Source organism: Cibotium barometz, chromosome 29, assembly GCF_041138505.1.
Source record: "Cibotium barometz isolate CiBa-2024 chromosome 29, ASM4113850v1, whole genome shotgun sequence".
Lineage (NCBI taxonomy): Eukaryota > Viridiplantae > Streptophyta > Polypodiopsida > Cyatheales > Cibotiaceae > Cibotium > Cibotium barometz.
This window is the reverse complement of record NC_141074.1, coordinates 6,322,163-6,394,251: the sequence shown is the minus strand read 5'-3', so window position 1 is coordinate 6,394,251 and position 72,089 is coordinate 6,322,163. Positions and strand designations below refer to the sequence as shown.

The following is a 72,089-nucleotide window of genomic DNA, read 5'->3' as shown; positions in this document are numbered from 1 at the left end:
ACAGGGGCACCATAGTCAAAGTAAACACCCAGCCAACACATACACTTCCACTGTGTGCATGACGAGGTAATCGAAGGCTGGCACAAAGTGCACTGTGAGAGTGTAAACCTGTGACTACACCACCAAACATGTCAATCACGCCTTCTCTTTCAAATCAACACACACAGGATACCAACACACAAGCCATAGCCTGATACATCACCAGTATCATTCATCCTTGAATTCCCAGTCAACACTTCCATACAAGCTTCCATCAACACATAGAAGCTTTTGCTTCACACCATCTTACATACACGACACCTTCACATCAACACACAAGATGTATACTTACAAGGCTGTCCCTGCTCGCTACTACAAGCTACACCCCAACATTATGACTGATCCCTTTCTCACCTCCTCTCAAAACATCATCACCTCGGCCCTCCAGTTGCCCTCAGTCTCACCAGCCACGCAAGCAACCAACAAGACACACACATCCCTCGTCTCAGACACCAAGGGGCAGCAACCCAACTAAACAACCCATCTCTCTCTCTATCGCCACAGCAGCTGCGCCAAAACACAACAAACCTGCTCGCGCCGGCAGCTATACTCCCTCTTCCTTGCTACCAGCCACCGTCGGCGACAAAGAAAACCACTCTTCTGTCATCACCAGCATCTCCTTTGCTGGACTTCTCTGCATCTGACCACAAAACAGATAGCCGAGGTCTTTGTTGCACTTGGCGGAACTGCAGTCAACGTTTTCTCTCCTTTTCTCTTGATGTCTTCCTCTCCTTCACTCTACCTACTATAGTCGGCATTTTTTTCCTCCACGGCTTCACTGCTGCGAACAGCTACACCTCCAAACTCTCCGCTACCAGCTCTGCACAGCTAACAAAAGAAACCTCCACGCCGGCAGCTGTTCTGTCTCTCTCCATCGCCACCAGCCCCCACTGCCAGCGTCAAAGCAAACCCAAGCAACACCTACCCAAAACTCTCTGCATACCAGAGGCAGAAACCCCAAAAAAAGAAAACTCTTTGGTGGAATCGGGCAAGTCCCAGATCAGCGCTCTACATTTGGCAATCACGTGCCCACCATGCTTCTGCTGCATTTTCTTTGGTTGATGTTTCCACTTTCGCCACCTTTTTAAATAAAATTAGATGGTATTTATTAAGGCCCTTATGTTCCATGCACACCAACTTGATATTGGTGATGAAGATCTCTAATTGCATACGTGCTATCAACAAGGATTTGATTTGCTCTTGTTCTTCGAGATCGCAGATTTAAGGAAGCCCAACCCTTGATCATAACTCTGGTGGTGTTCCACAATGTGTTCCCCACGTTGTTGCCAAACATCATGCCATTGATGTAACCTTACAATGGTTAGTCTTGCACCGTCTCCAACAAACATATCTACATCAAACACATCATCACATTTGGGGTTCCCATATATTTTCATGTGGAAGCATTACCAAGAGCTCGTAAAAAAACATAAAACCACCCACTCTGTACACCTGCCAGTGCATCCAGTGCATTCAGGGCAAAGCTTTTTTGCATGCCATGCGTCCCATATGTACACAAGTCCAAAACACCTTTACAAAATTTTGCCTAACATACTTTGCCCAACCCCTAGCCTGCTGAATCATTTATGATCAGTAGCAAAAAGCATACGACCACGTTTCCCTCTGTCAATCCTTTGAGCGTCATACAAGGTAACTAAAACATCTCTATTCCATGTGTTCAAAGAAACACTGTCATCTTCCCAAGGCATAGTTTGCCATCCCACATCCCACAACATAACATAAGAACTTTTGGAAACAAAGCTCTTGACATACATAGCATCCTGCCTCATCTCAATTCCATAATCACTGATGTGGTCAACGGTATTATTGGAAAATCAATGAAGCAATTCTTGCTGAGGGTAATAACTGATGAAAGATTCATCAAGAAAGGCCTGCTGTGCTATAGCACTTTCTTGTTCATCAACATAAAAAACATCACCATCAAAGCTATCCACTACAGGCAAAACAAACTCCCCTTTAAAAGGCACCATTGCCAAAGCATCCACTTCAATTTTTGTATGCTTATCTTTATCAAGGCCAATAAGAAATTCATCTATCACAGCATCCATAATCTTATCCATAGCATCAACATTATTCATAGACTTCTGATGTTGTTCCTCCTTCATTGCATCAATTCTGCTTGTGGCTTTCTTAACATTAATGCACATCTGATCATCTAACTCCAACTCAGGCTCATCATCCTGCAGACTTTCTATATCCCACTCATCCCACAATGGTACCTCATCTAAAAACTCAAAAGCATATTCTTTCACATCACATGCATACATCTGCTTATGATTCACTTGTACCTCAACCATAGCATCCAAAGGAAGTTCATCAGGATCTTGAGGGAAATCTGCCTCAAAAACATATACTCTTTAAGGGCATCCTCTGTCATAAAATCAGTCCCCTCTACTTCCTCGCATTCTTCCTGTATGGCCTCTTCTTGTTGGGCAACCTCATCAGTAAGCACTTCCTCATCAATAACCAGGGCAGACATCTCTGCATCCTCCCCTCTGGATGAAGTGTCCTCTGTTTCCTCACTGGTAGTGGTGCTACTAGTCGTATCATCAACACTCGAATCAGCATCATTTTCCCCTTTATCATCACTCAACAGGCTTCTGATTATCCATATTAAACTGCTTTTTATCCCCTCGCCTATCATATAGAGTAATAACCCCTTTCCTCCAATCTTGAATAGCCTTCACCGCTCTCAGCCGTGGTCTTCCCAAAATGATGAGGAATGCACCCATTCCTACCGGCATAACATGACAGTCCACAAGCACCTTTACATCAAAAGCCTGATTGGCCAACCGAATATACGGAAACCAGGCGCTTCAGTAATATTAAGACCAAGCCTCTCCACAGTTGTGTGATTACGCAAATTTGTGCACCACCATCTATATATGCTTCTCCCAGATTCTTCCCTTTGTGCCATACATCCACCATAGGATATCAGGCAACTCCTCAATAGATAAAACAATCACTATCCCTCTAGTAGGCTCCTTCTCTCTTGGGTTCACAAGTTTTTTCCACTGACGTTTCAATTTGGGAGCTAACTCTATCAATTGCCCAAAAGTAATATTAGCTTTCCTTCCAGCCATGTCCTCCTGCAAATTGTAGCTATCCTGCCCAACCCCCAGTGGTCAGTCACTTGAAACTTCCTACAAGGCTTCCGCTTCCGCTTGACCTTTACATCCCCTCCTTCCTTCGCTTTACCTTTCTTCTTGCTAGGCTCTGTAGCATCCCTGCCTTCCCTTTCCTGTGGCGTCCGTTTCCCAAAGACATTACATCCCCTCCTTCCTTCGCTTTACCTTTCTTCTTGCTAGGCTCTGTAGCATCCCTGCCTTCCCTTTCCTGTGGCGTCCGTTTCCCAAAGACATTACATCAGCTTCCGTCTCCTTCGTCTTCTCAAGGGTGACCACATTCACCACCTTAGTTTTACCCTTTTCCTCATTTGTCAACCCACTAGTCCCTGCTTCACCTTTAATTTCAATTCCATAATCATTTACCCTATTGGAAATCTGAGAGGGTAAGGGATACATATCACCCCCCATTCGCGGCGGCTTATCACAGTCGGGACTTATATGCCCTAATTCACCATAATTCCAACATGTAGGAATAAACCGTCTACCCCTGCCCAAAACCACGACCACTTCCATAGCCTGTCTGACCTTCAACCCCTTCCTGATTATAACCTTTGCCTCGGCCACGTCCACCACCACCTGTGTTCCCTATCATTTTCAAACTCAAATTCTTCATACAATCCACTATTTGTCTCATGTCCTGTTGAAGCCCTTCATCATAAGCCATAATAGCTGTGGGTGCTACCTTTATCCCCTGTGGTGTGGCATTATTCATTTGAGCTTCTGTCGGTTGCACTCTTTCCAGCATGGTTCTCATCGGTACCGCTTCTACTCGTCTAATTTCAGGCCTCACTACCACTGGAACCATCCCCAGCTGGTTCATCCGTTGCAACTTCCAATCCTTTGATTTGGCTATCTCCACAGCATCCTCATAAGATTTGGGCTTCTTTAATTCAACCTTTCAACGAATGCCTCCCTTCAATCCTGCAACAAAACGATCCTTCTTCATCATGTCCGGAGGTACTTGATCCTCCCCCAAAGCCCTGCACAAGGTCTCCCACAGCAAAGAGAATTTCTTCACATAATCATCAATTGGCTCCAATTTGCCCTGTGTCAACCCCTGCACTTCATGCCAAACTCTGTCTGGATCCTCAACCTTCTTGAACCTGTTCAAAAGTGCAGTCTTCAATCCATCCTCAGTCATTGGAATGCATGGCTCAGCATCCCTTAACGACTCTTCAAAAGTTCTAAACCATGCCCTCACATCTCCCTTCTTTAAACATATACTCAGCAACCGCAATACCTGTACCGGCTCGTTAATGTGGTTGCTTATGCATGCAACCTCCACTCTTTCAAGAAAATCTGCTACATCTTCATTAGGACCACCAAAAAACTCTGGATACGACATCATTTTGATCCCCAAGCTTCACCTCAAATGCCAAGAAAAAAACAAGAAAAACACCTTCCCTGAAGCCTTCAATTCCTTGGGCATACACCCTTGTAGACAAAGAAAAATACCTGAGCTCTCCTCAGTGGGGGCACCAAAAAGCTACGGAGTGGAAAAAAGAACAAGGGAATGGGCCTCTATAGCTTCCCACTCCCCCAACCTTGGAATCACTAGCACAAAACAGGGGCACCATAGTCAAAGTAAACACCCAGCAACACATACACTTCCACTGTGTGCATGACAAGGTAATCGAAGGCTGGCACAAAGTGCACTCTTAGAGTGTAAACCCATGGGCTACACCACCAAACACGTCAACCACGCCTTCTCCTTCAAATCAACACACACAGGATACCAACACACAAGCCATAGCCCGATACATCACCAGTATCATTCATCCTTGAATTCCCAGTCAACACTTCCATACAAGCTTCAATCAACACATAGAAGCTTTTGCTTCACACCATCTTACATACACAACACCTTCACATCAACACACAAGATGTATACTCACAAGGCTGTCCCTGCTCGCTCGCTACTACAAGCTACACCCCAACATTATGATGACTGATCCCTTTCTCACCTCCTCTCAAAACATCATCACCTCGGCCCTCCAGTTGCCCTCAGTCACCAGCCGCAAGCAACCAACAAGACACACACATCCCTCATCTCAGACACCAAGGGGCAGCAACCCAACTAAACAACCCATCTCTCTCTCTGTCGCCACAGCAGAGCTGCGCCAAAACACAACAAACCTGCTCACCGGCAGCTATACTCCCTCTTCCTTGCTACCAGCCACGTCGGTGACAAAGCAAACCACTCTTCTGTCATTACCAGCGTCTCCTTTGCTGGACTTCTCTCCATCTGACCACAAAACAGACAGCCGAGGTCTTTGTTGCACTTGGCAGAACTGTAGTCAACATTTTCTCTCCTTTTTTCTCGATGTCTTCCTCTCCTTCACTCTGCCTACTACAGTTGACATATTTTTCCTCCACGGCTTCACTGCTGCGAACAGCTACACCTCCAAACTCTCTGCTACTAGCTTTGCGCAGCAACAAAAGAAACCTCCACACCGGCAACTGTTCTATCTCTCTCTTTCACCACCAGCCAACGTCAGTGTGAAAGCAAACCCAAGCAACACCTACCCAAAACTATCTGCATACCAAAGGCGGCAACCCAACTAAACAACCCATCTCTCTCTATCGCCAGAAGCTGCACCAAAACACAACAAACCTACTCGCCCTAGCAGCTGTACTCCCTCTTCCTTGCTACCAGCCACCGTCGGCGACAAAGCAAACCACTCTTCTGTCTCATCACCAGCGTCTCCTTTGCTAGACTTCTCTGCATCTGACCACAAAATAGGCCGAGGTCTTCGTTGCACTTGGCGGAACTACAGTCAATGTTTTCTCTCCTTTTCTCTCGACGTCTTCCTCTCCTTTACTCTGCCTACTACAGTCGGCATCTTTTTCCTCCACAGCTTCACTGCTGCAAATAGCTACACCTCCAAACTCTCTGCTACCAGCTCTGCGCAGCTAACAAAAGAAACCTCCATGCCGGCAGCAGCAGCTGTTCTGTCTCTCTCCGTCGTCGCCACCACCAGCCCCCACTGCCACTGCGTCAAAGCAAACCCAAGCAACACCTACCCAAAACTCTCTGCATACCAGAGGCGACAACCCAAAAAAAAGAAAACTCTTTGGTGGAATCAGGCAAGTCCCAGATCGGCGCTCTGCATTTGGCAATCACGTGCCCACCATGCTTCTGCTGCATTTTCTTTGGTTGATGTTTCCACTTTTGCCACCTTTTTAAATAAAATTACATGGTATTTATTAAGGCCCTTATGTTCCATGCACACCTCCAACTTGATATTGGTGGTGATGAAGATCTCCAATTGCATACGTGCTATCTACAAGGATTTGATTTGCTCTTGTTCTTTGAGATCCCAGATTTAAGGAAGCCCAACCCTTGATCATAACTCTAGTGGTGTTCCACAATGTGTTCCCCATGTTGTTGCCAAACATCATGCCATTGATGTAACCTTACAATGGTTAGTCTTGCACCGTCTCAAACAAACATATCTGCATCAAACACATCATCACATTTGGGGTTCCCATATAATTTCACGTGGAAGCATTACCCAAGAGCTCGTAAAAAAACATAAAACCACCCACTCTGTACACCTGCCCAGCGCATTCAGGGCAAAGCTTTTTTGCATGCCATGTGTCCCATATGTACACAAGTCCAAAACACCTTTACAAAATTTTGCCTAACAACATACATCTAACAATTTAGATGTAGCAACTTTACTTGGCCTAGTGGGTAGCACACACAAACCAACTCTCCATCTGATGTTCCTCTCCTGGTAGTAGAGGGCAATCTTCACAGCCTCTACAAAAGTGTGGCTCCTTTAGTTCCACCTTCTCTTCGATCCTCTCATGCAGCCCTTCAAGAAACCTTTCCTTCTTCAGAAAGTTAGGAGGAATCTGATTCCCTCCTAAGGCCTCCATCATCTAGCTTCAAATCTATCTACAAAATCTAACACTTCTTCATCCTCACCTGGGTTCAACTTGGTCAGCTCTCTCCACAAGTTCTCTAGAGTTTGTACCTTTCTATATTTCTTCCTTAGGGCTTCTCTTAGCCCATCCCATCTTCCTCTTTCAACATCTGTGGCCTCATACTCAAACCACTCCATGGCTGCATCCTCTAGAAACAAATTCACCAGTTTCAACTTGTAAGCATCATCCTCTCTGTTGCTCCTCAAAGCTGCTAACTCAACTCCCCTCACGAATAGATAGACATCCTCTCCCTTCTCACCTTTGAACACATCAAATCCAAATCCATCTATAGGCCTTGAGTTGATCAGCAACAAGTGGATTCCAAATTGCTGATCAAAGCCCTAGATAAGAACCTTTTGATCCTTAATGGGGGCACCAAAGCATGTTTGGTGGCTGGGTGATGGCCTCCACAACAGCATGCACATAAGAAGAAAACATATAATGATATCAGAATTGGAAGACACCAAGATCTCGGTTCTAAGGGCACTAATAAATCTGGCTGCTATCCTCAACCCTCCAGTTGACACAAACAAACACCTCAACACCCTCCCATCCGATCCGGTTAACTCCTCCAACTGTCCTCCTCAGGCGAGTTTTGACCTCTAATGCCTCTGATGTTATGCCTAAATAGCCCAGCTGACCTCCTCTAACATCCAGCTACCCAAAATCCTCCTTAGTTGACTGTAAGTTGACTTAGAACCGAATTAGAATGTTAATGCTAAATCCAATCCAAAATGAATCCTCGAGTCTCCTCTATGATCCTCGAGCATTATCTAACCTCAAAGACACAACCCCATGACCTTCTTGGACCCTGTGCTAACCCTTAGTTGACCTTCACTTGACACCTTCCTAACTCAACTGACTGACTTGATTTAACTAACTTAACTGAATCAGAATATTCCTCCCACGTGTCCTCTAACAATCTCCAACCCTTAACTCAAAGAGATATCACTCTAAAGTCTCTCTATTGTGAGACATCCAACTGACTCATAGCTAACTCCAAACTGACAGTGCTGACTATGCTGATTCTAACGACCCTCAAAACACTCTATCCTTGCACAAGGATCCAGCACTATAAGCACTCAACTGACCTCAACTGACACACAGCTGACACGCAGTTAAACACAAACCAAACTCTATCTTCATGAGATATACAAAACTCAACTATGTCAACTGACACATAGCTGACATGCAATTGGACACATAGGTGTGCAATTGGACACAAACCAAACTCTATCTTCATCAGATATACAAAACTCAACAATGTCTCAACAACCCTAAGACATGGGCACATATATAAGAAGAAAACACCATAAAACTCAAGGATCCCCCTCAAGTAGACCCCGACAACACAGCTTCAAACTCTGAATCCTCTATCACAAACGATAGATCACTCTCACATAAAAACAATACTCAACTTCATTCATCCATGCGCTTTCTTTGTCATTTACACACCTACTCTTATCCACTTAGTTGCCACACCATTTTTGCCACCTTGGGTCCATTTCATATCACATTATGTACATTGCATCCATCTATACATCATGCTTGGAGTGGGTTTGGGATTCCCCTCACAACGTATCTTTCATTAACCAAACTAGAAAGGTGTGGGTATACTTCATAAAGGAGAAAGCACTTTCAGAGCTTCAAGGTTATGGTTGAGAAAGACAAAGGCATGAACATAAATTCCTAAGATGAAATGGTGGGGGAGAATACTTTTCCAATGAATTTAAAGTCATGAAGGCTATGGTTAACATGCATGAACATAAAATGCCTAAGATCCAATGGTGGGGGAGAATACTCTCCAATCAATTTCATGATTATCTAAGAGAGCATGGGGTAAATAGACAATTTACATGTAAGTACAACCCACAACTAAATGCGATTATAGAAAGGAAGAACATACATAAAGAAGTGCAATGACGAATGAGAAAGAAACACCTCACTATTTTTGTGTAAAGTAGAAGCAACTGCTATTTATATTATAAATAGAACCCCCACTATAATAATCCATGGAATGATTTCTAAACATAAGTTTAATGGTAGAAAGCTAAATTTGGCACAGTTAAAGTGTTTGGGTACATTGCTTATGTATATGAACCAGGTGAGATGAGAAAAAAATTAGATCCCAAGGTAGAAAAATGTATCTTTATTTGATATTCCCTTGAGCAGAAAGGTTATTGATGCTATATATAATACCACTAATATAGTGCAAGATATGAGTGACTAGGGATGTTGTGTTTAAAGAGAAGAGTAGCTAGTATAACATCATGAAGGATTCCATAGAGGTTGCTGGAAAATAGCAAGGTGTGCATGATGACCCGACTCTACATTATCCTACTACAAATGAGGCTTAGATGATAAACCTATTTTAGAGTGTATTTATGTTGGTCCATGGTAGCCTTAATGGTTTCATTTACACGACTTGTTGATGTTGTCGGAGTCGCACACAATGTAGCCACATAGTAGGCGACCGATGATGATGTTGCCTCTCCTCTTCTTGAGTCCTTTGCAAAAAGCGTGACTTCTAGTATCCGCCGTGGTAGAGGATGCATGGGTTCTGATCATTGTGTGAAGTCTTTTTTTATATAGATATAATTAAAAGTAGCCATGTTTTCTTTATTTCACTGGCGAAATAGCAATTAGGTGGTGCTCTTGAAGAATGAGGAAATCTAGCTCCCCCCCCACACCCTGTGCAAACAATCCTTTTAAGCTAAATACAAAAGGTGTCTCCCCACGGACGTTCCAAGAGACGATCCGCATGGCTATGAAAATCTCTCCTTGCCACTCAAGGCTTTTGCGAAGGGGGAGGGAGGGGGAGCAATGAATGGAGGGTGGGTTGGATTGGTGCATGGGGTGGGGTGGGGGGGGTTTGAAGCTTTAGTTTCCTTTATAGATGCCTACTCAGTTATCAGATGCAATGGCCAAAAACATTATGACTCCAAAGGAAAACAATTAATCAAAAAATTTGTGAGAAAGGTAAGTGAACTGCCTATGGGAGGATACCTATACATATGGGATGAGGGCTATACATATGGGAGAAACTTCTATTTTTCGCTGGGCGAAATACAATTTTGAGCAGATATGGGAGGCTCTACTGTGTAAAGAGAGAGGGGAAAGAGTTGATAGGAGAATGGAACCATCTCCTAAATGTCAGAGATAAGAATCCGAGCTGGACACATGTGTGTATTGTACGTTGGGGTGTGGCTATGGTGTGTGTGTGTGTGTTTGGGATTTAGATAGATTTTGGGATGGTGTGATGTCTAGGGCCAAAAATTTGGGGTTTAGATAGATTTTGGGATGCTGCGATGTATAAGGCCAAAAATTATATGTGTGATTCAAGTTAACGTCATATGAAACCCAAATCTTTAAGAAGAGAGTAAACAAGCTATGGGGGGTATTGTGTGCATGCACGCATAGAATAACAGAAGGATTTGGTGGATATGGTATGTGTGTGTGTTCAATAATTAAGGTGTACTAAGGTCATAAGAAGATTTGGATATGGCAAGATCATTCAAAAAAAGAGCTGGAGTAAGGTGCACTTAGGAAGCTCCGATCACGATCTTTGTGCTGTTCAAGTAGTTAGGGGCCCAACCTAGTTCTTGGGGTCTACTTCCATACACATGACATGGTACGGGTCTGTGTGTGCATTTGATCTTCCTTTTGGGATACTTCTAAAATTCCAAATAGAAAGCTTAATACATAAGCTTAAAGGCTTTAATATAAGCCTTATATGTAAGGCTTTTAAACCTTGTAGGTTATTTAGTGGCCTTTTTCAGACAACATGTGGAGATTCAACCAAAAACTTCCCCTCTTGGGTTGGCTATCCCCTTCCCTACTACTATAGTGTTTATGTATTTTGCTTGTGAAATATACATGGAGTGAGAGAGATCAATGAGAATAGTGACATGTCTTTTGTGGATTCAGCAACCTTGTTAATGTATTTCACTGGCAAAATATATATGGAGTGAGAGAGAGTCTGCAATAGTGATGGGTTTGCCTTTTGTGGATTTAGTATTTTGCCTTTTGACTCTATTTCTTTCTTTTTATTTATGTGCTCTTATGTAATATAGTTTATTTTTATGTATTGGAAATGTAAGAAGTTGTGACCATAAACATGTATCTTCACTACTTGGTTTCACAAAAGCTACTACTACAGAGAGTGCCTACTATATGTAGGGCATGGAGGGTGCTTCATCCACCTACAATTTGTATGTACACCTCTTATGTTTCTTTTAGTTTTTCTTTTTGGTATTCTTGACTAGATGTGCATTATGAAAGTGTCGGGTTGTCATTGTTAATGCATTGCATTAAAACATATTTTTAACTTTCATGTAGATGATGTGGCCAATAAGGACAAGGCCTTACTTACCAAGAAAGTTACAAATGTTGACATGGTTTACATACCTTTATCCCCCTTTACTTCATCATATAAAGAGATGCATGGCCTATTTTTTCAGGTTTGGAAGTTGCTACCTTAATATATATATTTCTTTAAGAAATATGGTTTATTGAAATGCTAAAAATTTTATGCTCGAAAAAAATTTCTTGGATGTTTCTGCTCATAAAACAACGCACTATATACCAAATCCACACCACTTTCTAGAACCTTCTTCCTCAAAAATGATAATGCACCTCGATGTGCTTTGTCCTCGCATGATATACTACTGGCCAACTGTATGTTTCTTATGTTGTCATAGTAAATAACAATAGCACTATCCATGGGCTCATGCCCATATCTATAAGTAACTTTTGTAACCAAGGTACTTCACATGCTTCAATAGCAACACCCATGTACTCATTCTCTATATTCGATAAAGAAATTGTTTGCTACTTCTTGATGCTCTAGTTTAGAGCAACACTCCCAAAAGAAAACATAGAACCACTAGTAGTAGATCCCTTGTCTGAGACTGTATCAGCTTAATTTGTATCTCTATACCCATGTACCTATATCTTTACTCTAGCGTCATAGAAAAGTCCATAGTGTAATAAGGACTTTATGTACCTGTACCTTTACTCTAGTCTCATATAAAAGTCCATAGTGTATTATGGACTTTATGTACCTGAGTATCCCCCATCATATTCAAGTGTGGATTCCTCGAGGCCAATGATAAAATTAATCCTAAATTGGGGATTCCAATTAATACAACATTGACACATGGAGACAATCACAAGTAGTCAATAATAGTAGTAGAAATGATGCACAAAGAAGAAGAAGAAGACTTAAAAGAATCTCAATACTTCGAGTCTAATTTATACATACATCCGATTTTGTTCTGTTTATTATTGCAACATATACTGTATAATCAAACACCATACTTTACAATTGATCTGTGTTGGGAGGAAGTGGGCTTGATGAGGAGGTGGGCTTCATCTTCTTCAGTGCTATTCCTTCTTCTTCATCTTCTTCTTGAATGTCATCTGATGTACAAGGTGCATTCTTGGCAGTCGCACCTAGAGGCAACAGTTCTGGAGAAACACATCGGCTCTTTCTTGTCCTCATTAGATATCTTTTTCCATAAGGAAGCAATGAGTCTAGTTCATTTATTCCTGCCGCCAAGAGCCTGGGTTGTGTATGACAAGTAGTAAGGGCATCTTAGCGCTTGAAACCCATGCCCCTTACCAAACACCTACAATGCAAATTGTTTCTCCACCAGCACCACTTTCTTAGAATTCAATGGCACATCATATCCAGGTCACAAAACCTAGAGAGTAATTTCAATGTGAATAAAGGAAATTTTGCATTGTCTTTTGAGAACACTTTATGAAATATAATGATCTACGCATCAAAATTGTAAACATCATGATTCAAGTCAACTTACTATCAATTAAGCAAGTGTCATAAAATGTATGCACCTTTTGATGATTAAAATGTCTTATATATTCAGCGAGACGACCAGCATCCTTGTGATGACCTGTTGATTTTGAACTGTTAGCACCGGATGATCTTGAGCCTCCTACTCTCTTTAGGAAATCATCATCATATACAAAAACCTGCAAGAAATGTAATACGTTTAATCAACAAAATACATGTAAAATGAATACTAATAGCGTTCCAATACTGTTACCTGTTGATTTTCATCACCTTCAAGAATTTTACTAGTCCACAAGGGGATCGTAGATTTACTATCTTCATGTACGGTAGCTGCTATATATTTGCCCATATCTGCCAAACCAAGACGGTCTGTAATTACTACAGCCTCCTCCTCGGAAGGCCATCGGCTTTCATATGCCCTAGTTTCATTGAACATGTCCCTTAATATATCCTTTCCGAGAAAATACTCAGAGTCCTAGACTGTAGAATCAACTAGGAGGTGTTTGTCAACTCCTTGCCCTACCCACCCCCATGTTTGCTTCACTATAATTTGCTAAAGCAGCCAAGCAATAGTCTTCATGAATATTAAAATGATGCATAATGTATGTCAATAATACATAATCAAACTGGTCTTCCATAGTAAAGTTAGGCAAATAAGTGACAAGTTGCCCTGTTTGTTCTCATTAGGTGGACTGGCTTCCAGTGGGATTATACTCATGGGTGCTACTACATTGACACCGACAAGGGATGTACTAGTGGGAAACGTTTCATTTTCGACCTTTGCCCTCTCCTCTGCTGGATCGATATCCACCTCTTCTTCAACTACATCATCTGCGCAACTACTAGGGATCTTTTCAAGACAGTGTTAAGCCTTCTTTTCATGACTTTGTCTGTTGCAAAATCAGATGGATGAACATATCATTCACCATCGGATGTCACTATGTTACCAGAAACTATCTGTTCATAATCCTGCACCCAGTCATCGAGAACAATCCTAGAAATCTTGATAATGTTCTCAAAAAAAGGAAATTCTACATTGAACATTACAGACAATTCAGGAGCACGGTGGTGGGCATGTGCATTGTATAGGAACATATACAACTTTTCTGGGCAAGACTCTTCCACCTCGTCAGACTCACCAGATTCCAAGAGAATGTCCAACTCAGGAGTCGACATGCCTAAAGAAATATTTCATTTGATTAGGAAAAGCATGCTTATTATACAAGGGGTCAGTACTACCAAGTGATAAGGGGCTTAGGCGATGCATATGAGCACCTTGTCTCTTGGTATTGACCATAAAACAAAACGATACAAAAGGGGTCACTATCAAGCGATTAGGGGCTACTGCGAGCTCCCTAGCACTTGGTACTGACCCCTTTTGTATAAAAGGATAGACATGGGGGTAAACATGAGGCCATATGGATTATAGGGTTAGTACCAAGTGATAGGGGGATTACATGATGTCCGCGAGCCCCTTACTGCTTTGTACTAACCCAGATAACAAAATAGAAGATCCCATAAGAAAAAAAAAGAGGGTCAGTATCAAGTGATTAGGAGCTTACGCAATGCTACGAGTTCCCTACTACTTGGTACTGATTCCTTTTGTATAAAAGAATAGACATGGGGGTGAACACGAGGCCATATGGATCATGGGGTCGGTACCAAGTAGTAGGGGGATTATGCAATGTCCATGAGCCCCTTACCGCTTCGTACTAACCCAGATAACAAAATGGAAGATCCCAAAAGAAAACAAAAACAAAAGAGGGTCAGTATCAAGCGATTAGGGGCTTACGCAATGCCTGCGAGTTCCCTACCGCTTGGAACTGACCCCTTCTATATAAAAGAATAGACATGGGGGTAAACACGAGGCCATATGGATCATGGGGTCAGTACCAACAAGCAATAGGGGGATTGTGCGATGTCCGCGAGCCCCCTATCACTTTGTACAGACCTAGATAACAAAATGGAAGATCCCAAAACAAAATAAAAAAACAAAACAAAAGAGGGTGAGTATCAAGTGATTAGGGGCTTACACGATGCCTGCGAGTTCCCTACCACTTGCTACTGACACCTTCTGTACAAAAGGATAGACATGAGGCAAACACGAGGCCATATGGATCATGGGATTAGTACCAAGCGGTAGGGGGATTACGCGATGTCTGCAAGCCCCCGCTTTGTGATGACCCCGATAACAAAATTAAAGTAAAGGGGGTCAGTAAGAATAAGCTATAAGGCACTACAAGGATACCTGCTTTGGCGATGGCGACAATGATGGTGGTGGCATGTGAGCTCGACACCACGACAATGGCAAGGCATAGGTTAGACGATGGTGATGGCAATGCAGAGGGATGACACGAAGGGCAAAGAGCTCGATGCCAAGGGTTTAGGAAGAGTTTAGGATGGGCAGAAAGCTCAATGTCCCCAAGGCGATTCGAGTCGTTTTTCAGACCTACGTGGTGGTCTTAGTGCCACGCGTGTGGTGTGTCCTATTCATAAGTGACATTATAAGGTCTCACATATTTATAAGCCATTTTACCCTTCATATATAAGGCCACCAAAAATTTGAAGGGTGAATTTTCATTATCCCCTTGTAATGCCTAGAGAAAAACCATCATAATAGAATTAACCCTTCAAATTAAAGTTTCATCCCATGCCTTCAAAAATGAGCATGCATCATAGTTTAGTAGGCTAGGGTTCATTAAAACATCATAACATTTTTTGTTTCTATAAGGTTGTTGGAAATAGAGCAAAGTTTTTTTCTTTTTGTATGTTTGTGTGTGTGTGTGTGCAGAATGAATATTGTAAACATTTAATTAGAGAGAGAGATAGAGAGAAAAGCATGCCTGTAGATTTGATTAAAAGCCTCAGTTTTCTTGTGGAGATAGAAGAAGAAGAAGGAGCAATGGCAATGTAGAGGGGCAACACTAAGGGCGATTGCAGGGAACTCAACGACGCGAATGAATGAAGCTCCCGAGGGAGATACAGGCCGTTAGACCAACGTGGTCCCATACCACGTGGTCTTAGCACCAATCCCATGGTGTGTACTGATGATCATACGTGGCATTTATAAGGTCTAACGCATGAATGACATGTCAATATGCTAGGTACTCTCACTCCTCTCCTCTCTTGCATGAATGACATGTCAATATGCTAGGTACTCTCACTCCTCTCCTCTCTTGCATGTGTTTGATTTATTTTTGGAAACGTTATCACAGTGCCCCATTGCCTTTGCCTTGCTACTGCATCAGCCTCCTCATTGACCCCCCCCCCCAAAATCAAACAATTCCATTACCTCTACATCCATCGCGTCTACAGGTATTTTGAGATTTTTTTACTGCTTCAATAAGGTTTCATTTTTAGGTCAGTACTATGCGATAAGGGGCTCGTAGGAACTCCGCGAGCTCTTTATCACCTAGTAACGACCTTTTCTTAATGATTAGTAGCTTTTAGGGTAATGTTGTGTTAAGGTTCTACACCAAGCGATATGAGGCTCATTGGCATCCTACTAGCCCATATCGCTTGGTACTGAACCCCCTTAGGGTCATGTTGCTCACGGGGTCAATACCAAGAGGCACGAGTGTTGTTTGGCATCCTTAATATTGATCCCTTTTAAGATTATTTTCCTCAAGGGGAGTTAGTACCAAGTGATAGGAGGCTAGTGGGCATCGTGCTGGCCCCATATTGCTTGGTATCGACTCCCCTTGAGATTGTCTCGTGAGGTCACTATACCAAGCGACACGAGTCTTGTTGGCATCCTGCATGCTCCATATCGCTTGGTATTGACCCCCTTTTGCGATCATTTTTCTCATGAGGGTCAGTACCAAGTGACTAGAGTCTCGTTTGCACGCACCATTTCACTTGGTACTACCCCCTAGCGGTCACAGATTATGGGGTCAATACCAAAGCAGTATGTGGCTCGTAGGCATCGCGCTAGCCCCATATTGCTTGGTACTAGCTTCCCTTATGACACGTTGCTCTCAAGGGGTCAGTACCAAGAGACAAGAGTCTCATTAGCATCCTTCAGGCCCCATTTTGCTTGGTACTGACCCCTTGCGATTGTTTTTCTCACGGGGTCCTGCAAGTCATCTCATGCCTGTCTTTCAAATGTTGGGCTACCCTTTGCTACACGTCTACCTATATTGTCATCATCATCGGAGCCTAGCCCTATCATCATGATCCTCACAAACCATTCGTCTCTCCTGTGCGCTGCAGAGTTCTCCCTCTAGTGCTTTATCTCATGCATCGTTGCACACCATCAAGGAACTCTTCATGCACATGCCACCATCAACTACAATGTGGGTGGGCTTTGCTGTCTAAAGCCCTTAGCCTAACCTCACTATACGCTTGATGGGTTGTGTGCAGGCCTCCTCCTCTCTAGCGTGCTTCTTGCCTGCACTTAGTTCTCTGCTCACCGCTCTCTAACTCCCTTGTTATGCCTCTCTAGAACTTCATATGTTGTTATGCTAACATCAACACAAGCATGTCTACTATTGTGAAATTGTGAGCATGAACATTACATCTGTTGTGCTCATACAACATCAATGGATCTTTATAGAGGTAGCACTTCATTTGAAAAATTCTCTAGCTCAAACTTCCCAACATCAGCTTGGCAGACTAAGATCATGTTACTTGTCATGAGAGATGGGATTTGGTGCACTGTGAAAGGTACCAAGGAAAAGCCAGAAGGAGAAGCAATGTCTCCAGAATTGAAAGCATGGAACAACCGAAATGATAGATCTTTGGCACATATTGGTCTCAGTCTCGCTCATATTAAGATCAATGGATCTTAATAGAGGTGGCACTCGATTTGAAAAATTCTCCAGCTCAAACTTCCGAGCTTGGTAGACTAAGATCAAGTTACTTATCATGAGAGATGGGATTTGGAGCATTGTGAAAGGTACCAAGAAAATACTAGAAGGAGAAGCCACATCTCTAAAAATAAAAGCATGGAATGATCGAAATGTTAGAGCTTTGGCACATATTGGTCTCATTCTTGCACATATTGATCAATGGATCTTTATAGAGTTAGCACTTCATTCTAAAAATTCTCCAACTTAAACTTCCCAGCTTGATCAGGTTACTTGTCATGAGAGATGAGATTTGGAGCATTGAGAAAGGTACCAAGGAAAAACCAAAAGGAGAAGCCAAAACCAAAAGGAGAAGCCATATCTCCAGAAGTGAAAGGTACCAAGGAAAAACCAAAAGGAGAAGCCATATCTCCAGAAGTGAAAGCGTGGAACGATAAAAAATGATAGAGATTTGGCACATATTGGCCTCCATCTTGCTTATAATTTCATACACACCACCTCGACTTTGACAAATTTGCAAAAGATTTACGGGATAAACTTTTTATAGAAACAAGATAAATAACTCTAAGGTCCTCAAGCAGAAGTTAACTCTATTTTTTTTTAAATATTTCTAAGGTCTTTCTCAAGCAAAAGTACTATACTCTAAAAATGAAAGAGCATCTCAGCATAATAGGCTCATTTCTGTAACAACTCACAGCATTAAATGCAAAATTTGATGACGATGATAAAAAGGAAATTCTCTTCTCTAGTCTAGAAGAGATAGACAGGTTTAAGGAAGTGTTGTCTACACTTCGAGTGTCTTGTGAGATGGCCTATGACTTCATGATAGATGGCTTCAAGACCCACAAAGCCACTAGTCTTGACTTGGAGAAAAGTTTCCTCACCAAATAGAAGGACAAAAACAAAGGGAGAACTTTAAAATGCACCTTTTGCAAGAAGCTAGGTCATACTAAGGATAGATGCTTCAAGCATCTGGCTAAAGAGCAAGAAAAGGACCACGCCAGTTTAGTTGCCAAAGTTGAAGAGATGAGATGAAGAAATTGAAGACACCCCAAGAAAAAGTCAAAAATCTCTACTATAACATTAGAAAAAGCTTTCACCTACTTTTTCTAATCTTTATCTCTTAGAAGAAGATTACAACTAGGCTTTTTAAGCCCAGATTTGGCTAAAAGATAAGGCTTTGTGCCTATAAAAGCATTGTACTTGTTTTGGTGTATCCAATATCACATCAATCAATCTATCAATCATGCAATATATATTCTCTCTCTCTCTCTCTCTCTCTCTCTCTCTCTCTCTCTCTCTCTCTCTCTCTCTTAACTTTACTCTCTCATTCTCTCTCTCTATGTGTATCTAGTATCATGGACTATCACCCATCATAGCTTCCCTCCTACGTGTGCTTTATCCTACACATTGATGGTGGTCTATATATACCTCTTGGTATAGGGTTATGATAATTGGGCATTGGGTTATGCACCTATTAAGAAACGTTTGGTAGAGGGGCTAATGGTTGCTTTGGCATCAAGAGTATAGGTTGTGGGGTGTTAGGCTTCCCTGGTACTAATAATAAGAGTTCTATCATGCAATATATTCTCTCTCTCTCTCTCTCTCTACACTTTACTCTCTCATTCTCTCTCTCTCTCTATGTGTATCTAGTATCATGGACTATCACCCATTATAGCTTCCCTCCTACGTGTGCTTTATCCTACACATTGATGGTGGTCTATATATACCTCTCGGTATAGGGTTATAATAATTGGGCATTGAGTTATGCACCGATTAAGAAACGTTTGGTAGAGGGGCTAATGATTGCTTTGGCATATCAAGAGTATAGGTTGTGGGGTGTTGGGTTTCCTTGGTACTAATAAGAGTTCTATCATGGTTCCCATGGCACTGGCAATGAGTACAATACTATTGTTATATAGGCCTTAACGTTAGACACTATGTACTTTTATGATTTTGATGGTAAATTACGCACCATACCATATCTTTTCATGGGAATAGATGTGGGTGTCCTCTACTTGAGGTGTTGGTTTTGGGGTTGGCCTTGCCACCACTGCTGCTGACCTAAATGGTTTACCAGATTCTCTACCAACTCATCCATGCTTATGTCCTTAACTAGGACTCTAGCTGGGTGTAGGTTGGGCACCCTCGGCTCACAATGAGGCTTTGGATTCTCTACCAACTCATCCATGCTTATGTCCTTAACTAGGACTCTAGCTGGGTGTAGGTTGGGCACCCTCGGCTAACAATGAGGCTTTGGATGATGAGTCCCCTATCTCTTGGTTTGAGTGGATGAATTATGTGTCCTTGTCTTGGAGATTGTCTACCACATCTCTTGCCTCGAAGCAGCACTCACCAAAGATGTAGTGCCTAGACTTGTAGAAACCTCTTTCTCCTGAGACCAATCATAAATCGATCGATGAGCGATAATTCATCCAAACTTTTGTATGTGCTACATCTCGAGTGGAGATACTTGGTTCTAGCAATATAATCCCACATCATTTCTCCCTCCTCTTGCTTGAGATTATAAATCTATGCAATGAGGCTCCATTTGGCTCCACTGGGCGAGAGTTCCACTATGAAAGTGAGCCTCAAGATCTCATGACATTGCAAGTGGGTTTAGTGACCTAAACCACAAGCCTACTTTACTTTCTAGGCAAAGTTCGAATGAGCAAATCTTGGTGGGATCATCAATCCATCCCATATCCTTGCAAATCTGATCGAATTTCTCTAGGTACTAAATATGATCTTTAGTTCCATGAAATTTAGTCATCATCCTTGAGATGTGGATTAGCTTGGTTTTTCCCAACATTGAGCCTCTAGGTTCTATGTTGGTTTTTCCATCCCCCTTCCCATTTCTAACACCATCCTCAGTATGTCTTCTACATATTTACATGGTGGTGGAATGTAAGGAGGTGGTTGCATGAGACCCTCTATTTCAGGGTACGAGATCTCTTGCCCTATTGGGTTGGGTTGCACGATTTCCAATGACACTTGTCCTCCACCAACTTGGCCTTGAGACTTGGCGTATTTATATGGCAGTGGAACGTAAGGTGGTTGCATGAGACCCTATGTTTCAAGGGACAAGATCTCTTACCCTATGGGGTTGGGCTTCACGGTTTTTAATGGCACGTGTCCTTCGCCAAAGCCTGGCCTTGACGAGGCTACATGCTCCCTATAATTGAGGACACGTTTTGTGAATGCCCTCGTGGATCACTTTGTGAGGAGGTACTCCCTAACATTGGCTCTTTACCCTTCCACGTGTTCCATGTTCCTCATCCAAATGGAGAAGAATTAGAATTTATTCTCATGGTAAAGGCTCTTCTATAGTGGGGTCATGTGGATAGTAAGACTCTTGCTTGCACCATGTACACTTGCTCTTGTGTGTATTGTGGAACATTTATCAGTGGTAGTACAATAACGAGACATGTCCCATTTTCTGTAAGTGTGGTTGTTGGGCTACTTGTTGGTCATTGTCTACTAGGGATAACCCTTTAAAACATTGTGGCATCGGACATGGCTTGACCGCCTCCTATGGAAATGAACCTGGAGTTTCCTGGCCCTGGTCTTGCTTCTTTGCTAGAGCTGCACCCAAAAATAGGGTGGCTAAATGCCTTCTTCATAAAATTTAAGGTGATGTTTGAAAAGATGTAGGGGGGAAGAGAGCTTGAGCTCTTGATAGCACACACACACTCACACAAACTCTAGAAGAGAACACACAAGGTGAGAGGCTGAAAATTCTTCTTCTTCTTCACACAACAATAGAGGTCTACAAAGAAGATAAAGTGACTAACACACATAATAGAGTATATACAAGCGGTCCATATTGTAAACACACTAAGAGGAGTGGGTAGATATGGACTAGTGAGTGTAGTCCAGCTGTAGAATCTCTGGCGAAGATATGTCGGTGCCAGCTACCAAACCCGCCAAGTGATGTAAATGTCGAACGGTCATACAGGCGCCTCATGAGTGTCAGCTCATGTTGAGCTTGACATCTCAACACTTCCCCTCAAGCTCAACTGCAACTCATGAACTCCAAGCATATCTCAAAATCTACAGAGCTTCTCAGCTCCCAAGGCCTTCGTGAGGATGTCAACGACCTGATCTTGTGTGCTGATGTAGGCCAAGTCGATGTCGCTTGCCAAGACTCTCTCCCTAATGAAGTGGTAGTGTACCTCAATGTGTTTCATTCGCGCATGAAAAATTGGGTTCTTGGCCAACTAGATACTGCTAAGATTGTCACAATATATGGCAACCTTTCTCTCCAGATGCAACCCCAAATCAGCAAAAGTAGCTTGCGTAACTAAGCTAGCTCACATGCTGCCACCACCGCAGCTTCTCTATACTCTGCCTCTGTACTCGACAAGGCAACTGTGGGCTGCTTCTTATTGCTCTATGTCACAATAGCACTCCCCAATGAAAACATAAATCCACGGTAGATCTCCTGTCTGAGATGCTACCTGCCTAATCTGCATTTGTGTACCCATATAGCTCCAATGGTACACCTGCCTACATAAAACAATGCATAAGCAATAGTGACCCTCAAATACCGAAGCATGCGTCACACAGTGTCAAGATGTCGTTTGTGTGAAACTTGCATAAACTAGCTCTCTAAGCCAACAGTGTAACTCAAATCTAGTCTGCTGATCTCGTAACATAGATCAAACTCCCCACAATCTTCGTGTACATAGTGGGATCCTCCAACACATAACTTGCATCTGCACTAAGCTTGCCATTTTGATCTAATGGCACCAAGATTGGCTTACAATCAGCCATCCCATACTTGGACAACATGTCCAATACATACTGCCTCTGTGGACAGCCAAATACCCTCAGGTGTGCGAATGACCTCAATTCCCAAAAAGTAGTGCAGATCTCCCAAATCCTTCATCTCAAACTTCCTTTTGAGAACACTTTTTTCACATGCTCAATCTCATCCAAGTTGTCACCCCCCCCCAACAATAAGATCATCTACATATATGGTGATGATCACAATATCCTTATCGCTCTTGCGCACATACAAAAGAGTGATCTGCATCTGCCATATAAAAACCAATAGTGACAAGATACTCAGCAATCTTGTCATGCCATGCTCATGGAGCTTGCTTCAGCCCATAGAAAGCCTTACGAAGCTTACATACATACTTTGGGTGACCTGTATCCTCAAAACTTGGTGGCTGATCCATATACACCTCTTCTTACAAGAACACATTTTTTACAGCCATCTCATGTAAAAACCAGCCTTTAGCTACAGCCACCGCAATCACAACTCTCATAGTTGCCACCTTTGCAACTGGGATAAATGTCTCCTCAAAATCAATCCCATGTGTCTGCGCATATCATTTGGCTTCCAATCTAGCCTTGTACCTCCTTATGCTACCATCACTATTATGTTTCACCTTATACACCCACTTACAGCCAATAGATTTCTTGGCTTCAGGCAATGGCACCAAATCCCAATTCTCATTTCCATACAATGCATCCATCTCCTCATTCATAGCTTTCTCCCAACACACATTTCCAATAGCCTCATCAAAACATGTGGGTTCTACAACCTGCACAACTTTTGCCATATAAGCATAGTGATATGTCACATAACCATCACTGTTATGTTTCACCTTATACACCCACTTACAACCAATAGATTTCTTGCCTTCAGGAAATGGCACCAAATCCCAATTCATTTTTTTACAATGCATCCATCTCCTCATTCATAGCTCTCCCAACACACATTTCCAATAGCCTCATCATCAAAACATGTGGGCAAAAAAGGACATTTAAGGTGCTGTCCAAAATCTGCAGCAACCAGATTTTGGTGTTTTCATCACAAAAAGTGGGAGAAAAGTTGCATTCTAAGTGTAGACCAAGATGTATGTTGCTTCCCATGTAGTTGAGAGGGACCAGCTTGGAAGGATGTAGGCTTCATTTCCCTCATAAGAAGTCTTATGGCTAGCGCCATGAACCCACTTGAGGCATTATTTGTAGGATTCTCATAGATAGCCATTGTAAAATCCTCTTGCATAGTTTGCATGCCTTCCTTGTGACCACCATGACAAGCCTCTTGCATAGGCTGCTTGCTCACATGCATACCACCAATAGCATCTTCATGGTGTTGCTCCAATTGGTGTTGCTCTAATTGGTCTTCAATAGCCCCAATCTTGGTAGTCATGAATTCAAACCTCATATTCAAGGTATGTTTGATGACATCCAACCTCTCCATAAGTGGCTTGAAATCAAGTCTTTCCACAAGTAATTGTAAGAGGGCATCATTTGAAAAAACGGCTTGTGCACCTTGAGATGTATGCTTATGAGTGCCTCCCATATTTGCCTCCTCTTCAATTTGCTTTGAAGCTTGCCCTGTTGATGGAGAAGTTCTTTTATGAGTGCTTGTCACAATCAAATACTCTTCCAACTCCTCCATTGCATCAATGTTGCCATGCTCCACTAACTCCTCCCCTTCCATGTCTTTCGTGACCAATGATAGCTTCCAAGGATGACCTTTTGGCTTGTTGCCTACCATAATGGACTATTTTGAGAAAATTGCCAAAAAGTGGAGCTAGGGTAATCCGATTTGAACAAACTAAGGCTCTATGTAAAGATAATGAGATGAAGAATAAGCCTATATGATAAGTTTAAATTCAATCTGGGCCATAATACTCTCTGTTTTGGGTTTTTATGAAACGGGATTTTACCAAAAATGGGTGACTCCGATTTGGGCAATCTTTAGCTTGTTAGAATCCTTTTGAGGAGTACTACACATCCATCAAGTTCAGTCCATAAGATCACTTTTGGTTTACAAACTTTTAAAAAAGGGTTACCCCATGAAAACCGATGTAACCGCTCACAAAATAGCTCCAAATGGTATGCCATTTAGCTTGTTTGGAAGGTGTTAGGATGAGGAATAAAGTGTAGGTGTCCGATTGGGTCAGCCGAAAACCTCTCGGACTGAGTTGTACTTTTGCAAAATCTGCAGATTATGCCCAAATATCAACCGCAAGCATCCCCTTTGCATACCCTTGCACCAATGCATTCCGGCATACCCATAGCATCATGTGGAATCCAATTAGCATCCTTTCAATGCATCTTAACTCACTTTTGAAAAAAATTTACCATAAATTTGTTACATTTGGAAGTGTATCTCAATCAAACCTAATCCAATACATTTGTTACATTTGGAAGTGTATCTCAATCAATACAAACCTAATCCAATGCAACCAAAAAGATCAACTATGCATCCTTGCATAACCATATTGTGAACCATTGATTGCCAAGTGCATTGCCAAGTTTCCTTGAAACCATTGCCACTTGATTGGATTGAGGGAAGTTGGTCTAGAGCTTTTGAGGTAAGTCAATGTAGAGCTTTTCCTTGTCGATCTCCCAGCCAAGCCTTCTCACCCTTAATCTTGTGCTTAGATTTGGTCCAAAAGATGGATCTAGTGCCCAATTCTTGCCCAAAAAAACCCTTAGGAAAATTTCTAGATAAAGCAAAATTCATGCAATCTCACCATTCTCCATCTTATTGATCAAGAAAATCAAGAAATTTCCATGAAAATCCAAGAAAGTGTATCAAAATCAAAGCTATCATACCAATTGAAATGGATCTAGACCAAATATCAAAGAAATCAACACATAAAGTCCAAATCTAGCATCCATTTTTGATAAAAGAACTTTATGAAATTTTAGGCCAAAAAAGTTAAAAAATTACTCTCAAGAAGGACTACTCTGACCCTATTACACTTTTATGCCTATAGAACTCCCACTTTTACACTTGTAGAAGTATCACATCTACAACCATAGAAGTCACTTCTATGAGCACCATGCAACACAAAATTGTTAAATCCATTTTTGACCAATTCATTGAGTGCCATGTGATAGATCATTTTTGACTTCTATAACTAAAGAAGTCCACTTCTTTTTCTACGACTATAAAACTCCACACTTTTGCAAATGTAGAAGTCCACTTTAATGACCAAAGAAGTCCACTTCTTTTTCTACAAGTGTAGAACTCCACACTTCTAAGACCATGGAAGCATGATGGTTTTGCTCAAAAATCCAGCACGTTGATGAGACCAGGAAGCCTGCCTCTATAGCCCCTACACAGGTCCTCACACCACTGTTACCCACTCTTCTAAGGGCACTACAACTAAGCACAACCCCTATCCAGACTCACTTTTCCTAGACTCCAAGATCTAACTCCAAACAGTCCACTTCTAGTAGCCCTCTTCTATACACAAAATCCCAAAAAAAACTCCACCAAAAACATGTTTAAAATCCATGTTTTGAGCCCTGCTCTGTTGACACTCCTTCCAAAGCCTAAGTGGCCCAATCTCCCAGTGGAATCAAGTGCTCAATGGGGACTTCAAATTTGTACCACCCTCACCCCAAGACTCATTCTTAAGTGTGAGCAGCAAATGCCAAAATATGGCCCCAACTCCTTGGTGCGCACTGCTCAAAACTATTAAAACAACCTGCAGACCTATTTTCAAAAGATAAAAACTTGTGAAGAATGCAAGCACCAGATAAAGATGGTGTTTGTTCTGCAAACTCTAGTACAAGAAGGGAGAATCATGCAAAAGTCCAAGTGACGTGATTTACGAAATTCAACCTAGCTGGTAGCCTCATGCTTTTTACACTAAATATGGCAAGTTTTGGTTATACTAGATGGGGCCACTCTGGACCATTTATTTTGTGTGGCTATTATCCTAGCTTATGGGCTTATTCTGATTGTTGGGTGTTGGGCAGGCACTTGTCCTGGGCACCAGGGCATGAACACTAAAACAACCCATCATTAGTTGCCCAACTCCCCTTTGGTTAGAACATTCATGCTCAACCACATCCTACTTGCTCACCAAGATGGTCCTCAAGGAAGAATAGATCCAAATCCTAGGAAGTGTCTTTAGGATCAACTGGAACACTTGCATCCGCCTCTTGGCTGGCATCATTATTGAATCCTTTCGGATAGTCATAATCCTACACCGCTATGTCTTGAGTCTGCAGCCATTCACTCTCTTGGAATGCCATTGATCATCTAGATTAACCAGCTGATATGTTCCATTCTCATATGTATGCACCACCCTTAATGGGCCCTCCCATCTGATCTGAAACTTGGTATGAAAGGTATTATCCAGCCTATTGTTGTACCTAAGAACAAGACCTCCCTCCCTAATGCCTTTGGCTCTTATAGTTTGATTACTCTTTTAGGTTCTCCAAGGGTTGGTTCCAAATGTGTAGACCAAGATGTATGTTGCTTCCCATGTAGTTGAGAGGGACCGGCTTGGAAGGATGTAGGCTTCATTTCCCTCATAAGAAGTCTTATGGCTAGCGCCATGAATCCACTTGAGGCATTCTTTGTAGGATTCTCATAGATAGCCATTGTAAAATCCTCTTGCATAGTTTGTGTGCCTTCCTTGTGAGACCACCATGATAAGCCTCTTGCATAGGGTGCTTGCTCACATGTATACCACCAATAGCATCTTCATGATGTTGCTCCAATTGGTCTTCAATAGCCCCAATCTTGGTATTTAGGAATTCAAACCTCATATTCAAGGTATGTTTAATGACATCCAACCTCTCCAATAAGTGGCTTGAAATCGAGTCTTTCCACAAATAATTATAAGAGGGCATCATTTGAAATGTCTTGTGCACCTTGAGATGTATGCTTATGAGTGCCTCTCATATTTGCCTCTTCTTCAATTTGCTTTGAAGCTTGCCCCATTGATGGAGAAGTTCTTTTATGAGTGCTTGTCACAATCAGTTACTCTTTCAACTCCTCCATTTCATTAATGTTGCCATACTCCACTAACTCCTCCCCTTCCATGTCTTCCATGACCAATGATAGCTTCTGAGGATAACCTTTTGGCTTGTTGCCAACCATAATGGACTGTTTTGAGAAAATTGCCAAAAGTAGAGCTAGGGTTATCCGATTTGAACAAACTAAGGCTCTATGTATAGGTAATGAGATGAAGAATAAACCTATGTGATTAGTTTAAGTTTAGTCCGGGCCCTAATACTCTCTGTTTTTGGTTTTTATGAAACAGGCTTTTACCAAAAATGGGTCATAACTCCCTACTCAAGAATCCAATTTAGGCAATCTTTAGCTTGTTAGGATCCTTTTGTGAAGAGTACTACACACCCATCAAGTTCAATCCATAAGATCACTTTTTGTTTACAAACTACCAAAACAGGGTTGCCCCATGATAACGGGAGTAACCGCTCACCACCAATAGCTCCAAATGGTATGCCATTTGGCTTGTTTGGAAGGTGTTAGGATGGGGAATGAAGGGTAGGTATCCAATTGAGTCAGCCGAAAACCTCTTGGACTGAATTGCACTTTTGTAAAATCTGCAAATTATGCCCAAATATCAACCGCAAGCATCCCCTTGCACCAATGCATTCCAGCATACCCATAGCATCATGTGGAATCCAATTAGCATCCTTTCAATGCATCTTGACTCATGTTTGGAAAACATTTACCATAAATTTGTTACATTTAGAAGCGAATCTCAATCAATACAAACATAATCAAATGCAATCAAAAAGATCAACTGTGCATCTTTGCATAACCATATTGTGAACCATTGATTGCCAAGTGCATTGCCAAGGGTCCTTGAAACCATTGCCACTTGATTAGATTGAGGGAAGTTGGTCTAGAGCTTTTGAGGTAAGTTGATGTAGGGCTTTTGCTTGCCGATTTCCCGGCCAAGCCTTCTCACCCTCTTACCAAAATTTAAAATCCAATGGCAAGAGTTCAGGCCATGTATTCACTCCATGTACCTAATCCTCCGATGTACCACTTTTACAAGGCACTCATGGCACACCAGATTCAAGACATTCTCCATTTTCCATCTTATTGATCAAGAAAATCTAGAAATTTTCAGGAAAATCCAAGAAAATGTATCAAAATTAAAACTCTAATACCAATTGAAATGAATCTAGACCAAATATCAAAGAAATCAACACATAAAGTCTAAATCTAGCATCCATTTGATGAGCATCAAACACATATGATAAATCCATGTGATTAATGAAAAGAGAAGAAATCCACATACACATGTAGTAAAGAAGATATGTGCATAAGGCCTAAGTGATTTAACCTCTCACCATGAGAATGGCTATCAAGCTTGCCATGAGCCCTAGACTATGAAAGGCCATCTCCATGAAAGGATCCAAGAGTACATGTAAGTGTCCAAGATATGAATGATCAAAAGATCTCTACAATGAACCCAAGGTCCTATTTATAGTAGCCTTGCCCATGGCGCGGCCCATTATTTACATATTTTGGACCTTGGTTTTGCTACATTACAATTTTCTTTATTTTTTCATTTAGATTAAATTATCTAATTAATATTAATTTTTTGGTATTTTTTTGCATTAGATAGCACATTAGATAGTGAATTAGGTTTGAGATAGGCATTAGGTTAGAAGTCATCAAAAGAACTTTATGAAATTTTGGGCCAAAAAAGTTAAAAAATTACTCTCAAGAAGGACTACTCTGACCCTATTACACTTTTATGCCTATAGAACTCCCACTTTTACACCTGTAGAAGTATCACATCTACAACCATAGAAGTCACTTCTATGAGCACCATGCTACACAAAATTGTTAAATCCATTTTTGACCAATTCATTGAGTGCCATGTGTTAGATCATTTTTTGACTTCTATAACTAAAGAAGTCCCCTTCTATGACCAAAGAAGTCCACTTCTTTTTCTACGACTATAAAACTCCACACTTTTACAGTCATAGAAGCCCACTTCAATGACCAGATAAGTTCACTTCTTTTTTTATGACTATAGAATTCCACACTTCTAAGACCATGGAAGCATGATGGTTTTGCTCAAAAATCCAGGCACGTTGATGAGACCAGGAAGCCTGCCTCTATAGCCCCTACATAGGTCCTCACCACTGTTACCCACTCTTCTAAGGGCACTACAACTAAGTAAAACCCCTATATCCAAAGTCACTTTTCCCAGACTCCAAGATCTAACTCCAAACAGTCTAATTCTAGCCCTCTTCTATACCCCAAATCCCAAAAAACTCCACCAAAAGCAAGTTTAAAATCCATGTTTTGAGCCCTGCTCTTGACACTCCTTCCAAAGCCCAAGTGGCCCAATCTCCTAGTGGAAGCAAGTGCTCAATGGGGATTTCAAATTTGTACCACCCTCACCCCAAGACTCCTTCTCAGCTCCTGTGAGCAGCAGATGCCAGAAGATGGCCCCAGATCCTTGGTGCACTCAGCTCAAAACTATTAAAACAAGATGCAGGTCTGTTTTCAAAAGATAAAAACGTGTGAAGAATGCAAGCACCAGATAAAGATGGTGTTTCCTCTGTAAACTGAAAACTCTAGAGATTTTCTGACTCACCCTCAAACACAAGATACAACACAAGACACACAATTATGGTGGATTTGCATCAGAGATAGAGCTAAAGATAATATGCAAAACAAGAGACACAAAGACATTGTTCTCTTCACCAAACTTTGTTATAGCATAGATCTTCAGAATTCTCTCCCAAGCACCTACCTCAGGCTCTCTTGGTCAAGTAAAAGAAGGGTGAATCATGCAGAAGGCCAGGTGACATGATTTATGAAATTCAACCTAGCTGGTAGCCTCATGCTTTTTACACTAAATTTGGCAAGTTTTGGTTATACTAGATGGGCCAATCAGGACCATTTATTTTGTGTGGTTATAATCTTAGCTTATGGGCTTATTATGATTGTTGGGTGGCAGGCACTTATCCTGGGCCCCAGGTCCTGAACACTAAAACAACCCATCATAGTTGCCCAACTCCCCTTTGGTTAGAACATTCATGCTCAACCACATCCTACTTGCTCACCAAGATGGTCCTCAAGGAACAATAGATCCAAATCCTAGGAAGTGTCTTTAGGATCAACTGGAGCACTTGCATCCACCTCTTGGCTGGCATCCATCATTATTGAATCCTTTTGTGGATAGTCATGATCATACACTAGTATGGCTTGAGTCTATAGCCATTCACTCTCTTGGAATGACATTGATCATCCAGATCAACCAGCTCATATGTTCCATTCTCATATGTATGCACCACCCTTAATGGGCCCTCCCATCTGATCTGAAACTTGGTATGAAAGGTATTATCCAGCCTATTGTTGTACTTGAGAACAAGACCTCCCTCCCTAATGCCTTTGGCTCTGATAGATTGATTAAAATGTTTAGCCCTTTGGTTGCTTAGATGAATGTAATGATCTAGGGCTTCCTCTCTGGCCAACTACAATTCTTGGTGATCCAACAACCTTTCTGCATACTCATCGTACCACTTTCTTGATGCTTCAAAAGAAACTGCAAACTAGGTATCTCTACCTCAATAGGCATCATGTCTTCTTTCCCAAATACAAGATGACAAGGTGAGAAATTAGTGGGCTGATTTGATTGCTATCCTATAAGCCCACAAAGCTGAAGATACATGCATATCCCACTTCTTGGGATGCTCCTCCAAACATTTGGTCAACATAGTGCACAGTTCTCCATTAAACCTCTCCACTAGCCCATTGCACTTAGCCCATTGCATTGAGGGTAGTATAGAGTGGAATACATTTGGGTAATATGTGATCTTTGCATCAGCTCTTGTACTACCTCTCCCCTGAATCCTGGCCCCTGATCAATCAGCTCCAAAGGCATGCCAAACCTGGCACATATGTCCTCAAACACAAACTTGGCTACCTCTTTAGTAGTTATGTTCCTTACACACTTGGCTTTATCCCATCTTGTGAGATAATCCACACGAGTCAGTATATAAGTCTTACCCCTGGCAGTAGTGGACCAATGGCATCCAGTCCCCACTTCTTAAAAGCTCTATAGGACACAATGCTCTTCCTCAGCTCATATTGCAAAACTCTTTTGCCTTGCTTTTGGCAGGGCTCACAACTCCTGCACGAATTATATACATCCCTCCTTAGGCTAGGCCAAACATATCTAGCTGCTGTCAAGATTTTTCCTGACTGTTAACTTCAAGGCAAAATGTCTCCCACACACTCCATGGCAAGAGGCCAAAATGACAAAGATCTCCTCCCTTCTTTCTAGGAACTGTCCTCAAAATCAAGTCTTTTCCCTTCATGTACAGCTGATCATTCATGATGATATACTGCATGGCTTTCCTAATGAATCCATACTTCTGCCTCTTGGATATACCTAAAGGTGCATGGCATGTACGTAAGAATTCTTCTATCTCCTGGTGCAAATTTTCTCTTCCAGCATAACTGGGATGGGCAACAATAATGGCATGTACATCCAAGTCCTTTCCTGACTGCCCTTTTGCCGGTGCATTTGTAGCCTGATTCAACCCCCTCTTTACGTGCTAAATTTGCAGTGCTTGAAATCTTTGTAGCATCCTTTTTATCTGGAAACTCCACTCCTTTAGCCTGGGGTTTTTTGCCTTCCAAACAGCTTGAAGCTGCTTAATAACCAGAAGGCTGTCCCATTTGATGATGACCCTACTGATCCCCCTCTTTATGCATTGTTGAAGCCCATATTCCAAGGTTGCATACTCAGCTTTATTGTTGGTCTATACCTGCTGAATCCCCTCTTTAAACCCCTCTTTCTTCTCTGCTACTACTATCTCCTCCTTCAATACCATAGGGTTCTGCCTATATGTCAAGATGTCAGCAAAATATAGCTCTGGTGCTGTTCTCCGCCAAGCAGGTAAACTGGAACTCCTAAAACTCTATCAACCATTAGGATAGCCTCGTGGAAGGGATATCAGATTTCATAAGATGAGGGAGAAGAGAATAATGGGTTAGGATGGTGAATGGATTAGGTAGGACCTAAACCTTCTAAGAGCAAAAATAACAGTCACCAGACCTACTCTACCTCTGAATATGCCCTCTCCCCTTGTGTTTTCATCCTGCTGGCAAACTACACAGGCCTCATGTATGAATGCTCCTTTCCCTATTGAGCAACACTGCACACACAACATCTTCTCCCACACTTGGGTTCACAAAGAACTCTCTGTCCCAGCCATGAGGCATAATCACTGGTAGGTTACTCAGAATCTCTTTCACCTGTATGAAAGCTTCTTCCTCCTTGTTCTGCCAACTAAATGGATCACTCTTGGATGCTTGCTGTAAAGGATACAAAGCTTGGGACAAAAGGAAAATAGTAAGATACCTCACCTTATGGGTGAAGGTTAGCAGCTGCTTCACATCTTGAGGAGCCTCTAGTAGTAGCAAAGCTTTAACCTTTTTTGGATCAGCCTGAATCCCATTCTCAAATACTACATGGCCAAGAAGAGAAACATTAGCTTGGGCCAGGTGACACTTATCTGGATTCAGTTGACCTCCCAAATCATCAACTCTCCTCAGAGCCAGTTCTAGCTTCTCACAATGTACCAACTTGCCTCTATCAATAAAAACCCTGATGAAAGATCCCAGATAAGGCTCAAACACTAGGTTCATGAATCTCTGAAAGGTTGCTGGAGCATTTCTTAGCCCAAAGGGCATGACCCTGTAAGAAATGCATCCCCATGGGGTGATGAAAACAGTTTTTCTTTGGTCCTCTAGAGCAATAGAAATCTAAAAATACCCTGAATACCCTGAATACCCATCACACACATTGTATGTCTCATGCACAGCCACACTGTCCATAATCTCATCCTGGAAAGGTAATGGATAGTGATCTCTTTTAGTCACAACATTCAGGGGTTTGTACACACCCTCCAATTGCCATTCTTTTTGGGATTAATGACAACTAGGGAGGCCCACTCAAAGTTGTCCACATGGAAAATCAACTCTGCCTTTAACTGCTTACCTACCTCTGCTTTCAACACTTTCTGTTGTATGATTCCCAACCTCCCTAGCCTCTGGACCACTAGCTTGGATCCTGGCTTCAACTGAATGTGATGTTGTGCTATAGATACTCCTCTAACCTCTGTGTAAGAAGAGATAAACAAATCTGGAAATTCTACAACATGCCCATATACTCCCTTCTCTGCCTCAATGAGGTCCTTAGCCAACATCTTCTGCAAAACCTCTTCCCTACTTGGTTGCACTTTGCTTTCAAATTTTAGCCTCTTTCCCTCCTCTACACATGGCTGCATAAACAAGAACAAAAGGTCTAAATCTGGCTCCAGCATTTGGACCTCGTTCCCATCATATTTTGAGCTAACTTTGTCAGTTTTTGAGTCTTTTGCAAAGCTTGTCTCCTCGTCCTCTTCCTCTAATGTACTACTATCCTAAATCAACTCCCTTACCTTCATCATACCATATCTTATTTGCCTCCTTACAGGCTAGTCCAGCCCCAAGACCATATCTTATTTGCCTCCTTACAGCTAGTCCAGCCCCAAGACCATATCTTATTTGCCTCCTTACAGGCTAGTCCAGCCCCAAAGACCATATCTTATTTGCCTCCTTACAGGCTAGTCCAGCCCCAAGACCAAGTGCCCTTTCCACCAGTCCTGTGCTGCCTTCATAACAATCAGCTAGGGCCTCCCAAGGATGAGTGGGTAAGCCTATGACTTGTTGGTTGGCATTACATGTACATCGAATTCATCCTCTTGTCCCAATACATTCACCTATAGATCCTTCACAATCCCTAGGCATCTGACCTTTGCACTGTTGGTCATTCTGAAATTGAATTCAGAGGGTGCACCTACCTTCAACCTCAAGGCTTCCATTATCTGTTGTGTCATCACACATACCTATGGACCACCATCTATATACACTTTTGGAACTCTTTGGTGATTCACCCAGGCATCCATGATTGGAAAATAATCTTTATCCCCTTTCACTTTCACCACATTAACTTGGCTTCCTTGCTTCCTCTCTTTTCCAAGACTCCTAGTACTTACCAACTTTCTCCACATCCTCCTAAGCTTGGGGCACAAATGTAAGAGCTGGGGACAAGATCCTTCATCAGATCATAAGTCTCCTGTAGGCTTGTTTTCAAAACACAAAAACTTGTGAAGAATACATAAATTTGTCGGAGAGGAGGCTTACAACTTTCTAGATGGCTTCTCTGGCTATAACCAAGTCATGAGATTGATCCAAACCAAGCAATATAAGAAAGAATTATTTACAAAATGGGGAATGTATAACTATCACACTATATGCTATTTGGCTTTAAAAATGCCCTCGCCACTTTCTGGCATTAATATTGTACATCCTTCAAGGATATTCTCTGATCTAAAATATTTATTAAAAACCTTGGCATACACTCAAATTGGAAAGAGTATCTCTTTTGTCTTTAAAAAGTGAGGGAAAGATGCATAATCTATTGCATCTTGCTCAACCTATTCAAATGCCAATTTTAGATTCATTTTTGGATAGATTATCTCCAAGAGGGTCATGTAAGCTATATATATGTTGGCCCTTTGTACATGTTGCTAATTTTATGCATGCCAAACTTAAGGACTTAGCAATCACATCCATATTAAGAGCACTAATATGGGATAGGACTATTAATCCCCGTATGACAATGTAAAATAGACACAAATGCATATACTAGTAATATACTAGCTCATTATTTAACACGAAGATCACTTGCAATACTAATAACACTAGCATAGCCCCAAATACATATACCAATAACACTAAGTTGTCAGTATTAAGTGGTCTCACCCATGATACCACAAGCAATCAACAAAGTATAATGGGTCACCGAGGCACCCCCCCAAATAACCATAGAGAGATGCAATCTAACATTCCCCCTTGCTTGAGTTAGGAATTGACCTCAGTTGCATGTTTACTTATATGAGTGAATGAGATTTGGACAAGAATCAAAACCCACTCTAGAATGTTCTCTAGGATGGTGGTTCTTAAAGGTCAAAAAGATATTATTTTGTGTAAGCATTACCTATTGATGTGGTGGTGTATTGATGAACAATAATAGTGTCAAGCTCAAATAGTTCTTCTTGAGCATTAAATCTTCATAGACTAGATGTGTAGGAAGTGGTCCTCGAGAAGGTTTCAAACAAGCTAATGTGTAGAAGTGGTCCTTAAAAAGGTTTCAAACAAGCTAATGTGTAAAGGATTTGTGTGTGCTCCAATGTGATGGTAGATCTAAACAATAAGAAAGGTTATTAAATTTTTAATAATATTGAATAGTCCTCCATAATACCTTGCTGTCGATTTCATAACTAGATGCTTCTTTACACTCTTAAGTCTCCTTTTCTCAATTTTCAAGAGAACACACGTTTAAACTAGTGCTAAGACTTGATAACATTAGCAAAAAAATTTCCAACAAAAGGAGACATAAAAAGGAGAGCAAATTCTTAGTAGTTCCTACAAAGTAATATACAAGGTTAAGATTGGAAATGCTCCTTAATACAAGTCTTACACCAAAGGATAACTTGGATATAGAAAGCCATTGCACACTTGTCCAATTGGAGAAGTAATTTTCTATAGTGATGATCAAATATAGAAAAAGACTCAATGACATGTGGCAATTAAGCTACAATAGCTAGTATAGCCACACTCAACTTTGTACCTCTCTTGAATTTGGAGTTTTAACTATCTTTTAACCCCAAACTTAACTTTGAAGAAGAAGGCATGGCTGAGAACCACAGCCCACACCTCTTGTAATATGTCATTTACATCCAAAAGTACGTTATAGGGCTTTGAGACCAAAATTTTGGTGATTGCAATAGGAATATGCATAAATGCTGAGAGGAATGAATGCCAACAAAAGGTGTTTTCCATGTATCTAGTAAGTGTTGCCATAGATTGGTGTGTGGATTCTTCACAAAAGTCTATTGTGGAATCAACTCATAGAGGCTTCTTTCATTAGGAGGTTTCTACTCTTAGATCACATAGCCTTTCAATTCAAGGAGGACATGGAGTAGAAAAGGAACAAAGTCCAACATTACATAGCATGGGTGCAAAGTATTCTTAATAAGTGTCCACAAGACAAAAAATCAAAAGATAAGCACTCAACATATTTCATAGCATGTATAAGGAAGAAGAAGTATAAAGCCTGGAGTGTGTGTATGAGACATAAACATTAGAAGAGTGGTTTGAGAGGGCAATCAATGTAGAAGATAGATTATGTAGAAGAATCCGCCTTCATTTCTTCATGGTCAACAAGCTATAGAAAGCAGGTGCAATAGCAAGACGCAAACAAATGAGCAAGATTGCAAACAAATGAGCCTCCTTGGTACAATAGGAACTTAGGATCATTTCAAGCAAAGACCAAAGGCTAAAGTCACACAAGCTGTGGCCATAAATAAATTAGTCTCCAAGATACATCAAACACATATGAGAAATCCATGTGATTAATGAAAAGAGAAGAAATCCACATGCATATGTAGTAAAGAAGGTATATGCATATGTAGTAAAGAAGGTATGTGCCTCAAATTAAATTTTCACCTTTGCTAAGATCTTCTCAAAGTTTACGCGGATAAGGACACATGCTTTGCAAATGTATAAATTCAAAAAGAATGGATGCTTGACCAACTTCTTCCACATCACCAATTCCAAGATATAATCATAAGGCATATTGCCATATCATAGCTTCGCGCGGCGGTGGGGTGGGCCTAGATGTTAAAGTGCATCTTCCCAATGGAGAAGGTGTGGGATTCGATTTGTGGGGCTAAAACTCATTTTTTGAAAGTACTTTCTCAAGATGAGTGAGCTTTGACCACTCTGGATGAAAAACTCCCAATTTGTCCATGGGATGTGGGCCCTTAAACCAATTAGGTGTGGACAACGTGAAGATTAAAATTTGCAACATTGATGTTTTGCCACGTCAAGCTTCAGACTTTGTTCGGTGGAGAAGTTTGAAATCATTCCAAGTCTTAGGAGTATGTGAATGAGCGACCTAACCATGATGGATGAAAAATCCCCTAATTTGTCCATGGGATGTGGGTCCTTGACACAATCGAGCTTGGACAACATGAAGCTCAAATTTTACAACACTGATGTTTTGCCACATCCACATTACGCTTTAGACCTTGTTCGGTGGATGTGTGATGTAAGTCATAGGAGGCTATGAATGAGGGATGCTCTTTAGCCTAGCAATGTTTGGCTCTATTGTCATCAGAAAGGGTGCCTTGGACTAGCTCGCCTTGAGCAGTTGTCCGCTTGGTGGCAGTCCATGAGCACTCCAAGATCTAACGGTCACGATCTCCTCTGCACTAAAACAAAATACGGCAGTTTTCGGATTACCCTAGTACTCCTGTTGACCGAACATGGATGATGGTGAGCAAGTGATGAGCGAAGTGCATGTGGGCTGCTCGCCAGAGAACGCGTCCTGCCTTTCGCTCTTCACCATCGCTTCGTCTCCCATATCTGGTATGTTTATCTCCTGCCATGTGTGCCCACATCAATGCATCATCGAAAGGATTGCTCAGATGGTGTGGGAATGCTATAAGGGTTTGGGTTCAAGTCCAGCCCCCAAATTTGAAGCCTTGGGAGCCCTCTCGAGGCATTTTACCCTGCATATAACGGGATGAGAAGCTTAATTTTGAAAAGTCATTTTATTTGTCCTTCTAAGGTCAAAGAAAAGAAAACTCTTCTATTGTGTAAGCTGTGCGTCAATCTGTGTTTGATCCTCTTATGGTGATTGTGAATTCTGTTAAGCCACATAGTCAAGTGTGGTGAACTCTTCGATTGATCTTGCATTGTTGCAAGATCCTTGTTGTTGGTGTTGCCACCAACTATGGGTTGTGAATGTCCGTTGATTCTTCATAATTATAGAGTGGCACCTCCTCCTCTTTAGTTGCTGATTCTGAACTTGCGAAAAACCTAAAACTTTTTATCTGTTGAGGGATCCCCCTCTTGCTGACGTTAGAACCTTGGTAGAAAAATAGCCTCAGTGCTCTCATGAACTCCGTATTGAGCACATTGTACATGTGGGTGCTCAATATGCCCAAGGTGCTATTGAGCACCTTGGGTATTGAACCTCTACTCCCGTTTCCTCTCCATCACCATCGACATCATCATCTGGGCGCACCTCTGCAACGTGCGCCCTGCTGCTTATTGCATGACTGCTGTCTCTACAGCTGATGTCACCATACTTGTTGTCGACGTTGCGGACAGCTGTTGTACTTGCTGATGTCACCCTGCACCTGCTGTCGCACAACCATTGCCACGTTGCTGATGCTTTACAGTGGCCGTACTGCTGACATGGCTTGTGCATCTCTGCCATACCTGCTGCCGTATATGTACTTGCCACTGTACTCCTCTGCACTCTGCCGTACAGTTGACCTTGCTGCTGTACTTGCTGACGTGGCTGCCGTACTTTGTTGAAGTAGCTAAAGAACTCCGAGGGCTGCTTACACTCTTGGCCACTGCCCGAACCTCTCCAAAAGCATTGGAAAGCTCTGGAAAACATGAGGACCTGAAATGACTCGACGGTTTCAGGTAATCACATGTCCTGGGGATCATATTTACCAGGAATTTCAGAAACGCCTGATTTGAAACAGGTTTCAGTAATGTTTCAGGAGTTTAATATTTTTTTGAAACGCCAAAAAAAAGTTTCATTCAAAAACTGCAAAAAATATCTATTTTTGAGTATAGAATATACACAAAATTATGTATTTAGGCCTTAGCCTATTCCCGCAGGCAACACGTTTCACAACACGAAACGCTTTAAAATACTTTTCAGAGCTACTATGCTGACGACTCTCTTTGCCATGGGTAGGTTAGTAAGTACATGTGTAGATTCCACAGGGTGTGGTCGCAATCTCTAAGGAGATCCACCTTATACTTGGGCATCTTGTACTTGGGCATGGGATAGCATGTTGCCTTCTCCATGGGGTGATGAGGGATAGTGACAAAGGAAGAGTACTTGGGGAATGCATTCCCTGAGCACCCTTTGTGGGTATTACTTGATATGCTGCTTTTATGTTCATGTTAGAAATTTGGTGGTCGTGTAGGACACCCTCAAGCGTACATAAATACTCCTGTGTAATATGAGAATTACCAATCTGGGAATCGGCCCATTCCTGCCCACCAATATCTTATTATTGTTTATTTTTGTTGTCATGTGCATGTTAGAATGGTTTATCAATTTGTCATCTTGTCTTAATTCTTGCTTAAGTGGTTAAGTTAATTCCTTAATCGGAAACCTACTTGTAATGCCCAATGGCTAGCTGCACCATTGATTGTCGTGAGGATTGGGGATGCGTGGTATGGGACACACGTGCCTTAAGGGTGCAAGCTTGCTTGGGTTGCCTTGACCTCTAGCTTGGGGGTGGCTTACCACAATGTGTGATTTGGAGCCTATGATTGGGTGGCGAGTACTCGCAGAACCCCTTTATGTTTCCTTGTTCGGGTGTTTGTGTGTTGATCGGATGTGCGTGTTTGAAGTGGCTTGTGTGCTTCTCGGGTATTCAAGTGTGAGCATCGGTCTTGGGTAGACACACATGTGAGTGGACTCTTGCTTGGGGTGTTTCAATGTGGATGAGGATTTTGCACCTTTATGGAGGGATTTTCAAGCAAGAAAACCAGTGGTGTCCTATGCTTTGAAGGATGGCTTTCTTATGCATTAGAACTGTCTATGTGGTGAAAGATCTTAGGGATAGAGTAATGGATGAGTGCCGTGCTCCTCCCTATGCAAGTCATCGATGTATTTTCCTATGACTGAGATGATTGAAAGGTGTTTCTTTTGGCTATTGAGGTTTATGTAAGATAGTGTCTCATGTGTCAGAAGGTGAAGTTTGGTCAGCAGAAGGCTACCGGTTTACTTCAGCCCTTACCCATTCTTAGTGACCCATGGGAGAGTATTACTATGGACTTTATCATGGACTTGCCCCCCCCAGGCCTTCTATGGAAATACTATTTTGACGATTATTGACAAGTTTAGCAAATAGGCTCATTTTTGGTGGTCTATAAATGGTTAGCATATGGTTTGCAATGCGCATCTTTCTTTCGTAGGTGTTCAAGCATCATGGTATGCCAAAGTCCATTGGTGGGGGTAGAGGTCGGAGCATGACGAGCTTGTTTTGGAGAGCTCTTTTTGACAATATAGGAACGAAGCTGAGTTTCTCTTCAACCTAACATCCTCACCCTCATGGGCAGATTGAAGCCACAAATTCAGCGGTGCCTGATTTGCGTAAGAGTTATGTAGCAGATCTCAAGACTTTGTGGGGAAAGTATTTACCCTTGATAGAGTTTGCATACAATAATACGGTGCATTCTTCTATGGGAAAACCTCCTTTTGAGATTATTTCTGGTAAGGTGGTTGTTCCATCCATTCTCAAGACCAAAGATGAGATCTTTACTATGGATTAGTTTGTTCGAGATTTGGATGATGCCTATATGAAGGTGGGGACAACCATTGCTCGATCATAGGACTAGCTTAAGAAGTCTATTGACAAGCATAGAAAGCATCTAGACCTTGAGGAAGGTGATTGGTTTTGCTTCGTTTTGAAAAGGTAGACTTCGGAAGAGACCTAGAAAGGAAGGGTAATGGTTCAGCTACTAGGGTTGCACAGTTAACAGCCTATGGGGGATCGAAGAGGTACGCCATAGCTATTGTGTTGAAGCAGTCGATAGTAATAGAGAGAGAAAGAGAGAGAGCTAGCGAGACTCAAATGATAATGATATGATTTGTACTAGATTATTTCTTCAATGGAAGTAGCCTGTATAGGCCCAAAGATTCTTCCCATGACATCATTGCTTATGTCATGTCACACAATTAGCTAGATATTATAAGAGGTGGTTCACACACACACACACACACACACATGTAAATGAGCATTTTTAGGCATGTTCACACACACACACACACACGTTTGATCAAGCTTAGAAGCCTTTCACACATAGGTAAGAACTTGATTCCCAACAATCTCTTCCTCGAGGGATTATTACCTCATACTGTGTCAAGGATAAATCTAGGCACATTGGCTCTAGTTTCTCATGCTAGATATGGGTTCCCAAGGGTAGAGTACACACAAGATCAGGTTACTCACAACACACAATTGAACAATACACAACACATAACTGAATAGTACACAACATACACCTTGGACTTTAATAAGCCCAGAAATACTCGCAAAGACAACACACAGAAATTTGACACACATTTGTGCTGTGTGGCACTACTTAAATTTTTTTTTCCTGCCACTCCTCGGCACCCCCGTTCGCTGTTATCTATACACTTGATCTCTGCTGTGCGTAGCCTGGGTGCACCGCCAGCCTTTGTGCCAACTTCTACCGCTAGCATCAGCGCTGCCGGCCCCTCAGCGCTTGCGCCGCCCTTGTCTTACGAGCGCTTGCGCCTTTGCTTATCTTCTAAAGCGTTGCCACTGGTGCTGCTGCAAGTGCCGCCAACCAACCAACGCGGCCAGTGCTGCTGATTGCAGCCAACTCCGTTGTCTCCAGCTAAAGTTGTCGCCGTTACCTGTGTGCTAGCCACCACCTGACAGTGTCTGCGCCGCTACCTAGCTTTCGGATATCTTTGTGGGGGGCTGCCTCCTACACCAAGATTGGATATCTATCATACGAATGAGCATCAGATACCCCGTCGACTGCACATATCCACCGTGTGCTTTGTTTACGAGCTTGGAGTAACTTGGATATGGAACTTGGGCACGAAGCTTGGACATAGAACATGGAACATAGAGCTTGGACATGAAGCATAGACATGGAGAACTTGGACATGGAACATAGAGGTTGGACATGAAGCATAGACATGGAGAACTTGAACATAGAGGTTGGACATGAAGCATAGACATGGAGAACTTGGACATAGAGATTGGGCATGGTCCATGGAACTTGGACATATAGCTTGGACATGGATCTGGACTTGGACTTGATCTGGACCTGGTTTTGGATTTGATTTGGACTTGGAACTTGGACTTGGATTCATTGGATTTGGATATTGGATCTGGTACTAGCTCGGTGAGAGATACTTGTGGGCCATCCCCGTGGTGTGCTCAGCATGAGAGATCTCGTGCCTCAACACCGACTTCAACTTAGGGATTCTACATCGGTATATTTGTTTGCTTTTGTATTCATTGATTGTATTGATCTTGGCCAGCGTGCCCGTGGATTGTTCCTGAATAAATTCTTGAAAGGGGGCGGGGCCTGTTCCCCGCTCAATGAGGTGTACTATGCAAGATCCCTATTCCCTTCTCTCTCTCCCCTCTCTCTCTATATCTTTATCTCTTGGACACGTGGTTGAGTCTATCACTGCATGCCCCGCTGTGCTTACATACAGGTTCTAGGAACGGGAGATATATCCATTGTATAATGCAAATGCATGCATCTCTGTCTAATTGAAACTGTCTTCGTTACTTGTTTTCCTGTGACTGCTTGCTATGACGTGGGTAGGGGACGCCCACCCGTGAACCGTGCAAATGCCGTGTATTCTGACATGGTTTGTGGCATGTGAACAGGTGGTAAGTAATAATCTAAAGCTTTGTTCTTTAATGTAAAGGTTTTATAACCTTCACTGTTCACATTCATTTAAGTCTGGCACTGGCCACCATTGGCTAGTGCTTGGGCCCAATAGACATTTGTGTGGGCAACCCCAATCCTGTGGGCACCCTTAACCTTGCAAACAGACATTAATGTGTGAACCCTTAAAAGATGTGCCTTCCCTAGTTTGAGGTGGGCTTGGCCACATGGCACCTGGAGGTTGGTCCCCTTCCACCTCAAGCCCATCAACCTCTCCCACGATTACTCTGTGACACGTTTGGTAGCTGACGCAGCACTCCTAACCACTCCGTCAGCAAATCGACACTCAGGAGTTCCCCTTGCTGCTGTACAGCACCTGGTTCTGTACCTCTGTACCAGCTGTACCCGACTGTACCTGCTGTAGCCACCTGCACGAGGTGTACTCGACTACATCTGCTGTACTTGTGAATTTGCAGCACCTGACTGCAGCTGTACCTGACTGTTGTAACCGCCTTACTGTACCTGCTGTACCTGACTGTACCTGCAACCTGCTGTAGCTGCCAATGGCACTTTGCTGTACCCGACTTTGTACCTGCAAATACTTACTGAAACTTTACTGTACCTGCAAGTACATGCTGAAACCTTACTGTACCAGCAAGTACATGCTAAAAACCTATTGTACTTGTAAGTACATACCCTATTGTACCTACAAGTACCTGCTGAATATCAACCTATATCTATAGTACCAGATGTACGTACTATGAACCGGCACCAAGTGTACGTGTTTGAGTACCGGCTATTGACATTGCGTACCAGTACCTATTCATGTACTTGTACCTGTTTGTGTACTCGTACTAGGGAGGCTTGAGCCACTGTCTTTGCGAAGGTGTGAGCCAGGATTTTTCTATGCATAGAAATTAAATTCAATGAAAATAACACTTTTATAATAAAAAATTTCTATAGACTCGTTCGACGAGTCTGGCATCGTTAGTCTACTCCGACACACTTTTGTTTGGGTAACTTGTCTTCATACTTCATTGCATTGGATTATTTGGCAGGCAAGCCCTTGGATTGGATTATCTGGTAGGCAAGCCCTTGGAACTTTGTACAGATTAAATACTCTAATAATATACTTCAATATTGAGGGGGGGTTGGCCCGTTCGCAGCCCCAATGGTGGCGTTTTGTGCAGTGCCGGTCTCTTTTGCAGATTATCTTGTGCAATGATGTATCATTTAGTTGTTTTGTGCAATGTGGCTTTTACATTTTAAGTGTTGACATGCGTACTGTCACGAGATGGTGCCCAAGAATGTTCACACCTGGCTGGTGTAGTTTCACTCATGGACAGCCATGTTGGGCTTGTAAAAGAGCCACCAAAGAGCCCATTATTGAGACTACTCATAGGCCAGTCCTAGGTTATTGGACAGACTTAGAAGGCCCATGGAGCCTTGCTATAGCAGCAGTAGGGGCTGCGCAATCTCACTCGTGTGAAGTGATGGCAGTAAATACTGTTTTTTCCTAGTCGCGAGCAAGCCGATAGCAACACAGCAAACTGACTACGAGATGAGGAGGCTATGTAAGCAATGGTTAGTCTTTTGCATCTCTCATCTCATATTCTCTGCAAGAGCCAAGATCTGAAATAGCCAAGAAGGGGCTAAAGGCAAGGTGGAAAGTGTAGATCAAGGGGTCATCTTCAGGATAAATGCAATCTCATCCAAGTGAAGGTAACCAAGTTAATTTAGTCCTCATTATTTACAGCCAGCAATCTGCCAGTGTACTCATTCAATAAAGCAAACTGTCACGATTGTGACGTATGTGTGTATCAGATTCTCTCTTCATTGCTGATTTCTGTTGCAGATGCAAAGAGTAACCAGCCATGGGAACCCCTGCCCTCGACTGGTTGTGACTCTTCGCCAAAGGATGTACCTCTTCGACGAATGGTTGTATCCCTTAATGAATGGTTGTGCCTCTACATCGAATAGACACATCCCTTAGCCTAAAGTTGTACCCTTTCGTCTATGGTCATATCCTTTCGTTAAAGGACATGCCTCTTCAAATGTCTCTTCATCTCCTATATAAGAGACCTCTTGTACTCAGTTTAATCAATTCAATCTTCTCTCAAGTGTTCTCCTGAAGTCTCTTGTTCTCTAAGTTAAGTACTTAAGTAGTAATTAGTACACAATATGAGGGATTAACAACATAATCCTCACCGTGGTATCAGAGCAAAAACTTTTCCTACCCGTGGGTTGTGAAGCCCTCACTCTCTCCGCGGCACTCCCCCTTCCATCCCTCTTCTCGGTGTTGTATGGAAGCAGCGGAGCGATGGTGGACCTGGCGTAAAGCTTTGACCATGGTGATGTAAAATATTTTTTTTCCACACCCACACACACGCATCCTTTCATGTCTCAGAGAGCGGAGCCCTTTCTGCATACCTGGATGACCCCCTCCCTTGTGCCGGTGGTGGTATCCCTTCGCTGCGGGCCATGAGCCCCCCCTCTCTACTGAGTATCGAGCGCCCCCTTCTCGCTTCGTGCAGATGCAGGTTGCGCCCCTTCGAAGAGGCACACCCCCTCTTCCGTCCGTGTACGTGACGTTTCCAAGCAACCGTAACGGTAAGAGCACGTGCTCTTACCGCGTGTGAAGCGCCCCCCCCTTCTGTTGGCGATTCGACACTTAACCTCTCGGCTGTCAGGATGCCGCCTACTGCACGTTTGCTGCCATCCTCTCTCGGCTCTGCCCATGTTACGCTGTGTGTGCCGCGCTCTTGCCATTTACATGCATGCTTCATGGATAATTTTCCGGAGGAGCCCTACATGAACATCCACTACCTGAGTTACATCGACGAGATCCCTGAGGCTCTCCTTCCCGAACACAGCCCTCTTCGTGCCCCCACTTCGAAACCGGTGCCACTTCCCGCCGATGCTGGGTGGATTCCAAGTCTCCCGGACTCCCCTGTACCAGCAGCCCCGGCCTCACATGTGTACCGCATACATGTCAGCAGCCCGCATGCAACCGAACCCCAAACTTGGGTGATCTGGACTATTTTCCTCACCTGCGAGCCACTGCACCTTGCTCATTTCGAGTACTTCTTGTCACGGTACCCTCAGTTGGCACATTTTCTTCCAGAGTGCAGTGTGGATGGCCTCCACAATATCCTCTCCACGCGCCCTCCTGTGACATTCTACTGCGAAATCTTCGTCTATACTCCATTATCTTCGGTGCCCAGCTCTTTGGCGGAACCAAACGAGGAAGTGGAAGCAGATGAATTAGCTCCGAGGACGATCTCGAGGAAGTGGAGGACCCTGACTTCGAGTACGCGGATCCCATCACTGCCTCTCCAGCAGCTGTTCCTCCCATCCTACATCCCGGGTGGACCTTTCCTTCTTCACCTCAATACTCTCTTTGAGTTCCCTGGATGTCGACTTCGCACGACGACGTGTCACCCGCCGATCCGGATCCCCAGATGGAGGCCTTGCAAATGACCACTCTTCAACAACAGATGGAGGACTTGCAAAGGGCCCTTTTCGAAGGAATGACATCCATGCGATCACAAATGGAAGACATGCAACAACGGAACCAACACCAGTGCAAGGGATCCAGGAAGTCACAGCGGGCGCGTCGATCGCATTCACCAACATCGTCATCGTCCTCGGTGGGCCAACAGGACGATCCGTCAACTCCTCCCGATCCGACCGCCGAGGTGGACAATGTTGAACTCAAACTTTTGTATAAATTAATGACCACAGCATAGACAAGAAAGATGGATATCAAGTTGCGTGAGCCCTACAATGGCCGTCGTGATAAGCGGTTAATCGATCACTGGCTCTACAAGATGGAGGTTTATTTCTCAGATACTGAGTTGCCCGAGAATAAAAAGGTGGCATTGGCCAGCACCCTCTTGAAAGATACCGCCTTCCTTTGGTGGCGACGCAGGATTTCAGATGGCAAGTCTACTCCGACGTGGGATAAATTCCGGCGTGCTCTTCGCAAGGCTTTTGAGCCTGCAAATGCGAACTTTCATGCCAGGTCTTCTCTCTGCCGCCTGAGTCAAACTGGCTCCGTGGCCGCGTACATCTCAGAGTTTCAAAAACTGGCTCTCGAGATAGAGACACTTAGCTCCTCTGACCAGCTTCACAGCTTCATTGACGGGCTTGAACCCACGATCCAAGACGAAGTCCATAAGTACAATCCTGCCACCCTGGATGAAGCAATCTCGTATGTCGAGCGCATTAGTGATTACCAGGTCCTCCGAGGAACTTTTCCTCCGGCGCCCGTTCTTACCAGCAGAATCGACCCAATGGGACTAGCCAATCCCAGCGTCCCAATGCCGGACAACCTAACTCTAGGCGACCATATTCTGAACAACAGTCCTTCCGGTCGCGCTTCTTCGGGCAAGTTCCCGCGTCAAATGCAGCATCCTCTCAGGCCGAATCCTCTGGCAGCAGAAACTGAGATCGGTCTCGACGACAGGACCGTCGCAGCAATGATCGGCGCAACTTCAAGCGAGAAACCTCTTCAGGACAGCAAACCTCTTCATCGACTGCCACTTCATCCCAACCTAGTCGTCCAGGCCTCTGTACAATTTGTTCTGGCAATCATCGGTGGTATGAATGTTCTCAGCGCCCTAAACCTTCCAACACTCGGCGCAATTCTGAGGTGGATAGTTGCCCCCATGCTGATCATGACCCGCCTCCTGTGAAAGACAAAGGCAAACAAACAGCTTGCTCTATTCGAGTTTCTGAAGTTGTCAGTACCCTGATGCTTAATGGCCAAAGTACCAACCCTGTTCTAGTGAATATTTCCAAGTTGGTCCTTAGTCTTCTGGGTTTCATTGGCGACCATCCCATCAATGTGCTAGTGGACAGTGGCTGTTCCACTAATTTTGTGGGCACTTCTTTGGTTCACAAGCTTCGCCTATAGACCCGACATTTTGTGGATGCTTTTCAAGTAGAGCTTGCTGATGGTTCCTTCCTTAATTGTAACAAAAAGGTGCAACAGCTTCAGTTCCAGATTCAAGATTATCAAGATCACCTTAATTTTTCAGTGATGCCATTGTCAACATTATGATAGGATATTGGGACAATCTTGACTGTATCGATATGATCCAGTGATCAGCTTTCGTTCTCATTCGATCCAGTTATACCATGATGGTCGAGAGCTGGAACTTCGTGGCCTTTTCAGTGCCAAACCCATCACTGTTGTTTCTGCTCTGCAAGTCAAGCGGCTCATCCGCAAACATGACTGTACAACAGCCTTGGTCATGTTACGGGAGATTGAAGCAGAAACTAGTGAGCAATCTCAAGCCTCGTCATCAACAACTGCTTACTTGGAGCAACCCTTCTTCAAGCCTTTTCAGGATCTGTTTCCGAATGATCTTCCGACGACATTGTCTTCTCGTCGCCCTGTGGATCACCTGATTGATCTTGTCCTAGGTCAACCTCCTCCAACCCGAGCTCCATACCGTGTTTCTTACTCTGAATCTCAGGAGATACAAAGGCAATTACAGGAGTTGCTGGACAAAGGTCACATCCGCCCAGCAAAAGTCCCTTCAGAGCCCCGGTTTTGCTTGTCAAAAAGAAGGATGGATCATTGTGGCTTTGCATTGATTACTGTGCTCTCAACAAGCTGACAATCAAGAACAAATTCCCTTTGTCTCGCATCGATGAGTTGTTCGACCAGCTGCTTGGTGCAAAGGTGTTTTCCAAGATTGATTTGAAATTCGGCTATCATCAAATTCGTATCCGTAATGGTGATGAATACAAGATAGCCTTTCGGATAAAATATGGCCATTATGAATTCTTGGTCATACCTTTTGGGTTAACCAATGCCCCGGCCACTTTCATGACCCTGATGAATGAAATTTTTGGGCCGTACCTGGACAAGTTTGTGATCGTTTATCTCGATGATATTCTGGTTTTTAGCCGATCTTTGGTCGATCACAAAGAGCATTTACAGATTGTCTTTGGAGTACTACGCACCAATGTGTTGTACATCAACAAGAAGAAGAGCGAATTTTTCAAGAACCATGTGGAATATCTTGGTCACATCATTTCTGCTAATGGGATTGCAGTAGATCCTAAGGAGATTCAGGCGATTGTGGATTGGCCTTTGCCTCTCACCATTTTAGATGTTCGATCTTTCTTGGGACTTGCTAACTTTTATCACAACAAGGTGCATAAGTTTTCAGAGATTGCTGCCCCTTTGACAGAATTGACAAAGCTGGACAAACTTAAGTGGTCTTCTGAAGCTGAGCAATCCTTCAATGATCTCAAGCACGCCTCGACGACAACCCTGGTCTTGGCCGTTGCAGATCCCACCCAGCCCTTTGATGTAATGACAGATGCCTCAGATCGTGCTTCTGGTGGAGTTTTGATGCAAAATGATCGTGTCATTGCTTTTGACAGCAGGAAGTTTTCAGCCATTCAAAGCAGGTATCCTGTGTATGATAGGGAGTTTTTGGCAATCGTGCATGCTTATCAGACTTGGAGACATTATCTTCTTGGAGCAGATTCAGTTGTACGTAGAGATCATCAATCTCTGACGTACATTTTCACTCAGCCTGTAATGAACTCTTGACAAGGCCAATGGGTTGAATTCTTGGCTAATTTCCACATGACTATCCAGTATGTTCCTGGTCTTCAGAATGTGGTTGCAGATGCTTTGAGCCGCATGCCTCGAGCCACTAATTTTGCCATCACAGATGTGCAAATGGAAATCCCTGCTTGTTTCAAGAATGAGTATTTGACTGATAGAGATTTTGGAGATGTGTTCCGTGCTCTCAAATCTTCTAATCCCAGTCCTGCAAAAATGAACATGTTTGTAGCCTACACCATCGTAGATGAATTGCTGTTCTTTTCTGATCGCATTCGTGGAATTTGCTTATAATAATTCCCATCATTCAGCAATTGGATTGACTCCATTTCAAGCAGCATATGGGCATACTCCTCTTGTGCCTACAAACTTTGTTTTACAACACAAAGTGGCGTTGGCAGATCAGTTGGTTCAGAAGATGCAAGATGTGCTTGTGCAAGTTCGAGATAAATTGGTCCATGTGCAGGCCAACAAGCATCGTCGACATGCAGATTTTCAAGAAGGAGATTTGGTCTTGTTGTATGTGGCACCTCACCCCGCTACAAAACAGTGAAGTCGGTTCTTCCAAAGTTGCGAGCTCGCTTCTATGGACCTTTCAAGATTCTTCAGAAAAATTCAGTTGTCAGTTACAAGTTGGAACTTCCACCTTCATGGGGGAAGGTTCATCCGACTTTTCACATTTCTTGGCTCAAGCAGTATGTTCAAGGAGATTCGCCTGTTCCAGACTTATCTTCATATGTACCAGAAATTGAAGATGACCATATTATCCTTGTTCCAGAAGTAATTCTTGACGTACAGTATGTTCAAGGAGATTCGCCTGTTCCAGACTTATCTTCATATGTACCAGAAATTGAAGATGACCATATTATCCTTGTTCCAGAAGTAATTCTTGACGTACGTCAGAAGGAAACAAGAAGAAAGTTGATTATAGAATTTCTTGTGAAGTGGATGGATTTGGATGAGTCTGATTCCACTCGGCAAACAGATGAAGACATGCAGCAGTACCCTAATCTTCTTCAGGAGTTCTTTGACAAACGGATGTCTATCATTTGACACACGGGTTTTATTTTAAATGGGAGGGAATGTCACGATTGTGACGTATGTGTGTATCAGATTCTCTCTTCATTTCTCTCTTCATTGCTAATTCCTGTTGCAGATGCAAAGAGTAACCAGCCAAGGGAACCCCTGCTCTCGACTGGTTGCGATTCTTCGCCAAAGGATGTACCTCTTCATCGAATAGCCACATCCCTTCGACGAATGGTTGTATCCCTTGATGAATGGTTGTGCCTCTACATCGAATAGACACATCCCTTAGCCTAAAGTTGTACCCTTTCGTCTATGGTCATATCCTTTCGTTAAAGGACATGCCTCTTCAAATGTGTCTCTTCATCTCCTATATAAGAGACCTCTTGTACTCAGTTTAATCAATTCAATCTTCTCTCAAGTGTTCTCCTGAAGTCTCTTGTTCTCTAAGTTAAGTACTTAAGTAGTAATTAGTACACAATATGAGGGATTAACAACATAATCCTCACACAAACACACCATACGTGGTGGGGGCCCTTGAGAGGGTATTTGGGACCCAATTGTGTGTATGTCTCTCCTCTCTCTCTATGCACTCTTACTTTCATCACATTGTGCTATACATTGTCAAGAACAAAGGGGCTGAAGTCAAAGTATAATCCTTTTCTATAAGCTTGCGCATGTTACAACTCGCATTAAAAAATTCTGAAGTAAGGCTTGATGTGTATTGAGGTGTATTGCTTTGTGTGTGGAGTGTGAGAATTTCATCAGAGATCCCCTTGTTTTTGCTCTTGGCAACTCTATTTTGGCTTGGAGTGTGAGTTATCATCAACGATTTTGTTCTCCTTGCAATTTTTTTTGAACCGTATGAAGGTGAATCCACCTGGTTTGCCTCTAGTGTAGTTCATATTTCATTCTTGACCATATGCAGCCGCTCCTTCACAGATGTCTAGGATGATTTTTATGCAGAAAGCTGTACTTGGAGCTTTGTCTTTTTAAACCACAGAAGTCTAGGACCTGAACTTTGCTTTGGTGGTAAGCCAGCTCCAAGAAGACAACTTAGAGGACTGTCAAGAAGTTGAAACTTAAAGGTACTTTTGTATGTTTCTGTGCATGTCCTGCTGTTAGTTATAATGCAGGTATTCTGCTATATTTGTGTTGTGCAGATAAGCACGAGATTCTGAGTGCAAAAAATGCCAGTCCTTCCAATGCTGCTAATGACTATTCTGTGCATGACCAACCGAGTGACTTGATTGACGGTCATGTGGTTGTGGATGAGAATGGGGATCTTGTCATGCCACGGTGCAAACTAAGACGGCTGCATGATGGTATGGTTTCATGAAGCTTATATAAGACGTGGGCTTAAGCATGTTTATATTCTAGTTGAAGGTATAAAGGTCTTTATGGCGAGGTTTCTTTAAAGTGTTTTTTAATTGTAATTTAAATAGGATGATGCAGCTTCAAGTAGACCCAATCACTTAAGAAAAAACTGAACGCCTTCTCTGCCTACATGCCGCTTCATATAAGGCTAGAAGAATGACCTCGTCAGCGTCTTAAGAGTTGGACCCTTGTCCAAGGTAAGGACATCATGCACCTCAGACAAAAGCTCATCCATGACACCCTTCATTTTACCATGCAAAGGCAGTCCCTGAATACAAGCCTCCATTATGGTCTACAAAGCACCACTGCCAAGCCTCTTCAAAATTCAGATCGGAAATTCCCTAGTAGATCTATGCCCTAAAATTACCCATTGTATAGAGTGGGTAAGCGTAGAAATAGTGCCTTGAGCATTTTTGTGAAGTGTCTGGCAAATTTGCATTGTAGAACATTGATCATAAAGAAGCTCAGTGGAGGGGCAGGCAGGCAAGTATGGCTGGTTAGCCATTATACCTAACAGTGTGTGTTTGCTCAGTGGCTACTTTGGGAGCCCATCTGTGGAGAGAGTTTGAAGTGAGAAGACAATTTTTGGCGTAACATCTAGAGAGTTGCAAGGAGGAAAGCGATGCACATGCATTAGTTAGCATTACATTACTATTTGTGATTCTTTACTTCCTCACAAAAAAAAGAAAATTACTTTGAAATAGCAATTATAATGGAGTTTTGTCCTCATGCAAGAAGAAACTGTACTCTCAGAAAAGTTCTTTTGTGGAAATTTGACTTTTTTCTCGCTTTTGCATCTATGCAGTTGAGACTCACAAAGATATTATTTCCATACATCACCGCTTGAAAACAAGTATTCCTTATGTGGGTTTACAGGTATATAAAAAGCAATTGCTTCCTTTTTGGGTGTTCCGCCATGGGTTTAAATAATTGGATTTGAAGCGATGTAAGGCATGGTTACAGGAAATGTTTTTCGATTCGGGAAATGCCAGGAAATGTCTCCCATTGCCTTTTGTTTTTGCTATAGCTGTTTTCACAGTAACACATGCCGTTTCCTATGCAAAACCCCCGATTTCAGGCCAAAATAAGCTCCTTTTTTGTTTCTTCTCCTCACCAATCACCTCTCCATTAAGTCTAATCGTATATCTGCTAATTTCTTACATCTCCATGTATTCCTCCTTCCCCCTTGCTGATGTGGTATTTCCCCCTTTCAACCCCCTCAAACTTGCCATTTCCATTTTTGCCATGTCTCCTATAACTATGATGTAAGGACTCCTAGACGTTGCATTCTTCTACAATTTTAGCCCTACATGTAGCTTAATTATTTAATGTTGTGTACATTTTTTGCTAGATTTGGAAGGGTTCTCTTTTACTTGGTGATTTCTTATTGCATAAGATGCAAACAACCAATGAACTTGACAATATGGCTGGTCTTGAGCTTGGGGCAGGAACAGGTTAGGATCAATTCCCACGTATATATATACATCTCTAATAATCTATCACACGTGCATGTTTCTACTTATATGCATGTATGATATGTATATATACACATGTATATACATATATATACGCACGAGAATATGTACACATCACAAACACACTTATGGACAGTCGTATGTGTGTATGTATACATATACGTACACACATATGTACACGTCACAAACACACTTATGGACAGACGTATGTGTGTATGTATGTATATGTATACATATACGTACATGTATGCACATGCGCATGTATATATATGCATATGTAGTTGTATGTATATGTATGTATGCTTGTATATATGTATGTAAGTAAGTGTATATGCAAGTGTATGTATATACATGTGTGTGTGGTGGTTCGCAAAGCTGCTGCTCCTGCTCGTCGTCTGCCTTCTTTCAGGTTTTCAGGTCATTGCCTGCTCTTGCATCTCTGTAGGTCGTCTGTGTGTGTTCGCAGCTCTGCTCTTTGCTTGCTAGTTGTTTTCCTTCTTGCTGGCTATCCGGTTGCTGTCTGTTTTTTATTAGAGAAGGCCGTCGCTTCTTCTCTTCCTCTCTTTCATGCTGTCTTCTATTTCCTCCTTAAGGGCTGTGGCCTGCTTTCTTGTCTAAACCCTGCTCCTGCTGGCCGTCAAAGTCTGTTTCCTTCTTCTGCACGTGTTCCTATCCTTCCTGTTTGCTCATCTTTTCTGCCTTTGCTTCTGCTGTGTCTTGTGGCTACTGTGTGTGTTTATGTAAGTTTGTGTGAGTGTATATATATGTGTGTGTGTGTGTGTATATATATATATGTGTATGTGTGTGTGTGTCTACAGTATATATATATATATATATATAAATATATTTATATGTATGTATGTATGTATGTATGGAATAAGAGTTAAATTTCGTTTTTCTTGCTGGAGATATTTGGACTTCTCACAAAGATGTTTTACTAAAGTTTGCCTTTTTGTACAGGACTAGTGGGCATTTTGATGGCTAGGAAAGCTCGGTTGATGTTTTTGACAGGTCATTAAGCTCGGTGCCTTCTATCCTATGTAGTCAAAGGTCTCTATATCAATTGTTGCTTGAAAACAACTAACGGGAATACATGATATTTAACTCTAGGAAATCTAAGGCTAGGTGTATGCTTTATCGTAAATATTCAGTGGAATAAGGATGTAGCATGTGGGCTAGTAGAGGTCCATAATGATAGTTGGACTTCACCTAATCAAACCGTTCATGGTGCAGATTTCGGCATTGATATTCTTGATAACTGCTATCGGAATGTGCACTTAAACTTATGTAGGTCCAAGTTCAATTTGGGGACTTTGAAAATACGCTGGTTGGATTGGCAGGAACCATGGCCACCAAGTATCGGAGAGGCATCTACAAACAATCACCCTTTGTTAGTTCACCTTCCATCTATGGTAATGTTAGATGAAATCATAGTATTCATCATGCTTTCATGCTAGATTGTCAAATGTCAGGGCATCTTGTGGGTGTGGTTAAACTTAACACATCAATTAAGTAGATAACCATGCATTCACACTCGAATCCCCCCTCTATCTCTTGTTCTTGTTCTTCGCCTTGAGAAAGAAATAAATATTAACTATGGATGACTCCTGTCACGGGCACACAAGTGGACATGGCTAAACTCATAGCTATCCTTGATTAGGCAAAAGTCTTAGGGTAGATTTGGGGCACTAACAGGCTCAGCAGGCAGGGAAGAAGAGGCAAGTGCACAAGCATCACCATGGCTCAGCCTATAACCAGCCCACACACACGAGTGTTTTGGCCATTGCTTTGCTCTTCTGAGCATTAGGAAGCTGGTCGATGGCATATATTGAGACGTGGGCATTACTGAGACATGAGCAGAATATTTAGGATTTATTAGTATTTTATGTGGGTCGTGGACAAGGAGAACTGGCCACCAGCATATGTACTGGCCGACTTGTGAATATGGATTCCTATAAAAGGCTAGATACAAACATGGTCATAATTGTCTGATCCCCATTCTTGGGGCAGGTCATAGTTAGTCCATAGAGGTCTTAGGTATCCCTTTTGGAAGGCCAAAGGCCATGGAAGTTGTGCAGCCAATTACATGTGAATACACAGCTTATCTCTTTCTTCTCTTTGTCTAACCATTGCTTTTGCATTAATGTTCCTAATTAGTAGGCTTAGGGCTGGATCAAGTACAGCAAGGCTTCCGAATGCAACATTGGTATCGGAGCATTCAGGCTCAGCCATCTAAGCACTAAGCTGTGTCCCAAGAAAGGTGCACAGATCCATAGAAGAATGCAGCCAGGGTAGCATTTATGAGGTGGTCTGCAATAGGCAAATGTGCTCAAAGGAGCATACCATTGGCTCTCAGATCAGTTCCAAAGGTGGTGCATCAGGCATGATCATTCTCAGCAGGAGACCATAGGTGTGTTAAGGGAAAGGGATTGCAGGCATGGTGACAAAGTGGAACAGATGCACAATTCTCAAACCAGGCTTGGAGGAATCAGAGGAGTGACAGGTTTTCTGTCGAAAGTATCAGAAGTCAAGTAGTCAAAGTACAGAGTTTGTAGTCCAGGGAGGAAGGATGACAGGTGTCCAACCCACACACGAGTGTTTTGGCCATTGCTTCGCTTTTCTAAGCATCAGGAAGCTGGCTGATAGCATATATTCCGATGTGGGAATCATTAGGGCTGGCCGACCAGAATATTCAGGATTTATTAGTATTTTAGGTGGGTTGTGGACAAGGAGAACTGGCCGACAGCATATATGCTAGCTGACTTGTGAATATGGAGTCCTATAAAAGGCTAGTCCCAAACATGGTTACAATTAATTGATCCCCATTCTTGGGGCAGGTCATAGAGGTCTCAGGTATCTCTTTTGGAATGGCAAAGGCCATGGAAGTTGTACAGCCATATACATCTTTTTGTATCATAGCAATATATTGGATACACAGTTCATCTCTCTTCTCTCTCTATCTAATCATTGCTTTTGCATTAATGTTCCTAATCAGTAGGCTTAGGACTGGATCAAGTACAACAAGGCTTCTACATGCAACAACTCTGTTGGTCTTGGCCACCACTATCGGCCAAGGGGCGTCACCGTAGCGAGGTTGTGGGTATGTTGAGCTTGTGGGAAGTATACCCAGCCAAGGATTCACTCCTCCCTTGTTTGCTAGACAGGAACCTCTTGAGCCCTCTGCTCCAAGTAGGCTTCCGACGTCACACCACAAGGTTGGGTCCTCTCTCAGTGCAGTGCTTCTCTCAGTCTCTCACTCCCTTTGTCAATGCATGAAACACTCACTAACATACAAGCAACAACATCACAAGATAAGAAGTTGTTCCCACGCATTGCCCACACATCTTGTGAAGATTGTTCCCTTCAGGATGACTGAAGTATCCCCCCGTCTGTGCACCTGCATCTCCTCTCCCCCTGTCCTCCTTTGCAAATTGCACTGCCCCCACCTCCTTCCTTCAGAGTGCTTCTGCCTGCCTTCACCCTCTCTCACCCTCCCCTTCTCCTTCATGCTGCCCGTGTGCGCTGCCTTTCGCCACTGACCGCCCTGCCTCCTGTGCGCCCCGCTTTCAGCCCTCCTGCCCGGCCCCCATGCGCCTCTGTTTCCCCCCTCTGCCTCTTGTGCACCCGCGCCTCCATTTCACTCCGCCGCCTCCTTCAATTCCCTCCTTCTTCGCTTCCTCTTCGTCTTCTCTTGCCTTTGTGTCGCCTCCTCTCTCCTTGGAGTCCTTCTCCAGCCTTCGTGTCGCCTCCTTTTCCCTCGTGTGAGCTCCCCTTTGCCTTGCCTTTCTGCGCATGACCTCCTCCTCACTTGCACCCCTCTAGCGCTTCTTCACCGTAGGTTCTTTGCATTTGGGTAGTTGCCATGTTGGCAACTTCTGATCTTTGAACCCCTAGGAGGCCTCCATGGCAGCCGCTCCGTCATCCTCGACTGAGGTCACTGTCCCTTGCCTCTCTTTTTCAGAAGCAGACCTCGACCTTCTTGCTTTGACACTCGCATCTTTGGAGGCCTCCACCTTGGTATGCGGGTAGCTGCCCGGTGCGCGGATAGCTCAGGGATGTGTTACAGGCAAGCCTTCTTGGTGTGCCTAGAAAGATCACTGATATTCATCCCTTGGGGCGTGGCTACGAGTTTGATTTGCCTGCAGCTCTGGACATAGTCATGTAGTTGAGCCGCGTTGTACTGCATACGGCCTTGGTCTTCTTTGCGAGGTGGCAGCGCGGCTTCAACCCAATTTTTGACCCTTTGGCTGGCGTCTCAGGATTTCCCGTTATTCATTGATTGTATTGATCCTGGTCAACGTGTCCGTGGATTGTTTCTAAATAAATTCCTGAAAGGGGGCGGGGCTTGTTTCCCGCTCAATGTGGTGTACTATGCAAGATCCCTATTCCCACTTCTCTCTCCCCTCTCTCTCTCTCTCTCTATATCTTTATCTCTTGGACATGTGGTTGAGTATGTCACGGCACGCTCCATTGGGCTTACATAGAGACTCCACACAAAACAAGATAGAGACTCAACACATTAACCAAACATCAATTGAATTCCACAATCACCCTTGCAATACAAGATGGTGTGTTGATGTAACGGGAGGCGGACGGGTGTATTGGAATCGTATAAATGTGAACTAGATTCTGAGCACTTAACACTTGAGCATTACAACCACAAAGCTGAAAATGACAGTACACCACATAAAGGGGCCGATGATAGGCTGACTCCCCCCCCTTTAGGTTATATTACCAAAAGAGTCTGAGATTACGGGTGCCTGGGGATTCACCACCAGCCTGCAACACCTGATTCTTCCAAATACATCATGAATGAATACATTTCAAACAAGAGAATCTGTAGGTACATCCGCCCTACACACAGGTACATCCGCCCTGCACAAGTCTCTTCACAGGTACATCCGCCCTGCACAAGAGTATCACAATCCTCACAGGTACTCCGCCCTGCACAGGATGTAAATGGATCTTTAGGCCCTGTTTCCACGCGAGAAACTGATCCAGAAACCTGTGTTCTCCGCGAGCAAGTGTCCCCAATGCTTGCCCTAAGCACCTGTTATACCGGGAATCCTTGAGACACATCCTATGCTCACATATTCCATTGCTGTCCGGCCTGTTTTGTGCAATAACCAGTCCAAAACAGCAACTTTCTATCGGGAGAAATCCACCTGTAAGGGGTCCTACAGCCTTGTGGAGGTCCCTAGAGCTGTCCTGTACTGTCCAAGTTGACTTTGGACACCTGTAACCAGCCCAAAACTCGCAATAACCAGAAATTGCAGGTCTGAAATTTACCAACCAGCCCTTTAGAAGAGTGTGGGGATCGATATCCAAGCTTGTGTGAGTCCGGGAAGCAAGCAACCAGCCCTGTAGCAACTCCCAAAGCTTCAACCAGCTCTCCAATGTGTTGAATCATGAATAAAACAGCCCAAAAGGCCTCTTGAGGGAGGCGCCTTTTTCCGGTGCCACCTAAGGGGCTTGGTGGGTGCACAAACTGGCTGACATGTGTCCCCATAAGGTGTCCAGGTAGGTGTCCAGCCCATAGTGCTCCATTTGTCCAGTTTGTGTAAGTTTAGGTCCAACCAAATGGGAAATGGCCATAAGCTGTCCGGACTTCATTAATTTTGGTCCAACCAAATGCAAACGCATTATAAGTTGTCCGGCCACTTATTAATGAGTGTGGACCTGCAAACCAATAAACTTTAGTAGTAAATGAAAAAAGCTGTAAATTGAGTGTGGACGCACTTACCACTTGCAAAACCCATAAGCCCACAGTTTTAGGCCCAAACAGGAGTGCACACACGTGTCCACAAGGTGCCCGGGCGTCCCTGGTCCCTGGGACTTCACAAGCCAAAATAACAAGCATTGTCCAGGCAGCAAGACAATGTCACACAAAGTAAAATAAAGTTATGGCATGCATCATTTATGCATTGTGCACATGTAAACTTGGAGAACCACCTATCATCATTCTTGTGCTTGAAAATATTCCGCCTGCCATCATAACACACCATGTGTGCATGGCCGGAATCCACACGAGCATCGCCCGAAAGTCCACAAATGTCCTGCCATGTCCTTGGACTCATATGCATCCACTCATATGATCCATACACATGCCCAGGTATAATACATACATGCATCCGCATGTTTCTAGACCTGACACGCATCCGCATGTCCCGAGAATATTGGGGTTTGTGACATCCCCTGGCTTCTAATCAGTTGACCGCAACTGAAAAGCCTCCAGATAGGCCTTCAAAAGATCTGGGTAATCCTCGAAGTAGGCCTCATCCATCCATTTCGCATTCAAAGCTGAATAATTCTTGAACTTCCCAAGGTACCTACGAACAAGTTTGCCTCCCGCAAGCTTTCGTTCCTTGTGAAAAACAATCTGTTCAGGTTGAAGAATCTCTTCCAGCTCATCCACCTCGGGGCTCACGTGGGAAAGCCTGCCCAGGTCTTGACCAGCCTTGGTATGGTTGAAAAATGATGCACTTCGGATCTGGGAGTACAAGCCGAAATGCAACATCATTGATCTTCTCCAAGATCTGAAAAGGTCCATAGTACCTGTTGGAAAGCTTAGGGTACTTTTCCTCTTTCCCTGGTCTCTTCCGAAGGCGTGCCTTTTCAAATTTCAGCAAGACCCAATCACCTTGTTTGAATTGTATATCTCTTCTATGCTTATCAGCTGCCTTTTTAATCTTGGTTTGAGACCTCTCTACGTACCTGTGTAAATGCAGTATCCAAGTCTCTGACATACTCATCTGCTGTAAAAATCTCATCCTTTGTACGAAGGATGGGTGGTAGTACCACCTTGCCATAGATAATCTCAAAGGGCACCTTGTCCGTAGAAGTATGTACCGTATTGTTGTAGACAAACTCCACAAGTGGTAAATACTTCTCCCAATCCGATTTGCGGTCGGATACATAAGATTTCAGCAAGTCGAGGACGGCTGAATTTGCTATTTCACTTTGCCCATCTGTCTGTGGATGGTAAGCTGATGAGAAGTTCAGCTTTGTACCCATATTGTCAAACAATGCGCGCCAAAATAAGCTTGTGGTTCTAGGATCTCTATCCCCCACGATAGATTTAGGCATGCCATGGTGTTTGAATATCTGTGCCAAAAACATCCTAGCCATATGATCTGGCTTTATTGTCTTGCGCACGGGAATGAAATGTGCCTGCTTGCTAAACCTGTCAATGATGGTCCAAATAGCATCATTTCCCTGTGGCGTCCTTGGCAAATCCATAATGAAATCCATAGCAATGCTTTCCCATGGTTCATTTGGTATAGGCAAAGGCTGAAGCAATCCAGGTGTTTTATGTTGATCAAACTTGACCTTTTGACATACCATACATTCACGTACATATGCTTCAATATCCTTGCGAATATCCGGCCAAAAGAAATACCTCTCCAAAGCTTGTGCTGTGGCCAAAATGCCTCTATGACCTGCATATGGAGGAGCATGGCACTCATCCATAACCTTATGGCGAAGGTTCTTTACCACACACATGCGATTTTGCATCATGAGATATCCATCTCTTATGACATAAGATGGGACAGCAATAACCTCTTGTAATTCAGCCCATACATGTGCAAAATCCTCATCCAGATGATAAGTATTACGCATATCCGATAAGTCCTCATGGTATGCAACTGTAATAGCATGAACCTGTGGTCGTCTAGATAAGGCATCTACCACCACATTCTTTTTCCTTGGAGTGTGTAAAATCTGAAAATGAAACATCGAGAGGAAATTTGCCCATCTCATATGCTTCTCTGAGAGCTTCGTTCTCTCTTGAGCCACACTCTCCAAATGAGTGGAAAGCTCAACACGAGAACGGATGTGTCTTCTTGGAGCAAAGCGGGAATGAGTAGAGGATCCCTCATCCTTACTCTTCTCTTGACCTGCATCAAGCCTAGCACCAGGGACTCTTGTCCTTTCAGCATTTGGCACTTGCTGTGCTCTTTCTGCTTGTTGTGCATCATGTGCATCACCACGGGCAGCCATGAGGGGTGGCTTCTTGAAAGCCAAACTACCATCTGCTTCAGTGTATACATCACCCTTAACCATTAGGTATGCAAGTGCAAGCTCTCGGGGTTTCTCAACATCCATTTCCTTTGCAATTGCTTCAAAAGTGACTTCATGGACCGAAGCCTTTGCCTTTGCAGCCAACACCCTTTGTACAACCGGGTCATTTTTCAATGACCTAAGCTCTTCGGTTTCAGCCCTATAGCGTTGCACTTGACGCCTCAAAGATTCCAAATCAGAATGCATAGTGTCATGAGTACCTGCATCTCCATAGACATCATTGCTTGCAGCATCTCTTGCATCCCTTGTACCATGAAATTCACGGTCCTGTGTGTTCTCCACACTGTCAAAAATGTGGTTGTCCATGACACTCAAATCAGCTCACCACTTATGATTCCAAGCCTCAGACCGTTTTCCAATGAGGGGAAAAACTGAGCTCTGATACCAATGTAACGGGAGGTGGACGCGTGTATTGGAATCGTATAAATGTGAACAAGATTCTGAGCACTTAACACTTGAGCATTACAACCACAAAGCTGAAAATGACAGTACACCACATAAAGGGGCCGATGATAGGCTGACCCCCCCCCCTTTAGGTTATATTATCAAAAGAGTTTGCAAAGTACAAGATTACGGGTGCCTGGGGATTCACCACCAGCCTGCACCTGATTCTTCCAAATACATCATGAATGAATACATTTCAAACAAGAGAATCTGTAGGTACATCCGCCCTACACACAGGTACATCCGCCCTGCACAAGTCTCTTCACAGGTACATCCGCCCTGCACAAGAGTATCACAATCCTCACAGGTACTCCGCCCTGCACATTATGTAAATGGATCTTTAGGCCCTGTTTCCACGCGAGAAACTGATCCAGAAACCTGTGTTCTCCGCGAGCAAGTGTCCCCAATGCTTGCCCTAAGCACCTGTTATACCAGGAATCCTTGAGACACATCCATGCTCACATATTCCATTGCTGTCCGGCCTGTTTTGTGCAATAACCAGTCCAAAACAGCAACTTTCTATCGGGAGAAATCCACCTGTAAGGGGTCCTACAGCCTTGTGGAGGTCCCTAGAGCTGTCCTGTACTGTCCAAGTTGACTTTGGACACCTGTGACCAGCCCAAAACTCGCAATAACCAGAAATTGCAGGTCTGAAATTTACCAACCAGCCCTTTAGAAGAGTGTGGGGATCGATATCCAAGCTTGTGTGAGTCCGGGAAGCAAGCAACCAGCCCTGTAGCAACTCCCAAAGCTTCAACCAGCTCTCCAATGTGTTGAATCATGAATAAAACAGCCCAAAAGGCCTCTTGAGGGAGGCGCCTTTTTCCGGTGCCACCTAAGGGGCTTGGTGGGTGCACAAACTGGCTGACATGTGTCCCCATAAGGTGTCCAGGTAGGTGTCCAGCCCATAGTGCTCCATTTGTCCTGTTTGTGTAAGTTTAGGTCCAACCAAATGGGAAATGGCCATAAGCTGTCCGGACTTCATTAATTTTGGTCCAACCAAATGCAAACGCATTATAAGTTGTCCGGCCACTTATTAATGAGTGTGGACCTGCAAACCAATAAACTTTAGTAGTAAATGAAAAAAGCTGTAAATTGAGTGTGGACGCACTTACCACTTGCAAAACCCATAAGCCCACAGTTTTAGGCCCAAACAGGAGTGCACACACGTGTCCACAAGGTGCCCGGGCGTCCCCGGTCCCTGGGACTTCACAAGCCAAAATAACAAGCATTGTCCAGGCAGCAAGACAATGTCACACAAAGTAAAATAAAGTTATGGCATGCATCATTTATGCATTGTGCACATGTAAACTTGGAGAACCACCTATCATCATTCTTGTGCTTGAAAATATTCCGCCTGCCATCATAACACACCATGTGTGCATGGCCGGAATCCACACGGGCACCGCCCGAAAGTCCACAAATGTCCTGCCATGTCCTTGGACTCATATGCATCCACTCATATGATCCATACACATGCCCAGGTATAATACATACATGCATCCGCATGTTTCTAGGCTTGACACGCATCCGCATGTCCCTAGAATATAGGGGTTTGTGACAGTTGACATAGCCACACCCCAACAGAGTGCTCTCACACACTTGCCGCCTAAAACTATACGTTCTCCACTATTGTCTCGTTGCATTAGCTATGGCTTACCCTTACACTGCGATCTCCTCTCTCTTGTTTGAAGGTAGCCTTGGAGTCTACAACCAAAGTAAAGAGAGAGCCTCGAAGGGAGGGTAAGAGGGAATATTTCCCCTTGAGAAAGAGAAGATCACACCGTCGGCGGGAAGGAGAAGATTACACCATCGGGAAAGAGAAGATTACACTCCAGAGAGATTTTCCCTTGCCTTGGGAAAGGGAGAGATGTGAGGGCCATGAGTGCCCTAGGTTGGTAATGCACAATGTGAGTGCACACGGCCGTTAGTTGGAGGAGTTAGAGAGCACCAATGGTGACGGCGGTCGTAGAGTTCGGAGAAGAGCACCTGCAGTGACAAAGGCCGGAGAGGTCGGGGAGTCAAAGAGCATTGAAGGCGTCTCGAGCTGTGTCATTGGTGAAGACAACGATGATGGAGTGATGACCGGTGTTGGAGCCGGGCAAAGATGGGTGTGGCGGACCCGGCTAGCCATCTACACGTCACCCATCTACACTATCGAGAAGGAGAAGATCACACCATCGGGAAAGACAAGATTACACTCTAGAGAGATCCTTTCTCGCCTTGGGAAAGGGAGAGATGTGTGAGGGCCATGAGTGCTATGTAGCCTAGGGTGGCAATGCACAATGTGAGTGCACACGGCTGTCGATGGACTCCGAGGTTGGAGAAGTTGGGGAGCACTGACAGTGACGGCAGCCGGAGAGCTCGGAGAGCATCGGTGGTGACAAAGGCTGGTGAGGTCGGAGAGCATTGGAGGCCACTGGAGCCATGGTGTTTGTGAAGACAATGATGATGGAGTGATGGCGGTTGTTGGAGCCGGGTGGAGATAAGGGATGGAGTGCGGAGGACCCGGCTAGCCATCTACAGGTCACCCATCATTACTCCATTCACCATCTTGGTGAATGTTGTAGACAAGAATGAAAGCATAATCTTTTGGCGTGTTTATACCCTGAGTGGTGTGCCCGAGAGGGAGACGTCCGGGCACCTAGGGCTACGATTGCCCAAGAAACGAGATGGAAGTTGGTGAAGGTGGACGCACCTGCGCCTGAGGGTGTGGTGACTGCAATACGGTCGTCGATGATGGAGCACAGGGTGAAGGAGCGTTGAAGCTTCCAGGAGCAAGAGGTGGCCCAGGGTCCCAAACTAGACCCAAAAAAAATCAGTCAAGGGCACGGCTGGTGTTCGTCAATGGAGAGGATGGTGGAGACGGGGGCATGGTTGGTGGAGAGGATGTGGGCTAGGGGGGGTGGTGTTTCTATCGGTAGTGAAGATCTCTATTTTTTATTTTATATAAGCCGGTTGGAGAGGGGGTAACTTTGTTGGGGAAGAGGCCTTGGTGGGTGGGAAGATAAGGGGAGGCGGGCATGGTCTGTTGGAGAGGTTAGGATGGAGGTGGTTGGTGGAGAGGAGAGGGTAAGCAAAAAATGTTTTTTTTTTGGGGGGGGGGGGGTGTGGTGCCCTTTTTGCCTTTGTTCGGTTGGTATGGAGGGATCTTCACGGAGGCCCATGCCCGTGGCCTTAGCTCCTCCTTCGAGGACCGATTTGCAGCCAATTTGATCAAAACCACCCCCCCCCCCCCCCCCCAAAACCCCCACCCCAACCTTCTCACCCTTCCTCCTCTTTATGAGGTAGTACCCCTATGAAAGCGGCCAGCCGTGGAGGGAATGGCCCTCCCCGTTTTTCTTTTTCCTCGAGGGTTCTGAGCATGTACACTATGGTTGGTGTTTTTTAACTAATAGAAGGATCCCTTTCCTGGGAAAAAAGATCAGCGTTAGTTTTAGCTTTACTTAGTGTTAATTAGATTAAGTTCCGCTTGGATGTCACATTGGTATAAGAGCATCTAGGCTCTTCCTAGGCATCTTAGGGTTTCAAGGAAGTGCATTCAACAAAGTAGGGTTTGCATTTTTGAATTTGCCGCCAATTTAAGGTTTGCATTTTTGCATTTGCAGCCAAATTAGGGTTTGCATTTTTAAGATAGATCAAGCCCTCTGAAAAGCTCTGCGGCATCACCCCAGTGTCCAAAACATGCTGAAAGCCCCTGCCGAGGCCTGGCCCCAAAAGGTCCCAATAGCGCATAAAAAAGGCCGGCGTCAGTCCGTCCTCCCCTGGGCAACTATGTCGCGGCAGGACCCTCAAGGCCTCGGCAAGCTCAATCTCTGAAAGAGGCGCACCAAGAACCGAACGCATACGATCTGTGACCCTCCTCTGCACGTGGGCCCACACAGTCTGTCTGCAAGCATCTCTGTCCTCAGTGGCTGGCTCCACTGAAAGCAAGTCTCTATAAAAGCAGAGCCAATCAGGGTTTACATTTTTGCATTTGCAGCTAGTTTTGTGCATATGCATTAGGCAAGGTACGTCTAGATCTGTGTGAGTTGCAAGAAGCCCAGTCAGCGTTAGAGCATGCGTTAGGGTTTTTTGCAACGGGAACAGGTCATAGGTCCAGCGTTAGTTTGGGCTTGTAGTTGGGTCTTAGGTAGGAAATTTTTTCTTACCAAAATGGGCAACAAGCATTGAAGAGCTTCTAGCAAGGGACAAACTAGTAGTTCTCGATAGTGTCTTGAGAGAGATACCTAGAATCTTTGAGAAGATTTTGAACCAGTATATGGCTAGTATGGCAGCATTGGTAGGTACCAAAGTGGAGTCACCATAGATTGAACAGCCCAAGACCGAGAGCGTTGTCTCTTTCCTCGTACAGAAGAGCTTTCAAGACGGGAAGAGCCTATGGAGGATGCTTTCCACAGACCATGATGAACTGGAAGAGGTGCAGTTGCCCGAGATGACATGCCAGAGAGCGTTGTCTCTCTCCTCGTACAGAAGAGCTTTCAAGACGGGAAAGGCCTATGGAGGATGCTTTCCACAGACCATGATGAACTGGAAGAGGTGCAGTTGCCCGAGATGCACATGCCAGAGCCTGAGCTAGTTTCCGAGGTGCAGACAACATAGCTAGAGAGTCTCTCTGAGTTGAGAAAGGAGGAAGATGAGATTCCTAGTGGAGTAGTTTCCGAGGCAATATGTCCACTATTGGAGGTAGAGCCAGTGTGTTTGGTGAAAGAGCTCTGGTAAAGATAATATTGGGGACAGATTCATTGGATATGGAGCCTACAGCTGGAGGACCAGATTAGAAGCGGAGCAAAGGAGCTTGATTTTCCCCAATGCTCCAAGTTTAGCAGGACAAGAAGCCATGTACATGCCCATTTAGGGATGCCTATGGACATGTCCTACCATGCAGTTGTCTTCTGGTGGTCAGGATTAGAGGCCATGTTTGGGCGGATGGGCTCCAGTTTTGGGCAGCCGGATACCAGACAACAGGGCACCCAAGGATTAGTCGATGTGAATCGCTTTTTGAACATTGAATCTAGTCATGCACAGTTGGCCAACCAACCAACCCAAGCAGCTGACCAGCCCTTTAGTGACTATATGATATGCCAATCAATGGTCATTGCAGGGCATCCTAGAAGGGCAGCACAACCAACATCAAGGGTAATCATATTTGCAGCCCTCTTCTGGTTTTGGCATTAAGGCACAACAAGTGCGCTTGGCATTAAGGCACAGCAAGAGGATAGCACGACTTGCATTGCATGGTAGATATGGATGACAGATCTTAGCATAGATCTGAAAATATACAGTAGTTTAGGGTCTCTCGTGCCTCTTCTCTATTTGTGTTTGGTAAGTGGGATTATCGTTAATCTCAGCTTTGCTTAGCACCAATCAGATTACATGTCACAGGGAGCTAGGCTTTCTGTTGCAGTTCCTTTTGGTCCAGTGTAAGGGCTGTGTGTAGTTGCTTACTGGTGTTTTCTTTTTTACCAGACTATACTCTTGGCATGAATCAGATTTGGAAGAATTGAAGGAAGCATCCATTATTGTTGCGGCCGATGTGATCTATAGCGACTCTATAACTGATGCATTTTTCAGTTTACTTGAGAAATTGATGCCTTCTGGATCTAAGAAGGTGAGCTAATTTTGGACATAAATTCAATTTCTAGCATTCTCCACCATCTTTCGATGCCTTTTGGATCTACGAAGGTGAGCTAATTATTCATTTTCTAGCATTCTGCGCTTCTTTTCTTTTTTTCTTATGCTTTATCTTGTATCTACAGGTGCTGTGGCTAGCCTTGGAAAAGCGCTACAACTTCAGCCTTTCAGATCTGGATGTAGTTGCACATGGCTATCACCATTTTCGATCCTTTGTAGATGATAAAACACAAGGTGAAGCAGACACTTGGATTCTTCTTAACAACAATTTGTAAAGTCTCCTTTATACATTGTGAACAAACTTTTTATGAAGAAGTTTGCCTTTTATTTCAGAATCTCAACCAGCTCTCAGGATTGAAGAGTATAACATGCAAGACTGCAAGAATTTTGCTGGGAAGCAGCTACCGCTAGATCAAATACCACAGTATATACTTGAATATGAGCGGACAGGTGACTTGGAGCTATGGGAAATATGGAGAAAATGAGCATGCAAGCAGCTTATTCTTATTCGACCTGGTAAAGAGTATTAAAATAAAAAAGCAGTAAGAAAGTAGGGATTTACGGCATGGCAAATTGAGCTTCTGATGCAATGAAATGGCCCAGTGTATGTAGTGGATTTGTATTGTTGAACTCATCCATCAGCATAATGATATGTACATGTAAATCAGCACCATCTGTGTTAAAAAACCTCTTGGTATTTATGCAGAATGAGAAGTACATGTGCTTTAACCTAAAGAAGATAATATGTAAACCTAGCAGTATAGATGCATGTCTTTTTGTTGTTAGTGTCTTGGGATGTATGTCTGTTGGGCACATCCTCTTAACATAAACGGTAAGATGCAACTCTAGCAGTATAGATGCGTGCATTTTTGTCGCCAGTGTAGCAGTCTGTAGCAGACCCAGTGGCAGTTAGTGGCTTGAAGCATTGAAGAGTGGGTAGCCAACCCTTTCCATGCTTGCAGCCTAACTGAAAGAGAGTCTTTCTTGAAGAGCTCCCCACTACTGTGGGGGGTCAATGATACACAAGAATCTTGTAAGACACCAAAATAGTCGGCCACATGTTGATCACTACTAACGCTGCCTAGTGGGGGCAGGGTTAAAGTTATATCTCATTGCCACGTTATTCTTGTGCGAGAGAATTCACAACATCACTCTTCTCCACAAGAACTCAAGCATTTCATTCCTTTGGTGACCATTCTATTTGGCATGGCTCAAAATGTGTTCTCACAACCTACTTGTCTCCACATTTCTGTGAACAGGTGGTGAGAATATGAAGTTGTACCTTGAAATATATGGTGGGGCTTCAAAGCCTCATCCCTAGAGGTGTAATAGGGACTCTTTACACTCTCCAAGCTCCTTGTGTTATATAGGTCAGGCTTTGCTGTGCAAGCTTAACAAGACCTTGCAATGACTTCTTTTACATGTGTTTTCACACAATTTCCTTCATACAAAAGAAGGTAAAAATGCTTGTCCCCTAGTACTTGCAAATTGATATTTGTTAAGAAATAAAAAATACCTCCCTTAGTTTTTGAAAAAAATATCAAAGATGAAAAAAAATGTGTGTGTGTGTGTGTGTGTGTGTGTGTGTGTGTGTGTGTGTGTGAGTGAGTGAGAGAGAGAGAGAGAGAGAGAGAGAGAGAGAGATCTGCAGCAACTTCGTGGTATATCCTTGTCTACCTATGATTTTAAAAACATGGGAGAAGTGTTTGATACGATAATGTGTGTCACACACTAGGTATTTATGTATCTCATCATATTCTCATGTGTAAATTTTGCCTCTTGTCACATCTCAACATGTAGCCCATGTGATGAGACCAGGCTAACTTGGTTAACACCATTGATAAAGTTATGTTAACTTGATAGTAAAGTGTAGACTACATCAAGCGAGATATCCAAGTGTTAAGCACTCCGTTGGTTAACATGGTTTCACCTACCTAATCTATTGTAAGGGCTTTGGTATATGAATGGACACTTGTCTTTTTGTAAGACGGTGTTGAACATAAAAAGCAACCTTACCATGAGCTTAATGGCAAATAGGGAAAGTCTATGGACTTAGTGTGTATAGTTGTTTAAGAATAGTAATAGAGGTCGGAACATTTTTAAGTTTGGCCATCCTAGTGTAAAAACTAATCACTTGTCATTTTTGATAATAAGTACTACACAATCAATAGTTTTCTTGTGAGCTCTCTTTCTTCTCTCTTCTTACTTGCTTATATGGTTTTCAATTCATGCTTGCTACATGGATGCGTGCTTGAATATGTTTGATTGTAGGCTTCTCTCTTTGATTAGATTGTTTTTCCCTTGCCTTTTATGAGAGAACCATCATGATCTCTTCTTGCCTCCATCTAGGCATTGATTGCTCTCCCTTCAGCCCTTTGGCAAAGGAGCACCCGGTGTGACAAGGGAGTGAGGACACGATGGACGAGCTAGCGCACCGTCATGGGTAGTCGTAGATTGCGGCTCTATGGAAAGACCCGACGACATATGCTTTGGCAAGGCTAAGGTAAGCTCTTGAATTGAACATATTTAGCGCCGCTCTGGGATCACCCAATATTGCAAGGTATTGATTAGGAGATCACACTCCAAAAAACATACGGTTTTGGAGCATTGGATATTGATTTTAATTTTCATTTAAAGTTTATTTTGCATTAGAGCATTCTATATTTATCTATTGGTAGGACAAAACCTTGATTTTTTGGTGCTTTGCATGGAATTGGAGTCAAAGAGACTTAGATTTCAATACTTTCAGATAAGAATTAGCTTAGCAATTATGATTAGGAGTGGAATTCACTTCAAAAACATGAGCATTGAGTTTCATTAGGTTGAATTCGAGTGAAGAAGTCAATTTTCATTCATGCATTTCATAATTTGTTGATGCATTGCGAAATTCATAGAGTAGAAGTATGCTAAACCATAAAAAAAATAAAAATCGCTTATTTAGTTTCATAACAATCTTTAATTAGGATTAGGAACACTGAACATACTCCATCAAGTCCAAAAAATCACAAAAACCACTAAAAAACAGGCCAAACCAGCTCTCGGGTAGGAGACGTGAGCCCACAGTCCTACACAAAAAGATGTGAAGTTGGATAGATATGCCTATAGATGTGAGCATGGAGACATGAGCCGTAAGTGTGGACACATCAACCGTTAGTATGAAGACATAAGACATGAGTTTGGAGAGCCGTGAGCCTTTCACATGTGAGTTCGAAGATAGATGTACCTAATATAGTACGTACTAATTATTACATCCATAAAGACTCATATGGACACATCTACCCATGTTCTTAGAAGATTTCATTACTATACAATCTGCACTAGCTATAAGTTCTAAGGAAAATTCTTATCCTTTGTAATTATTAAAAAATTAAGTGCGCTTATTACCCCAACCCTATCATAGGCCATGTTCCTAGATTTTTCGTGTCCCAGATAGGTCTCCTTTACACTAGGAAATTATGTGAGCTGATTTCATGTGGCTAGGCTCTCGGTTCATGTGGAATACATGAGCCTAGCCACATGAACCGAAAGGAGTGAGCCTATAGACGTGAACTTGGATATATGAATCCGTATACATGAGCTAAGAGACGTGATCCTAGACACGTAAACATGCATGCGTGATCTAGAAGACGTGAGTCTAGAGATGTGAATTTAGACACATGACCTTAGACACGTGAACCTATAGACATGGGTCTACAGACGTGAGTCTAGAGGCATGAATCTAGACACATGAACCTAGTAGCGAAAAAAAAACTTGTATGAACCGATCTCAGACCTTATAGAGATCACTGATGCAAACCTGATCTGGACTAATTCTTAAAAACGACAATATAGTCAATTGCAGGATATCAAACCAGAACTTCGCAAACCCACCAATCCTTCAATATGACCAATACTTAAAACATAGTTCTTGCCAATTAATAAGGCTAGACTCATTCGAATTCACCTCCAAGACAAGCCAATGAAATACATACATGAGTGGAGGAATAATGGAACACATCAAAGAAGGGGCTTCATCAACACGGTCATTCAAACTTTTGATTCACCAATTGACTCTATAAACATTGTTGAGATGTCAAGCTCAACATGAGCTGACACTCACAAGGCGCCTGCATGACCGTTTTCAACATTTACATCACTGGCAGGTTTGGTAGCTGGCACTGACATATCTTCGCCAGAGATTCTACAGTTGGACTACACCGACTAGTCCACATCTACCCACTCCTCTTAGCGTGTTCACATTATGGACCGCTTGTATATACTCTATTATGTGTGTTAGTTACTTTATCTTCTTTGTAGACCTCTTTTGTTATGTGAAGAAGAAGAAGAATTTTTAGCCTCTCACCTTGTGTGTTCTCTTCTAGGGTTTGTGTGAGTGTGTGTGTGCTTGCAAGAGCTCAAGCTCTCTTCCCCCC

At 43.2% G+C, this 72,089-nt stretch overlaps 1 protein-coding gene across 1 annotated transcript; it reads left to right on the top strand.

Moving 5' to 3' along the window:
* Nucleotides 1–37,715: 37,715 nt before the first annotated feature.
* On the top strand, nucleotides 37,716–68,423 carry LOC147621782 (Putative methyltransferase family protein). Its single transcript, XM_086822788.1, has 9 exons — nucleotides 37,716–38,001; nucleotides 51,829–51,990; nucleotides 52,848–52,918; nucleotides 53,394–53,496; nucleotides 54,478–54,528; nucleotides 54,751–54,907; nucleotides 67,513–67,654; nucleotides 67,803–67,911; nucleotides 68,011–68,423. Exons 1-9 carry the CDS (start codon nucleotides 37,899–37,901, stop codon nucleotides 68,160–68,162), a joined length of 1,050 nt encoding a protein of 349 aa, XP_086678914.1. The 5' UTR covers nucleotides 37,716–37,898; the 3' UTR covers nucleotides 68,163–68,423.
* The last annotated feature ends 3,666 nt before the right edge of the window (nucleotides 68,424–72,089 follow it).

Excerpts from the sequence above, each read along its gene's own strand:
- LOC147621782 (XM_086822788.1), top strand. The coding sequence starts at position 37,899 with ATGGATGATGGTGAGCAAGTGATGAGCGAAGTGCATGTGGGCTGCTCG. Across the intron at positions 51,991-52,847 it reads ACTAAGACGGCTGCATGATG|TTGAGACTCACAAAGATATT; the intron begins GTATGGTTTCAT and ends GCATCTATGCAG. Across the intron at positions 54,529-54,750 it reads TCGGTTGATGTTTTTGACAG|ATTTCGGCATTGATATTCTT; the intron begins GTCATTAAGCTC and ends TTCATGGTGCAG.